General features: G+C 42.1%; 3 protein-coding genes across 4 annotated transcripts; 2 read left to right on the forward strand and 1 right to left on the reverse strand.

Annotated features, from left to right (window-relative positions):
• Nucleotides 1-3385: 3385 nt before the first annotated feature.
• Nucleotides 3386-29436, forward strand: LOC120026244 (stromelysin-3-like). Its single transcript, XM_038971065.1, has 8 exons — nt 3386-3488; nt 11360-11555; nt 18613-18756; nt 22229-22362; nt 24002-24216; nt 24456-24660; nt 28381-28641; nt 28859-29436. The coding sequence occupies exons 1-8, from the start codon at nt 3386-3388 to the stop codon at nt 28984-28986; spliced, it is 1386 nt and encodes a 461-aa protein (XP_038826993.1). The 3' UTR covers nt 28987-29436.
• A 6777-nt stretch (nt 29437-36213) lies between these two features.
• LOC120026060 (SWI/SNF-related matrix-associated actin-dependent regulator of chromatin subfamily B member 1-A) lies at nt 36214-52035 on the reverse strand. Of its 2 annotated transcripts, XM_038970848.1 has the most exons (10): nt 51920-52035; nt 51107-51218; nt 50652-50760; nt 49948-50085; nt 47329-47456; nt 43977-44143; nt 40091-40281; nt 38964-38975; nt 37937-38068; nt 36214-36899 (listed from the first exon to the last, which is right to left on the reverse strand). In XM_038970848.1, exons 1-10 carry the CDS (start codon nt 52001-52003, stop codon nt 36860-36862), a joined length of 1113 nt encoding a protein of 370 aa, XP_038826776.1. In that variant the 5' UTR covers nt 52004-52035; the 3' UTR covers nt 36214-36859. The 2 variants fall into 2 exon arrangements, with proteins under 2 accessions (XP_038826776.1, XP_038826777.1); XM_038970849.1 differs by lacking the exon at nt 38964-38975.
• A 16274-nt stretch (nt 52036-68309) lies between these two features.
• On the forward strand, nt 68310-72053 carry LOC120025921. The gene is made up of 2 exons (XM_038970642.1): nt 68310-68758; nt 70471-72053. The coding sequence occupies exons 1-2, from the start codon at nt 68566-68568 to the stop codon at nt 70893-70895; spliced, it is 618 nt and encodes a 205-aa protein (XP_038826570.1). The 5' UTR covers nt 68310-68565; the 3' UTR covers nt 70896-72053.
• The last annotated feature ends 36 nt before the right edge of the window (nt 72054-72089 follow it).

Genomic DNA, 72089 nt, shown 5'->3' on the forward strand with positions numbered 1-72089 from the left:
AGGCATTGGAATACCTCCCTGGTCTTTGTAACTGGATCTTTGTTGGAAATTCACTGCTCAACTGAGGGACCTTACAAATAATTGTATGTATGGGGTACAGAGATGAGGCAGTCATTCAAAAATCATGTTAAACACTATTATTGCACACAGAGTCCATGCAACTTATTATGTGACTTGTGAACTTATTTTGGCTTGCCATAACAAAGGGGTGGAATACTTTTACATTTAAAAAAAATCTTTATTTAACTAGGCAAGTCAGTTAAGAACAAATTCTTATTTACAATGAAGGCCAAACCTTAACGACGCTGGGCCAATTGTGCGCTGCCCTATGGAAGTCCCAATCACGTCTGGTTGTGATACAGCACAGGATTGAACCAGGGTCTGTAATGACACCTCTAGCACTGAGATGCAGTGCCTTAGACATCTGCACCACTCGGGAGCCCTGGCTCAAGACATTTCAGCTTTTAATTTTTAGTTAATTTTTCAAATGTTTGAAAAACATCATTACACTTTTACATGATGGGATATTGTGTGTATGCCAGTGACAAAAAACATCTAAATTTAATACATTTTAAATGCAGGCTTAACACAACAAAATGTGGAAAAAGTCAAGGGGTGTGAATACTTTCTTTAGGCACTGTATGCATGATCAGTGTTTTTTTATTATTTTTTATTATTGGCTTCATGTCAATCAACTGGTGCTGAAATACCCTAATATGTTAAGCCCATGCTCTCTTGAAACATGGGTTTCAATTTAGGTTTAGTTTACATCTAAGTTATTTAGCATACGCTCTTATCCAGAGCAATTTACAGGAGCAATTAGGATCAGATTAAGTGCCTTAAAATCAGATTAAGTGCCTTGCTCAAGGGCACATCACATTCACCTAGTCGGTTCAGGGATTCAAACCAGTGACATTTTAATTACTGGCCAACGCTCTTAATGGCCACCCCATTACCGCTAGATTTAGATATTCAGGAGAACGTGTAGTTTCTCTAAAAGGTGTGTGTGCCTATGTGTGTGTGGGAGACTGAAGGTGACCAGAGTGGAATGTTGACAGAGCTTGTATGCCATTGTTGTAACGAGTGCACTGAGAGTCGGGAAGCAAGCTCAGGGAGTGATTGTTCTAAGAAATAAAAGAAACAATGAACACGAAACACAACCAACGCACCGACATGAAAACAGAGTCAATAACACCCGAGGAAAGAACCAAGGGGAGTGACAGATATAGGGAAGATAATCAAGGAGGTGATGGAGTCCAGGTGAGTGTCATGAGGCGCAGGTGCGTGGGATAATCAGCAGCCTGATGACCTAGAGGCCGGAGAGGGAGTATACTTGACAATTGTATGAATACTTAGGATGCAACCTACTTTCTCTATGATTTGTAAGACCTTGACAGCCCTCAATCTTTCCAATTGGTGGACAGACATGACAAAGGAGAAGCCCTACACACAACGCTTGCCTCCTGGATACACATTTCAGATTGGCGCTGGGCTCTGCACAGTTGACGACAGCATCAAGTGGCTCTTTGCTGAGAGAGAGCTAACATAAGGACTCGGATTTGTTTACATTGAAAGAGTGTGGGAGGGGTTTGGAATGCTTCAGACCATTCAGGTGAAAAATACTTATGTACTAGGGTCCGAACTCAAGTAAAAGTATCCATACACTGGATAGGTGCCGTGAAATGTGTTGTTTTACAGGATCAGCCATAGTAGTACGGTGCCACTGCAGAAAACTAGGTTTAAGTGACTTGCTCAAGGACACATCAGCAAATTCTTCACATTGACAGCTCGGGTATTCAAACGAGTGACCTTTTGGTTACTTGCCTAATGCTCTAACCACTAGGCTACCTGCCGCCCTAGATAGTGTGTGTCAGTGGTGCATGCAGTCAATTTGTTCCCTGCTGTTGACAAAGTGCGAGAGAGGGAGATTATGCAGGCTGAGGCAAGTCATCTGGCATCTGGTGCAGGATAACAAACCCCTATGTCTGCTGACACAGGGAAAAGGGAAAGAACAAGATAGCTGCTGCGCTGAGAGAGCCGGCTCACCTCCGTCGGGTTTTCCATTGTGCGTTCTTCTCTATCACAACTTCCCTTTGTGCTGCCAAAAAAGGCACCCCCAAAAGCATCTGAGAGTGCAGTTGGTTGGAATCAAAGTGACTGTCAATTGTATAGTCGGTAGGGATACAGTTGTTTTCATGCAAATATGACCACCAAATATAAAGCGAGATTTGCGTTCAAGTTTTCCATGTATACCATGCACATACACTATAAATACAAAAGTATGTGAACACCCCTAGTGGATTTGGCTATTTAAGCCACACCCGTTGCTGACACGTGTATAAAATCAAGCACACAGCCATGCAATCTCCACAGAAAAACATTGGCAGTAGAATGGTGCCTTTCCAACAAGTCAGTTTGTAAATCAGGCCTTCATGGTCAAATTGCTGCAAAGAAACCACTACTAAATGACACCAATAAGAAGAAGAGACTTGCTTGGGCCAAGAAACATGAGTAATGGACATTAGATCGGTAGAAATCTGTTCTTTGGTCTGATGAGTCCAAATTTGGGATTTTTGGTTCCAACCGCCATGTCTTTGTGAGATGTAGAGTAGGTTAACGGATAATCTCTGCATGTGTGGTTCCCACCGTGAAGCATGGAGGAGGAGGTGTGATGGTGTGGGGTTGCTTTGCTGGTGACACTCAGTGATTTATTTAGAACTCAAGACACACTTAACCAGCATGGCTACCACAGCATTCCGCAGCGATACGCCATCCCATCTGGTTTTAGCTTAGTGGGACTATCATTTGTTTTTCAACAGGACAATGACCCAACACACCTCCAGGCTGTGTAAGGGCCATTTGATCAATAAGGAGAGTGATGGAGTGCTGCATCAGATGACCAGGCTTCTACAATCACCCGACCTCAACCAAATTGAGATGGTTTGGGAATAGTTGGACCACAGAGTGAACGAAAAGCAGCCAACAAGTGCTCAGCGTATGTGGGAACTCCTTCAAGACTGTTGGAAAACTATTCCAGGTGAAGCTAGTTGAGAGAATGCCAAGAGTGGGCAAAGCTGTCATCAAGGCAAAGGGTGGCTACTTTGAAGTATCTAAAATATAAATATATTTTGATTTGTTTAACTCTTTTTTGGTTACTACATGATTCCATATGTGTTATTTCATAGTTTTGATGTCTTCACTATTATTCTACAATGTAGAAAATGGTGAAGATAAAGAAAAAACATTGAATGAGTAGGTGTGTCCAAACTTTTGACTGGAACTGAATATATTTTTATATTTTACCCCCTTTTTGATCTTGTCTCATCACTGCAACTCCCCAATGGGCTCAGGAGAGGTGAAGGTTGAGCCATGCGTCCTCCAAAACATGACCCGGTTCTTTATGCCCACCCACACCAATGTGCTGGAGGAAACACTGATGACCAAAGTCAGCCTGCAGGCACCTGGCCCGCCAGAGCGCGATGAGCCAAGTAAAGCCCCCCCCAGATGACACTGGGCCATTTGTGCACCGCCCTACGGGACTCCCGGTCACAGCTGGTTGTGACACAGCCTGGGATCAAACCCAGGTCTGTAGTGAAACCTCAAGCACTGTGATGCAATGCCTTAGAACACTGTGCCACTCGGGAGGCCCTAGCACCAGAATTGTTTGATGGGAGCTTCATGAAATGTGTTTCCATGGCCGAGCAGCCGCACACATGCCTAAGATCACCATGCGCATTGCCAAGCGTCGGCTGGAGTGGTGTAAAGCTCGCCGCCCTTGGACTCTGGAGCAGTGGAAACGGGTTCTCTGGAGTGATGAATTATGCTTCACCATCTGGCAGTCCGACGGACAAATCTGGGTTTGGCGGATGCCAGGAGAACGCTACCTGCTCGAATGCATAGTGCCAACTGTAAAGTTTGGTGGAGGAGGAATAATGGTCTGGGGCTGTTTTTCATGGTTGGGCTAGGCCACTTAGTCCAGTGAAGGTAAATCTTAACGCTACAGAATACAATTCAATTCTAGACGATTCTGTACTTCCAACTTCGTGGCAACAGTTTGGGAAAGGCCCTTTCCTGTTTCAGCTTACAGAAATGGTTTGTTGAGATCAGTGTAAAAGAACATGACTGGCCTGTACAGAGCCCTGACCTCAACCCCATCGAACACCTTTGGGATGAATTGGAAAGCCGACTGCGAGCCAGGCCTAATCGCCCAACATCGGGGCCCGACCTCACTAATGCTCTTGTGGCTGAATGGAAGCAAGTTCCCTCAGCAATGTTCCAACATCTAGTGGAAAGCCTTCCCAGAAGAGTGTAAGCTGTTATAGCAGCAAAGGGGGGACCAACTCTATATTAATGCCCATGATTTTGGAATGAGATGTTTGACAAACAGGTGTCCACAAACTTTTGGTCATGTAGTGTATGTTATAGTCTACAAACAGAGTGGGTACTTTCTTTTCAAATAACTTTGCTGATTTTGACTGAATGATAAACAGACAAAGGTTACCATGGCAAAGCATAGATTAACGGTCAGAGGGCAGTCACAGACATATGACTAAAGGGGAGCATGCCGACGCTCCTTAAAAACCTGTCAATTGAGAAAGAAGTATGGTTGAAAGCAACGCTGGCAGCTCCGCTTTGAAATAAATGCTACTGAGAATTATCTAGTGGTATCTGAACATGTAGATGCTTGTGTAGATACTGTAATTTAAACTCAAAAGGTGCTATACTGGAACTTGGCAAGTCTACATTCGTATCCCATCATTTTTCAGAGACTGAACCGTAAAGCTTGAGAGACTTCGTGAGATACTTACATGTATTTTACAATTCAAGCCATTGGAAGCAGGATAAGTACTTAAGTCAAGGTTCCAAAATGGGTCTGTTGGAGTAGTCTGACGTAGTGTGGCAACATAAACAGAACTGTGAGTTCACCAGAGAGCTCTTCAAATATTCCCTAAAGTTGTTGGAACGTTCATTCATGAGATGAATTTACACTACAGAATTAGTTTTGAAACCTTTTTGTTTTGAGTTCTTTCATTGTTTCCTTTGAGACACACAGACTAGTGAGCAGGAACCCAATCTCTAACTGGGAAACATTGATTTGACGATTTGAGGAATCTCTTCACCCCAAGCGAGACCTGCCATCAAAATACTTTTCCTTAGCAGTGGTCTTTGGTGTTGCAACCAATTCATTCTTCGCTAACAAAGCAACTTAGATACATCACTGTCAATTCCTCATTCTTTCTCTCATTTCCCATCATATTAAATCCTCATCCTCTTCCTGCTAAACCATTTCTTCACTCAGTGTAATCACTTAGTTTGTGTGTACAACCTCTCAAGGCGTGCAGAATGCAGGTCTCTGGGGCTCGTTGTGTATAAATATTTATCCTCGATGGATTTCCTCCATCGTGCACATTCTTTATCTTTATGGCCTACTTGTTATCTACCAAAGGGTGTCTGAGTTAGTGGGGATAGTGCTCATACAGTGCATTCGGAAAAGTATTCAGACACCTTGACTTTTTCCACGTTACAGCCTTAATCTTACAGGCTCGAGTCTTCTTGGGTATGACGCTATAAGCTTGTCACACCGGTATTTGGAGAGTTTCTCCCATTCTTCTCTGCAGATCCTCTCAAGCTCTGTCAGGTTGGATCGGGAGCGTTGCTGCACAGCTATTTTCATGTCTCTCCAGAGATGTTTGATCAGGTTCAAGTCCGGGCTCTAGCTGGGCCACTCAAGGACATTCAGAGACTTGTCCTGAAGCCACTCCTGAAATGTCTTGGCTGTGTGCTTTGGGTCGTTGTCCTGTTGGAAGGTGAACCTACGCCCAAGTCTGAGGTCCTAAGCGCTCTGGAGACAGGTATTCATCAAGGAACTCTCTTTGCTCTGTTCATCTTTCCCTCGATCCTGACTTGTCTCCCAGTCCATGCTGCTGAAAAACACCCCCACAGCATGATGCCACCACCATGCTTCACTGTAGGGATGATGCCAGGTTTCCTCGAAACGTGCCGCTTAGCATTCAGGCCACAGAGTTCAATATTGGTTTCATCAGACCAGATGATCTTGTTTCTCATGGTTTGAGAGTCTTTAGGTGCCTTTTGTCAAACTCAAAGCGGGCTATCATGTGCCTTTTATTGAGGAGTGGCTTCCTTCTGGCCACTCTACCATAAAGGCCTGATTGGTGGAGGGCTGCAGAGATTGTTGTCCTTCTGAATGGTTCTCCCATCTCCACAGAGGAACTCTAGAGCTCTGTCAGAGTGACCATCGGGTTCTTGGTCACCTCCCTGACCAAGACCCTTCTCCCCTGATTGCTCCGTTTGGCTGGGCGGCCAGCTCTGGGAAGAGTCTTGGTGGTTCCAAACTTATTCCATTTAAGAATGATGGAGGCCATGGTGTTCTTGGGGACCTTCAATGCTGCAGACATTTTTTTGGTACCCTTCCCCAGATCTGTGCCTCGCCACGATCCTGTCTCGGAGCTCTACAGATAATTCCTTTGACCACGTGGGTTGTTTTTTTCTCTGACATTCTGTCAACTGTGGGACCTGATATAGACAGGTGTGTGCCTTTCCAAATCATGTCCAATCAATTGAATTTACCACAGGTCGACTCCAATCAAGTTGTAGAAACATCTCAAGTATGATCAATGGAAACAGGATGCACCTGAGCTCAATTTCGAGTCTCATAGCAAAAGGTCTGAATTCTTATGTAAATAAGGTATGTGTGTGTTTTTTAAATTTTAATAAATTAGCTAAAAACTAAAAACCTGTTTCCACGTTGTCATTATGGGGTATTTTGTGTAGATTGCTGGGGATTTTTTTGATTTTTAATCCATTTTAGAATAAGGCTGTAATGTAACAAAATGTGGAAAAAGTCAAGGGGTCTGAATACTTTCCGAAGGCACTGTATATATACTGTGTGCAGTATGTGCTCAGTATGTAGGAGGAAAGTAAATGTTGCGCCTTTTTCCTGTTTCAGGCGTGGATTTAGATGGAAGCCACAACGGGTGCATTGAAAAGTCTGAGTACCTCAGCAGAAGCCTGTAACCGTCTTGGTTGGATGAAGCAGTTTTCCCCTATACTTTCTTCTAAGGAAGAGAGGCTACCTTCTAATCAGGGGTGAAAGTAGAATAAATGTTTTCCCGGTACCCAACCTTCTAAATGTGCAAACGCTTGCGCCAAACATTTTTATGGACCTAATCATAAAATTACATATATAATCGCTATTAATTCAATAGCATCTCTGTGGGCCTAGTCGTAAAGATTTGTCATTTCACTTTTAAAATGTATTGTGCCATAAACACAGGCAGTCATGATGTTTTCATCTGATTATCAAACAATCACGTCAAAGGGCTCCTTTACTAGGCTACCTGCACACGTTCATCCACTCTCAACATATTACCAGCCTCCAAACAGTGGTGAATGGAAAGAGACATCTGTTATTCAAAACACCACAAAGTGTCATGGCATTGGCGATTGTCATTAGGCTAGCATTTATGCGTCCACTGCTGTCCTCGCGGGTCTCAGTGTCGGCCACTCATCGCTGCCTTGGCAGAATGTCTGTTTTTCTCGAAACCACGTCGCATTTTGGATCGTAGGCTATACCACCCGTTTTCAAGTCCATTTGCACATTTTTCATGCCTCTGACTGGTACGGCGTACCCCCACGATTTATTTGCCGTACCAGATCGTACCACTTTACTTTCACCCCTTGGTTCTAATCTACAGTAAAGCAATCTTTAAATTTCAGTTGGAGCCCGACCGATATATCGTCCGATAATTCCAGCGATAGCCGATATTCAATAAATGGGATGAAAAAAAGGAATCTCATGCTGATCTGAACACTTGCAACCATTCTCATGATGTCATTATTGTCACAATGTAAGAAATCAACATAACGTTTTTTTGTTTTTTGTTGTTGTATAACGGCAGATATATCGGTATCGGTAAGGTTTGTCCCCCATAAAATCATAATAAGTATCGGACCCCAAAAAACTATCGGTCGGTCTCTAGTTTCAATTGAAGACCAATTGTTTTCAGATTGGTATGGTAACAGCATCATAAGGTCACATTCATGACAAACTCCTTTGTTGTACACCAGACAGACATCCAGATGTTGTCTATGATCAGGGTGAGAGGGAATTTTCTAACACCTGCTTCCCTCACTACAGCTGTGTGTTCAGGGTATGAGGGAGGGATTGGGGGTGGGTAAGGTGGCGGTTTTTAGGGAATGAATGACATAGACAAAAGCCTCTTTTATAGCAACAGACGCCACCAGGGAGATTACCCCCCAGAGCCATGGTCTGTAGGCGGGCACATTTTGTTGTCGTGTTTCACCGTTAGCTGGGGTTTGCCAAGGTGAGCAAGACACAGCTATCCAGAACTGTCCTGTAGGGACATGTCAGCTCTCTTTTACTGGGTTTTTCCCCAGTTTCCATCTGACAGACTGCGGTTCTGTGTTGTTCGACCTCATTGGATCTTTAAGCCCGTTGTTGAAATGCAACCCAACATCCACCACCACATGCTTGACTAAAACCAGTCACTTAGTCAGTTCTATTGGACTACTGTTGATGCCAGTTCAGCTGATTTCATCAACCAATCTGTGTGCAGTATGATGTGGTGTTGCCTAGGGGTGGGCTTTATTCCATCTCAACTCAATTCATGTAAGAAATACATGTGCATACAAATCATCAATGGGGAAAAATGTGGAGCCATTTAGGATTATGTCAAGTGTTGAGTCTAGACATGATGATGCAAGAACAGATCACTGACCAGTGACCACCATCCTACTACAACAAAAAGTTACCACAGGCTACAAATCAATTCATTCGGTTTAGTATAAAATCACAAAAATACCTTAATTCAAATCTAAAATGTTTGTGTAAAAGTATATCTCCCTGAATATGTGAAATATTTTCCATTAGAGGTTCAGAATAAACTAAGGCAGTGTTTTCCAAATGGAGGGTTGGGACCTATTGGTTGGTCACAGTAAAAGCCTTCTCGGCTGGGGTTCAAAGTTGGGACTTGGCTACAAATGTGGTATTATTAATGTTAAGTGAAGGAAAGTAAAGTAAGGATAGAAGTCAATAGGCTATAGTTGGGTGATGTCTCCAAAAAGTTATCATATCTCAGACTATCACAGATCAAAACATTGCTATCAGGTGATAAATACATCTGGTGTAAATCTGCCAGCGGTCAGCGGCCAGCGGCCAGCGGCCAGCGGTCCCATACAATGCTTCACATAGAATGGGGCAGTCCTCAGTTTTTATGGGGCAGACCTGGAGTTTGGCTATCTCTCTTGCACAAGTACTATGTTGTTCTCTAGTGTCTTAGTCAGTTGAGGCCTGTAAATGTAGCCTATTGTCTGCAAATCTGAACAATGACATATTGGGCCTTTCTTTGAAACTCACACCCAACTAAGAAAATCAAACACATGCATCCCTCACATAAGGATGACATCTGGTCCAATGTCACCTGTTTCTAATAAGCATGGAACTTGTAACTCCCATTGGACCAAAAATATTTCAAAGCTCTTGATGGTCCTGAGTTATGAGTAATTAATTCATCTGCGTGTGGTTGTTATGAGCACACTGAATAGCTGACAACATGCTGGAGGGCTGTTTTCTTCTCATTAGATTTGGCCAAGTCTCACAAAGACGCTATTTTGGCTCTGCTGGTGAGTGGTTGTTCTCACCGTAGTTAGCATTTTTTCATCATGAATCCTGTTCTGAAGGCAGCTCTGCAGAGAGGTCACTAGCTGGCACAGCCACAATATCATAAAATCTGATTTTAAACCTAACCTTAACCACACTGCTAACCCTAATTCCTAACCCGAACCTTAAATTAAGACCAAAAAGCAAATTTTTGTTTTCATAAATATTTACAATATAGTCAATTTTGACTTTACACCTGGCCTATCGAAGGGGAAATCACTCAGTTCTGCCACCAGGACAAGACTCATGACAATAAACGTCAACCTTCTGCATAGAGACTTTTTTGGCTACAGTTCATTGCATCAGCTGAACCCCAAAAGATCTGAACTAACTGTCTTGTCACGTTGAGTGGAAAAGCAAAATATATATAGGCGATCTATTAAATAGGTATTATGTTGTTTATTTTTGAAATATTGGATGAAAAGTGAGCACCTGCCCTTGAATATTTTTGATGTTGCTTTGTGTGTATTACCAGTTGGGCACATAAATCCTAGACGATAGCGTAAATTTAGCGCCCACTATCGGCTGCCTAAGCTACTTACTAACCAAATTGGGGTTTCTTCCATACATCAAGGTTAGTGACATTGTGATCAAACATTTTTTTTTAAAGATAGACATGAGATAAAATTGAATGGTTACAGAATTTACAGAATAACTTGAAGATAGGAGGGAAGGCTTCCTCATTCAAAGGCTGAAAAGCAGAAGTGTACCTGGTTACTTATTATGTTAGATCGTACAACTGATAGACATAAATGGGATTCCTCTCTTAATGTCCATCTGCAAGGTTTGGAATGATGAGTTTTAGCATGGAAGGTAGTGTGTACTAGTTCCTGATCACAACATCCAAGTCTTTCAAGCCTTTGTGAAAATGCACCACTGCATCAAAGCCTCTCATGTTAGACTTTTAATGGCCATTTAAAAATAGCTTGTTCACAAATTACAGCTTTTAAAAGGTACCCTTGGGCTGTCGGACGCGGAAGCATTTTTAAGACCGTTAAAACAAGAAAGAAACTACAATTCACCCTATTTCACCTCTACAACTGTCACCCCCTCCCCCCATAGAAAAAAGCCAGAGAAGGAAAAGTTTCCAAGCCTTCACAGCTGCTTTTTAGGAAACCAGTAAACTGTAATAAAGCGAAGCCAAAGATAGAGCAAGGATAAAGTGGTGAGAGGGTTCAGCCGTCCCCCCTTCCTCCGACCCCTCCCTGTCCTCCACCCAATCATCTCTCCACCCATTCAATTGACAGACTAATTCCCTCTAAATTCTCTGGAGGAAATTGACTAATAATGCCTTGGAGATTTATCTGTGTCCCGGAAGCCCAGCTCCTCCTGAGGTTCTCTATTAGAACGTTACAGTAATGTACCATGCTGCCATTTACTGTGATGACAATGTCTTGCCATGCAGCTATCTAAAAACATTAATTCCATTTTCCATTTGATTTAGTTTAATGTAATTTTGTTTGTAGCCTAGATGTATGTGATTTTGTCAAAACAATAGCTTAATTTACATTCTTTGAATGGTACTTAGTTGCACATACCTCTTTTCACAGGGATGGCCTCAGAAGACTCACCCATATGGCCTGAAGAAGACAACAAGATTTGATCATACTCAGGACACTCTGAAGGAACCATTGCACCTGTCGGGAGGTGTCTATCCAGAGACTGTGTTGCCATGGAATGGCACAGAGTCGATCTGGAATCGGCCTCGCTGTGGTGTTCCAGACTATCCTACTCAGAAGCAAAGTGGCAACTCGGACTACCACATGCAGAAGGGGGGCACCTTTGGAGGAAAGCAGCGGCGGAAGCGCTTCGTTGTCTTTGGGGGGCGCTGGGACAAGACTGACCTCACCTACAAGTAAGGTTATTCTTCTCTGGTCGATCTAGACCAGGTATTCCCAAACTGGGGTACGCCAAATAAAAATGTGATTCACATTCAAAAATAATAATAATAATAATAGTATTTTAGGGGGGAAAATTTCTAAAAATATCTTCACATTTTCAAACAGTCCATTAATATTTTCCAACGGGGCTATACATTTGGGAAAGGTTTTTTTCTCGCCTGAGTAGCCTCGTTTCACTGCCAAAAATGTAATTAAACCATCTAGTGTTCAGCGAAATAACAACACAATGTCAAATACAGGTAGCCTAGGTAGCCTAGTCAAATAATTAACATTCAATCACATTAACTGTTACTCTCTCGCGGGAAACTTTCCCTCTTGCGCAGACATTTAGAAGCGAAACATGACAATTTGAAAAATAAGTCACAGGAGTTTTTTGAGCGAGAATAAAGACGACTTTTGAGTAGTAAGACATGTACAAAAGCAACAGATACCATTCATAAGAAGGGGCTAGAAGCATCTTATATGGTGAGCTACCGAGTGGCTAGGACAGGCAAGCCCCATACTATTGTGGAGGACTTAATTCTTCCTACTGCCGCGGATATGGCTGGGACAATGTTTGGGGAAAAGGCCCAAAAAACTATACAGACAATGACTTCATCAAACAACACAGCGTTTCGCTGTTTCACGGCGCATCAGTGACATGGCAGAAGATGTTTTGAAACAATTACTGCTTTACATACAAGCCAGTGAGTTATATGCATTACAGCTGGATGAGTCAACTGACGTGGCGGGCTTGACACAGATCCTGGTATATGTCCGTTACGTTTATGGGGGGTCAATTAAGGAAGACATCCTCTTCTGCAAACTACTGGAAACCAGGGCAACATGAGAGGATATTTTTAAAGTACTGGACAGCTTTGTGACATCAAATGGACTTTGGTGGTCAAGATGTGTTGGTGTCTGTACTGATGGCGTAAAAGCTATGACAGGGAGACTTAGTGGAGTGGTAACGCACGTGCAAGCAGTTTCTCCCAACGCCACTTGGGTACACTGCAGCATCCACCGAGAAGCTCTTGCTGCCAAGGGAATGCCTGACAGCTTGAAAGATGTTTTGGACACTACAGTGAAAATGGTTAACTTTGTTTAAGCAAGGCCCCTGAACTCTCATGTATTTTCTGCATTATACAATGATATGGGCAGCGACCATGTAACAATTTTATAACATACAGAAGTGCACTGGTTATAAAGGGGCAAAGTATTGATATGATATTTTAAATTGAGAGACAAGCTTGAAGTTTTCTTTACTGACCATCATTTGCACTTGTCTGACCGCTTGCATGATGACGAGTTTCTCACACGACTGGCCTATCTGGGAGATGTTTTTTCTCGCCTGAATGATCTGAATCTAGGATTACAGGGACTCTCTGCAACTATATTCAATGTGCGGGACAAAATTGAGGCTATGATTAAGAAGTTGGAGCTCTTCTCTGTCTTTTCTGTCACACAGGTCTTTCCATCATTGTATGATTTTTTGTGTGCAAATGAAATCAAGCTTACGGACAATGTCAAATGTGATATAGCGAAGCACCTGTGTGAGCTGGGTGCGCAATTACGCAGGTACTTTCCGAAACGGATGACACAAACAACTGGATTCGTTATCCCTTTCATGCCCTGCCTCCAGTCCACTTACCGATATCTGAACAAGAGAGCCTCATCGAAATTGCAACAAGCGGTTCTGTGAAAATGTAATTTAATCAGAAGCCACTGCCAGATTTCTGGATTGGGCTGCGCTCAGATTTTCTTGCCTTGGCAAATCGCGCTGTTAAGACACTGATGCCCTTTGCAACCACGTACCTATGTGAGAGGGGATTCTCGGCCCTCACTAGCATGAACACTAAATACAGGCACAGATGTGTGTTGAAAATTATTTGACTGAGACTCTCTCCAATACAACCCAACATTGCAGAGTTATGTGCATCCTTTCAAGCACACCCTTCTCATTAATCTGGTGAGTTATTCACAATTGTTGATGAACAAATAAGGTTTTATATGTAAGATGGCTAAATAAAGAGCAAAATGATTGATTATTGTTATATTTTCTGCCCTGGTCCTATAAGAGCTCTTCATCACTTCCCATGAGCCGGGTTGTGACGACAAACTCACACTCATTCTTATGTTTAATAAATGTATCGCATAGTGTGTGTACAATGACGGCAAAAACAACATTTGAGAGTGCGCTGACCCTGGTGCTAGAGGGGGTACGCAGCTGGAGGTTGAATACATTTTTTTTATTTGTATTTTGTATGTAAATCACATTTTTATTTGGCATACCCCAGTTTGGGAACCACTGCTCTAGACATATCCATGCATTGCTTTTTCACTGGGATCTGCTTTTCCTGAGTTTGCTCTGGAATTTTTATACATGGCGTGCAAATTCAAGAGGTTATCACTGATATCTGTAGTTTAGCCAGGAAGGACAGAGACACAAATGCAACCCCTGTCACGGTAGACTGGTTCACTTCCACAGTACACTGGCTGGCAAAGAAAGGCCGCTACTGGCTGACAAAGGCCGCTACTGGCTGACAAAGGCCGCTACTGGCTGACAAAGGCCGCTACTGGCTGGCAAAGGCCGCTACTGGCTGGCAAAGGCCGCTACTGGCTGGCAAAGGCCGCTTACTGGCTGGCAAAGGCCGCTACTGGCTGGCAAAGGCCACTACATTGTTCTGAATGAAAGGCGGGTAATGTGTACATCATATGTATCACGCTGGTCCCCAACCTAGCACCTCAGCTTATTTTATATGCTCAAAATCAAGAATCATTTGGGTTAGGCCACCCATGTTACAGCTACTGAGAGGAGAGAGGAGCCTTTACACTGAAGCCAAAACTTCTAAAGAGACACATTTCAGTGAATGATAATTTGATAATAGTATGCCCAGTCTATGTAGATGTGTATTCAGTGTTTGGCTGCGTTCATGTTTTTGATAGAATTTGAAACCAGACATGGCAGAAAACTAGGAGGCACTACTTTTCTTTGCCTTTGAAGCACCTTTTGATTGACACGGTGACCTCGTGCCCTCGGGGTCATCTGCACTCCTCCCTGTGTTTGGACTGCCTCGCCTCTTCCATTAAAGTCAAAAGACGGGCCACACCGGACATTTGCCACCCACCCCCTCTGTCATTTGGAGTCAGGGGGGGTCGCGACCTGAAAAAACACAGCCATTTACAAGACAGTGTCAGAGCACTCAAGCATGTTACAGCAGAGCAGTCCACATGCTTCCTGGTGTCTCCACATACAGCTCAGCAGGAAGGGGGCTGTAGAGGGGAAAGGTCAAGCTAATAGTTACTTCCAGAGGAGTGTTATCAGAAAAGCAACACTGAGTCTTTGTTACGGAAAGCAATTTCTTTTTCAGCACGACAGTAAGTGTCACTCGTATTTTTTTAATTAGTCCACTGTTAATACAGTCCCAAAACATTTCAAGATATAGGATTTTCAAGAAGCAAAGTGTCACTTGCCACATCATGATGATGCCTGTGGGAAGTGACACTTTGCTTCTTGAAAGTCTAATATCTTTAAAACTTGACTGCTGACATGCTAAACATTTTGGGACTGTATTAAAGAGATGCTCCGGTACTTTTGGATAATTTTTAGCCAGCAGTTCTGAAAGTAGCACTCATGAGCTCAAAAATTGCCTAAGTCACATATGTGCAGATATGTGCGCCACGTCATCTCTCTCTCTGCTGTGTCCACTATGCCGTTGGGCCCGCCCTGCAACTTTATTGGATAACGCTGGGCAGGCCTCTTGCTAGCTGTCCCTCAAATGTGAGGGGCTGAAGCTCATTGGCTAAAACTCGAATTGCTAGGGTGCTGACCCATGTGGAGGTAAAAATGTAGGAAACATGGCGCGGCACATCTTCAAGAAAACCGTTTCTTTCAAACTATGGATTTTGTGGCTAATTGAGGTAAAGCAGTAATTCTGCTCATAGATTATGTATGTATGAACTACACATTGACACATCCATCCCAAAGCAGGATGTTTAAAAAATATTTTTTTTAGTCGCCAAAGTACCGGAGCATGTCTTTAACAGTGGACTAATGAAAAAAATACAGAAATATTGTTTTTGTGTGGATTTTTCCTTTAATGGCGTAGAATTGTTATATTATGTTGTATGAATAGTAAGCTTATGTTTTCATGTGAAAAATGCCATATGTATTGATCAAGCGTAAAAATGCTGTGTATGATCAACCACCCTTCCCCAAACAAACACCAATATATTGCATCATAAGTCATCATTACTCATGATCCCTTTGAGGTAGCCACTTACTCAGTGTCCCTAAGTATAGCTTCATTGTCATTTTGCTGATTGTCAACAGGCACTGAACCTCCTGTGCCCTGCACTCCCTCTCACACAAAATAATTTCTGCACACACAGCTTTTTAAGAAAGGAACAAATAATTGTACGATTGTACAGTACTGTAGGGGTGTGTACTGTACTCTGCTGGCTCATCACATTTTTACCTCAGGAGACACACAACAGCACAGAGCTGGACCTGCCTCTTTTGGCCCGCGAGCCAGCAATCAGCACTGTTGTCCCCGCTCTGGTTCCACTCCTCTTTTCCCAGAGTGGCTATGGTGAGGGGGGTCATTACAAGGCCAGCGTTTTGCTGTCTCCTCAGTGATGACTAATAATAACGGGCCGTAGCATTAGCAACACAGTGACTGTTCCACATTCTGGAACTGAACTCCCAGGGCACAGGTTTAATGGGTGTCTGCTGCAGGCGTCGGGGGCTGTGGTTAGAATCGGGCCCCGGCATGCATCACCGTGGCAGGGTTAGGGAGGTTATTGAAGTAGAGTAGGGTAATACAGCAACAGCACAAGGCTGGCCTCTCCTGTCTGGGCATGTATGTAGGGCCTCCACACAATGAGGCGCAATCCATTTCTGCAACCCCCGCCCATTCATTATGAAATCTAAAATGAAGAATAAAAGTGATAGCCGCCATGGCTGGTATCCAGGGAAATGTCTGCAGGGCAGGGGGGTAACGGATTGCAACAGAAAGCAGGGGGGTAACGGATTGCAACAGAAAGCAGGGGGGTAACGGATTGCAACAGAAAGCAGGGGGGTAACGGATTGCAACAGAAAGCAGGGGGGGAAGGATTGTACTGGCGCCCACTGAGAAACCCATAATATGAAACATGAGACGGACATTGAGACTGAACATGTCACGGTTGTTTAAATGTCCTCCATGGGGTGTCGCCTGGTAATAACAAGCGCTGCCCTTTCTGTCTGTCAACGCCTGTCATAATAATGCAGGTCCTACTGGTTGGACGGACGCACACACAACCTCTGTCAACTCAGAATTTAGCCTTGCTGCATGGTAATCCACAACAACTGTGAACAAGTTGAAGTTCTGTTTCTATGTACTGCACATGACCTATGCCTTGAATAACTGAAGTATGAATCCAAATACAACAGGTGTAGCCTTTACCGTGAAATGCTTACTTACGAGCCCTTTCCCAACAATGCAGAGTTAAAAAGTACGAAAATGTGCAAATAAAAATAGAAAATAGGAAGACAATAGATAACAATAACGAGGCTATGTACAAGGAGTACCGAGTCAATGTGCAGGGGTACGAGGTAGTTGAGCTAATATGTATATGTAGGTAGGAGTAAAAGTGACAAGGCAATCAGGATAGATAATAAACAGAGTAGCATCATTGTACGTATGTGAAGAGTGTAAAAATGTGTGTGTGGCGTCAATATGCATGCATGTGTGTGTGTGAGCATGTGTGTGTGTTTGTGTTGGCGTGTAAGTAAAAAAAAAAAACGTTTTTAAAACTTTTATTTAACTAGGCAAGTCAGTTAAGAACAAATTCTTAAGTATGTGTGAGTGTGTGGGTAGAGTCCAGTGAGTGTGTGGGTAGAGTCCAGTGAGTGTGTGGGTAGAGTCCAGTGAGTGTGCATAGAATCAGTGCAAAACTAGGTCAGTGCAAAACTAGGTCAATGCAAAACTAGGTCAATGCAAAACTAGGTCAATGCAAATAGTCCTGTTCACAACTGTTCAGCTGTCTTATGGCTTGGGGGTAGAAGCTGTTCAGGAGCCTTTTGGTCTCAGACTTGGCACTACGGTACCGCTTACCGTGCGGTAGCAGAATGAACGGGTCTATGGCTTGGGTGGCTGGGGTCTTTGACAATTTTCCGTGCTTCCACTGACACCGCCTGGTATAGAGGTTCTGGATGCCATGGAGCTCGGCCCCAGTGATGTACTGGGCTGTCCGCACCACCCTTTGCATCCGCCTTGCGGTCGGATGTCAAGCAGTTGCCATAACAGACGGTGATGCAGCAAGTCAAGATGGCAGCTGTCAAACTTTTTGAGGATAGGTATAATTTTTTTAATGATTCTGCATAAAGAGTGTTGGTTGGTTAGTTAGGTCAGTATGCAAGCAAGCACCTATCATAGTCTTTGTTCATGTTGCTGTATACTTAAGTTGATCACTCTTTTGTCGCTGAGAATTTTCCTGCACTGCAGAAAATGCAACTTGTAGTGTATTTGACTTGTGGTTTCCACTTGAAAATCTCAGACTTGATTTGCCCAAACAAAAAATGTGTCAACCCCTACATAAATGTTCATAATTTATAATTCACATAATAATTCAAATTTCCTGTTGCTGTAGGATTATTTACCTTCTGTAGCAAACTGGTTCAAATTAAGATTCTACATCTGTATGATTGAACCATGCCATCATGGTGATCTGGCATTGTGCAGACAGTTAATCCATACAACCCATTCAGCAACATATTATACCAGATCCTTTTGTTGATGTGGGACGTTTGACAGCTTCAACCCACCAGTCAAGCTGGGTGGCATCAGACTGGGCCTTGCACCCACTTTAGAGAGGCTTCTTTCTCACAACAACCAGATTATCCTAGACCAAGGTCACCCTGTGGCCCATGAAGCAACTAGAGAAGGGTGGCACTCACTCTGCCCCTCGCAAAAGAGGATTATGGGTAGAACACAGATGGCGATCACGCTGGTGGTTTCTGACGTGTGTGTGTGTGTGTGTGTCTCACAGGATCATGCGCTTCCCCTGGCAGTTGAGTAATGAGAAAGTCCGTCACATCTTGCAGGAGGCTCTGCGTGTGTGGAGTGAAGTCACACCCTTGAAGTTCACTGAGGTCAGCAGTGGGAGAGCTGACATCATCATCGACTTTACCAGGTAATCATCATACTACAGGTGTAGGATCTTAATTTTACCAGTATTGTCGTAACAAAATAGATCAACGCTGGTAGACGAGAAGCAGGTACAGGGAGTGAACATTTAATTAACAATGGACATGAAACAGGACATGACAGCATCTGGACATGAACACATAATGACATTAATGCAGACACATGGAACAAACGAGGGAGCAGACAGTTATAGACAGGGCAATCAACAAAGGGAAGGAGTCCAGGTGAGTTCAATGAGCGCTGCTGCGCGTAATGATGGTGACAGGTGTGCGTAATGAAGGGCAGCCTGGCGCCCCCGAGCGCCAGAGAGGGAGAGCGGGAGCAGGCGTGACAATTTTAATGTTTAGTTTAGTCCATAATGTGGCTTGGTCGATGGTTAGACTATTAGCTGGCCAAAATTAGGCTACATGAAAAGTGCAATACTGTAAATATAACTGTGTGTTAGTGTGGGTTTTCAGTGAATTTATGTAAATCACAAAGCTCATCTGCATTTCCTGTGGCGCAGAACACTCTGAGAACCTGAGGCAAGCTTGGGATGAACTCTATTTCAGCTCACCTATTTCAGAAAATCTATTGAAATTCCAGTCATGCACTGGAAAATGTGTTATTGATTTCTATTACAGTTTTTAAATGTACTTTCAATATAACAACATTACTGGTCATATTGTGTGCTGGTGCACATCATCAAAACTATTTGTATGTCTTGTATCACTTTCCTGACTCACTCAATATGTCTGTGTTTATCTGTGAAACACTCTACCTTTACTATAAATATTACTAATGCTAACACCCAGGACATCCTATTTCATCTGTCTTGTGCTTCTTATCAGGTTCATCTTGTTGACTTAGAGATGTGAAGCTCTCATTTTATCAGACAAAAACAAAAGGACCTTTTCAAAAGAGAAGTTGAGGGATTAGCGTTGATGGTTGTACAGATAATCAGCTTTGCTGTTGGACATTCATACAGCTATGTTCATGACTTGTTATCTGTTAGGGGAAGAGGTGGGAAATAAGGGAGTGGTGTTACAGCTAGTACAGGTGTAGCATTTTTCACAGGCCAACACTAGTGTTCAGTTATCTCGGTCCAATCACCAAACTTGAGGGCAATTTTCATTTACTCAATCAAATCTAAAAATGTGATGCAGGTGTGCATGAATTTGTGAATGTCCATTTATCTTCAAAGAAATGTAATTCCTGAATTACATTTTCTAATTTGGAACCTGAACTCACCAACTCAGTTAAACTGAGTTGAATTGACCCCAACCCTGCCCATCTCTCACCCATGTCTATAATAAGCCATGCTCATGGGCGAATCGTCCCCCCCTCTCCATCCTGAATGCACTTGAATGTTACAAAGCAGGACTTGTTAGCTACGGTTTATTTGAATGAAAAGCCTCAGGGCACATTTCTTCAACTCTCAATGGATTTCTCGTGTTGGCACGAGCACAACAGCATCACATTCCCTTGTTGTAAATGACTGCAGCTTTAGAGCATCCACCTACACACCAGACCTATTTACATGTTTCTTCTCTCAGACGATACTGTATCCGCCCTCGAGACCTTTGCCTTTGTAAGTAGAGATTAACACTGATGTTCTGTCTCGTCCCGCTGCGGAGTTCATTTTTCCAAGGTAATGTACAGAACAGAGGCGTTTATCCTGGTTATACCACAGTTGTAGAATAAAAAAATCCTAAAGCACATATTTCCCGGAAGAAATAACATGTTTTCGTAGATATTACAATTTTTTTGTCTTTTTTATAAGTTAATTCATACTTTCTCATCATTTGACCCAGTCGTTAGTTACATCACTATGCAGGCTGGCAACATTAATTGGGTTTAATCGCTGTGGTATGAGCCGTAACTCAATGCCCCCACAGTGCGATGGGTCTGAGCAATGGCATAGTTTAGGACCTTGTACCTTACATCAAAAAGATGCCTCAGTAATGACATGATGTTCAGTTACTGTACTAGGTTGGATCTTGACATCGAGAGGGTTATGGAGCCGCAAGATTTGTTATAGACCCAGATTTTTTACTGTCTGCAATGACAGCATTACTTTGATTATTTACTGTACAGAAGGTCCATGGAGCCTACTTGAATATCTGAGCAGAAAGGAAAGTATCAAATGTCAATTTCCCCTTTGAATGCATCTTCATTAATGTTGAAATGGATACATGGATACATCCCTTGTATATAAGCAACAGTACAAACATAATAACAAACATATGGGAATCAGATTTGTAAGGAGCCCATAAAGCAGGGTTCCCAAACTGGCGGCCCACGGTTGGTTTTACTTGGCCCCCCAAGTTTTCTGAGCAAAGAAAATGTATATATATTTTTTTTTATACTGAACAAAAATATAAACGCAACATGCAACAATTTCAACAATTTTACTGACTTACATTTCAAATAAGGAAATCAGTCAATTGAAATAAATTCATTAGGCACGAATCTATAAATTTCATATGACTGGGCAGGAAGCCCAAACAGTTGGGAGCCAGGCCCACCCATTGGGGAGCTAGGTCCAGCCAATCAGACTGAGGTTTTCCCGATAAAAGGGCTTAATTACAGACAGAAATACTTCTCAGTTTCATCAGCTGTCCGGGAGGCTGGTCTCAGACGATCCCGCAGGTGAAGAAGCTGGATGTGGAGGCTGGTGTGGTTACACGTGGTCTGCGGTTGTGAGACCGGTTAGACGTACTGCCAAATTCTCTAAAACAACGTTGGAGGCGGCTTATGGTAGAGAAATTAACATTTAATTATCTGGCAACAACTCTGGTGGACATTCCTGCAGTCAGCATGCCAATTGCACACTCCCTCAACACTTGAGACATCTGTGTGACAAAACTGCACATTTTGTGTGACAAAACTGAACATTTTAGTGTGGCCTTTTATTGTCCCTAGCACAAGGTGTACCTGTGTAATGATCATGCTGTTTAATCAGTTTCTTGATATGCCACACCTTTCAGGTGGATGGGTTATCTTGGCAAAGGAGAAATGCTCACTAGCACAAAATTTGAGAGAAATAAGATTTTTGTACATATGGAACATTTCTGGGATCTTTTATTTTAGCTCATGAAACATGGGACCAACACCAACATGTTGCGTTTATATTTTTGTTCGGTATAAAATGTTCATAGTTGGACATAAAAGACTGTAAAAACACCAGGAAATCAGCTCCAAGTTTTCTATTCCCAAGTATTCCCACGCATAATAGAGAGACGTGATCGTATACAAATCTAAGCAAGGTTTGAAATGATCTGTTTGGGATTCTTGCAGTCAAATTGCAGTCTACAAATTATTTGTAATTAAGTTCCCAGGCCCTCCGACCATCCGCTTAAGAAGAAAATTTGCCCGCAGCTGAATCTAATGCCCTAAAGTGACTAATGAAGTGGTGAACTTTGTCTAAAATAAAATGTATGACCACCCTGCCTTGTGCCTCTGTGTTTGTTGTGTAGGTACTGGCATGGTGACAACCTGCCTTTCGATGGTCCTGGAGGCATTCTGGCCCATGCCTTTTTCCCCAGAACTCACCGGGCAGGCGACATCCACTTTGACTATGATGAGAGTTGGACAGTGGGAAACAGCATGGGTGAGTGAATAACCTATTTAATTTACCGGTCTATAGCAGTGGAGGCTCCTCGCAGGAGGAAGGGGAGGACCGTCCTCCAGAGTGAATTTCATAAAAATAAAAATAGTGAAACATTAAAAAAGATAAAACTATACTAAAAATGTTCACGTCACAAAATAATTGATTAAAACGCACTGTTTTGCAATAAAGGTGTACAGTAGCCTCAGCAGCAGTCTGTAGGGTATCACCATGGTTTAGCCAGAGGACAGCTTCTGTCCTCCTCTAGGTACATCGATTTCAATACAAAACCTAGGAGGCTCATGATTCTCACCCCTTTCCATAGACTTACACAGTAATTATGACAACTTCCAGAGGATGTCCTCCAACCTATCCGAGCTCTTGCAGCATGAACTGACATGTTGTCCACCCAATCAAAGATAAGAGAATAAATCTAGTACTGAAAGCTATTGCTAGCTAGCACTGCAGTGAATAAAATGTGGTGAGTAGTTGACTCAGAGAGCGAGAAAGACAATAGTTTAACAGTTTTTAACAAATTTATTCCAAAACTAAAGAGAAGCAAGAGAGCGAGAGAGAGAGCTAGATATATTTGGTTGTATTTTTTTTAAAACTTTCACTTAGCTAGCAAATGCAGCTAGCTAGTTTAGCCTATTCAAACACCCAGCTCAAACAGAGAGGGATGCTATGTTTGCTAGCTGGCTATGGCTATCCAACACTGGAACTCTTCCAAGTTAAGGTAAGATTTTGGTTTTATTAATTTATGATTGTAGCGGCTTTACTAATGCATTAGTTCTAGTAGCTATGTTGACTATGGCGTGACAACGATGTAGGCTGTGTCGCGTTTAGCGGTCATGATATGAAGGTTTGGTTTGGAAAGGTTTTTCGCCTGGTCACAGATAGCTGATGTGTTGTGCACTGAAGTCTACACGGGAAGGGAAAAGGTGAGAGGAGGAGAACCCGTAGATAGTAGTGATAAATAATTATATATACAACGAGCAAAGAGATCATGTTGTTTTTATGTGGCTGCTATGAACGTGAATGTGTTTGTGTGTGATCAGGGGTGTATGTATAGATACCGATTCTATCAAGGAAAAACATTTCTTAAACGGAAGCAAATGGAACGAAGCGGGGATAAACGTACCTGAATTTGTCCAATAGAAACTCACATTTGCAACTGTTGGACTAATGATTACACCCTAGATCAGCTAAATGCAGGCAAGAGTGTGCAAGGCGATTTTGAATGTGTCAATGTCTGTCACCTTGATTACTCAAAATTCTCTCGACCTGTGCACCTACGCTGTAAACTTCCATTCATAGGCTAGATTGTACCAATCTCATGATGGGTACAGGGAAAATGTGAATATCATGTAGTTGCCTAAACCTATCGATGTTACATTGAGCTGGGTGAATGGAATAAGAATGAGAGTCATCCAATATGCTGTAATAGGCCATCTCATTCAAATAATTATCGTCCTCTCTCATCTTAAACGGCCCTGACCGCCACTGGTCTCTAGGTAGTAGTTTATAAGTGAAGATACTGAACAAACATTGCTAGAGATACTGTCTAAATCTTGCTCAGGCAAGTATGGTTGATGCCCTCTGTTTCAATGTCACTGACCATTGTCCCATGGTGGTCCTGCAGGCACGGATCTCCTGCAGGTGGCGGCCCATGAGTTTGGCCACGTCCTCGGCCTCCAGCACTCCCTGGTCGACGGAGCCGTCATGTCCCCCTTCTACAGCTTCTCCTATCCCCTGGAGCTGAGCGACGATGACAAGCAGGGCATCCAATACCTGTATGGTCCGCTGCGAAAAGCCCCGCCCGTCATCACAGAGACCAATGAGATCGAAACCACTGTGGTGAGGACTGAATATGATAAGAAATTAATAGAAGTTCAACTTATCAGTGAACACATCCATTGTTGGGAGCAAATAGGTAACAACTGGAATATTAGTAGATTGACACGCAATGCTCGTTTCAGTGACTCAATTTGTTGAGATTGAAGAAAGTTTCCAGGCTGAGTTGAGCTTCCGCCATTTTGATTTTGCATGACATAACCTGTGCTCACTCCGTCTCTTTCTCCATGACTTGGCCACAGCCGGACCCCTGCAGGACTAACTTTGATGCGGTGTCCATGATCAGAGGGGAGATGTTCTTCTTCAAGTCCCGCTACGTGTGGCGTATCCGTGATGGCCAACTGCAGGCGGGGTACCCGGCGCTAGCAACACGCCACTGGAGGGGGATCCCCGACAACATCGATGCGGCCTACGAAGACAAGACTGGAAACAGCTGGTTCTTCCAAGGTGGGTTCCACCATAGAAATAGAATACCTGCCATAGTCTGGGGTTTTACCCATTCTAATGTGTATTTCTATGGGATCCTGCTGGTAGCAGTTGATTTTGAGCTCTGATATTTGTCAGGCGTGGTAAGGAGTACCACCAGCTCATCGTAGGGCAGTGTGTCTAATTGTTTTTAAATTAGCTATTTTTATGACAGGACAGTTCAAAACAGACAGGAGAGGCCCAAGGTGAGAGTCAAACCCCTGTCGCCAGGGCGTACGTGTGGTCCAGAGTCGGGACCTTAGAGCGCAGTACCAGACTCTCGCATTTTGGTAGCAGTTCCGAGTGGGACCATAAGTGTTTCGTTTTGAGACAGCCATTTTTCTGAAAGTCAGACACAGGAGGCTTCTGAGGGGAAGACAGCTCATAATAATGGCCAGAACAGAGCAAATGGAATGGCATCATACACCTGGAAACCATGTGTTTGATATACAGTGGGGAGAACAAGTATTTGATACACTGCCGATTTTGCAGGTTTTCCTACTTACAAAGCATGTAGAGGTCTGTAATTTTTATCATAGGTACATTTCAACTGTGAGAGACGGAATCTAAAACAAAAATCCAGAAAATCACATTGTATGACTTTTAAGTAATTAATTTGCCTTTTATTGCATGACATAAGTATTTGATCACCTACCAACCAGTAAGAATTCCGGCTCTCACAGACCTGTTAGTTTTTCTTTAAGAAGAGAGTTCTCTACTCATTACCTGTATTAACTGCACCTGTTTGAACTCGTTACCTGTATAAAAGACACCTGTCCACACACTCAATCAAACAGACTCCAACCTCTCCACAATGGCCAAGACCAGAGAGCTGTGTAAGGACATCAGGGATAAAATTGTAGACCTGCACAAGGCTGGGATGGGCTACAGGACAATAGGCAAGCAGCTTGGTGAGAAGGCAACAACTGTTGTTGGCGCAATTATTAGAAAATGGAAGAAGTTCAAGATGACGGTCAATCATCCTCGGTCTGGGGCTCCATGCAAGATCTCACCTCGTGGGGCATCAATGATCATGAGGAAGGTGAGGGATCAGCCCAGAACTACACGGCAGGACCTGGTCAATGACCTGAAGAGAGCTGGGACCACAGTCTCAAAGAAAACCATTAGTAACACACTACGCCGTCATGGATTAAAATCCTGCAGCGCACGCAAGGTCCCCCTGCTCAAGCCAGCGCATGTCCAGGCCCGTCTGAAGTTTGCCAATGACCATCTGGATGATCCAGAGGAGGAATGGGAGAAGGTCATGTGGTCTGATGAGACAAAAATAGAGCTTTTTGGTCTAAACTCCACTCGCCGTGTTTGGAGGAAAAAGGATGAGTACAACCCCAAGAACACCATCCCAACCGTGAAGCATGGAGGTGGAAACATCATTCTTTGGGGATGCTTTTCTGCAAAGGGGACAGGACGACTGTACCGTATTGAGGGGAGGATGGATGGGGCCATGTATTGCGAGATCTTGGCCAACAACCTCCTTCCCTCAGTAAGAGCATTGAAGATGGGTCGTGGCTGGGTCTTCCAGCATGACAACGACCCGAAACACACAGCCAGGGCAACTAAGGAGTGGCTCTGTAAGAAGCATCTCAAGGTCCTGGAGTGGCCTAGCCAGTCTCCAGACCTGAACCCAATAGAAAATCTTTGGAGGGAGCTGAAAGTCCGTATTGCCCAGCGACAGCCCCGAAACCTGAAGGATCTGGAGAAGGTCTGTATGGAGGAGTGGGCCAAAATCCCTGCTGCAGTGTGTGCAAACCTGGTCAAGAACTACAGGAAACTTATGATCTCTGTAATTGCAAACAAAGGTTTCTATACCAAATATTAAGTTCTGCTTTTCTGATGTATCAAATAATTATGTCATGCAATAAAAGGCAAATTAATTACTTAAAAATCATACAATGTGATTTTCTGGATTTTTGTTTTAGATTCCGTCTCTCACAGTTGAAGTGTACCTATGATAAAAATTACAGACCTCTACATGCTTTGTAAGTAGGAAAACCTGCAAAATCGGCAGTGTATCAAATACTTGTTCTCCCCACTGTATTTGATACCATTCCACTGATTCCGCTACAGTCATTACCACGAGCCCCTTCTCCCCAATTAAGGTGCCACCAACCTCCTGTGAAGTCAGGTTTGGTCAAACTTCTAAAAAGAAAGTATTTGACAGCAGATCACCAGAGGGGTAAATGTAAAGTGATATTAGTTGCTTCACACAAACAATCCACGGCTTAACGACTCTGCTCTGGTTTTGTTTATTTTAACAGCGTTGATCATAGTGATGACAGATGGCAGAAACATGGTCTAGTCTTGCAAGGGTGTATAGTGTGTGTGTGTGTGTGTAGATATACGATTGTCTGCGTGTGCCTGTGTGCAAAGGCGTATGTGTGTGAGTGCGTGTATGTGTGTGTGTGTCTGTGGATGTGTGTTGTTTTATTGGCGTCTAAACTCTCCACCTCCCACCAGGGCTCAGCCAGTGTTTGGGTGGGCCAATTAGGCCCAGCAGTTAGCAGAAGCTCCTATAAGCACAGCAGCAGCAGCAGTAGAAGGGAGAGAAAACAGCAGCAGTAAGGAGAGAGAGGAAACAGCAGTAGTAGGGAGGGAGAGGAAACAGCAGCAGTAGGGAGAGAGAGGAAACAGCAGCAGTAGGGAGGGAGAGGAAACAGCAGTAGTAGGGAGAGAGGAAACAGCAGCAGTAGGAGAGAGAGGAAACAGCAGTAGTAGGGAGGGAGAGGAAACGGCAGTAGTAGGGAGGGAGAGGAAACGGCAACAGTAGGGAGAGAGGAAACAGCAGCAGTAGGGAGGGAGAGGAAACAGCAGTAGTAGGGAGGGAGAGGAAACAGCAGCAGTAGGGAGGGAGAGGAAACAGCAGTAGTAGGGAGGGAGAGGAAACAGCAGTAGTAGGGAGGGAGAGGAAACAGCAGTAGTAGGGAGAGAGAGGAAACAGCAGTAGTACGGAGAGAGAGGAAACAGCAGTAGTACGGAGAGAGAGGAAACAGCGGTAGTAGGGAGGGAGAGGAAACAGCAGCAGTAGGGAGGGAGAGGAAACAGCAGCAGTAGGGAGGAAGAGGAAACAGCAGTAGTAGGGAGGGAGAGGAAACAGCAGCAGTAGGGAGGGAGAGGAAACAGCAGCAGTAGGGAGGGAGAGGAAACAGCAGTAGTAGGGAGAGAGGAAACAGCAGTAGTAGGGAGAGAGAGGAAACAGCAGTAGTAGGGAGAGAGAGGAAACAGCAGCAGTAGGGAGAGAGAGGAAACAGCAGCAGTAGGGAGAGGAAACAGCAGCAGTAGGTAGAGAGAGGAAACAGCAGTAGTAGGGAGAGGAAACAGCAGCAGTAGGTAGAGAGAGGATACAGCAGTAGTAGGGAGGGAGAGGAAACAGCAGTAGTAGGGAGAGAGGAAACAGCAGTACTAGGTCCATTCACCAGGTACATGTTTCAGCCTGAGCCTCTGGTTTATGTGACCCACCGTCTACTTAGCACAGATGTCGTCCCTGACAGCTGATACAGGCTCTGATTCAGAGGGGTTGGGTTAAATGCGGAAGCCACTTTTCAGTTGAAGGCATTCAGTTGTACAACTGACTAGGTATCCTCCTTTCCCTTTCTTATATTATTTCATCCCCCTAATAGTTAACATTAGGACTGACTAGGCTAATCCCAGATCTGTGTCTAAAAAGACGTGTGACATCGTCAACAGGCGACAGTTACTGGGTGTTTGACGCGGAGAGGAGGATCACGGGGCCGGACTCAGTGCGTCGGCTGGGCCTTCAAGTGTCGGACATCCAAGCAGCCCTCATGTGGGGCGAGGACAAGGCCCAGAAGACCTACCTCTTCAAGTCGGGCACCTACTGGCGCTTCAGCCCCCTGGAGAACCGGGTGGACACAGCACACCCGCGTAGCATGCAGGACTGGAGGGGCATCCCCAAGGATATTGACGCAGCTTTCCAGGACCGATATGGTGAGAGTCAGAGATATACAAAAATAGTCAAAGGCTAAATGTATTTGGACAGGATCCATTATGTCGTGTTGTGTTCCCAGTTTTATTGATAGCAAGCATGTGGATATCTCTGAGTATTGTGTGTTTCTGACAGTTTGTGTGTGTGCCTTCATGTAACCCCATGGTAATTCCATTTAATTGCATTGAGCTAATTGTTGACCTCCTAACTTCCTAATAGGCTTTGCTCATTTCCTGAGTGGGAGACAGTATTGGAAGTTTGACCCCGTGGAGGTGAAGGTTCTGGAAGGATACCCCCGCTATATCGGCATGGACTTCTTTGGCTGCCCCGCTTCCTTTTATCGATAAAGCCAGGAAGAGTCCATATCGCCCCAAGAGGTGAATGGAATATCAGGGCCATCTTTATTTTTTTGCTCTTAAGACTAATGTTGTTCCACTGGGACTTTAGACTGATACAATTACATCATTGTGTAACATAAACAGGATGACTGTTGATTTTGGTCTACTGGAGGTCAGGACTTGATGCTATTGGTTGAAACCTTCATTATGACCCCAGTCTGAGGTCCGGGGCAGTCTGAAGACCAATAGAAATTGAGGTCATAATTCAAAGGGTGAATTGAGTACATTTAGTTTCATCATCATCCACAATATGATAATAGCTGGTTTGAAATCGATGCACACTGTTTGAGAGATACGACAGAAAAACAATGTACGCAACTGGTATTTGTAAATGGACATTTTCATTCAAGATAAGTAACTTCAATACTTTTGTTCACGATAATCATAACTCAATTTTAATCAATAGGCAGCTTTTTCTCAAGACGAATGCTTACCTCTGCATCAAATAATAAGTTGTGGTATGCTATATGTTTTTATTTTTTCAGAACAATACCTTTTGTAACCGTCTTTAGCCTCTGGTACATACTATTTAACAGTGGCATTTAAAAGTAACATTTTACATAGGTTCATCTTTTCAAATCCGTAGGAACAGTGTAGTTACAGTATTATTTCAATACTCTCAGTACTTTTCTCTATGAAGGGAAATGTAAAAAAAAATCTACCCCATATTCATCATCTCCAGCACCAACCCCAACATCAACATATGTGAAAATGGCACGTTTCTATGTTTTGTATTAAAAAAGACAGAGGAAGCTTAAGTGTGTCACATGACATCATCGGTGTGCATCATATGACTTTTAACCAATTATGAGTAGGCATTGCCTACTAATTGTCTACTAATTGGTTGATGATGTCATTGGAAACACTTATTTTCCTTTTTTTAATACAAAACATAGAAAACCACCATTTTCACATACAGTATGTTGATGTTAGGATGGTGCTGGAGATGATGAATATGAAGTTGAACATTTTAGATATGTCCCTTTTAAAAACTACAACCGGTGCACTAGAAAAGTGAGGTGATAGTTCCATGTTTCTTATTGGTGCTCATCGCCCTTTCCATCGACAGCCAATGATACTCTTCTCAGGAAAAAGTACATTTAACAAACTACCCTCTGAATCGTTTTTCTTTTGCTTGATGTTTATCCTTGATTCTTATTTATTGCTGTTTATGTGTTGTCAAAAATATTTTACCCACAGATGAGTCTCAAGTATTTATCTGTGCAGTCCTGCTTTCTTTTCTGCCATTGTTTAGACAAAACCCATCAGGTAGCAGTGTAAACCTATTTGAGAGGGACACACATTTTCTCTCCGGCCTCACTGAGCTTTCTATTTCCCACACAGCTGCTAAAACTGACTCAACAATGAAGGTAAAGATGTACCTCAAATAGAGGGCTTTATCTTTAACAGTTATAGGGATATTTCACTCCAAAATCAATGTTTGATAGACATTTTATACCTCAAAAGTAGGCCATCTGTTTTGTAGATCCAGCCATATGCCACTATCCAAAATGAATGGTGTTGATGCATATTGCTGGAGGAGTGTAGATTCATCTTGACATTAGACTTGTTTTTTTTGGTCTGAAAAGATCTGACAAAGTTTGATTTGGGAGTATAACGTCCCTTTATTGATGTGATGATTTTACAGTGGTGAAAGCCAAGCATTGCATATCCAAAGTTGTCACGGTGATACCTCATCATGTAAAACGTCCTTCAGTTCTTTTACAAACTGCTCCTTCCAAGATGGTGCTGTAAACCTTATTCATGTTGTAGCGTGGAACCATTTGTCATGCAGCTAGCCTCAATTGCTAGTCATTGATGCTTCAATGTATCAGTGCAGGCCACTGATACCATTTCCTCACTCTTTTTGATATATTGTGATGTCATTGACTGCAAGATAACTATTTCATAAAGCTTGCACTGGTAGTTTTGGTGTCAGAGCATTGTCTGTAGAATTATGTCTCGCAAACACTGTTTTTTTTACCATGTATCCCGCCTAACAACCTGACCATTTCTCTTTCGTAGAATAGTTTTTTTAACCGAAATATATATTTACTATGTAAATCATTTAGTATAAATTCTTTGGTACCAATAAAAAGCCTCTTGGTTTAAATGAAATGAAATGTTGTTTTGTGAATGAAATGTTTCACTTGCATACACTTGCATACAGTAACATGCCGTGTTTTGTGAAAAACATAAATTCCGTGCCACAAAATGCTAACATTTCAGTCTCGTATAGTGCTGGATCAGTATCAGTAATGTTATTAATCATTACAACAAAATACATGTGGTTTGCATCAGCTGCATGACATTGAAGTACAGACAATGTAAGGAGTGTTCTGGACTAATGCGGACTGCGCTCATGTTTTTGTTTATGAGCTGGGGGCCCAAAGGCTTCATCCTCTAAGTGCCAAAGCAGGTCTGGTACCAATCTATCCTCCTCACAGTGTTGAAATGGAACCCGGGTTCGACTGTGTTGGAAATGGAACCCGGCTGTTCCGTGCTCCTCCCCTGCGGACCACATTCCACAACCATGTCATCTCTGGCCCCCAATGCCACCAATTTGTTACGTGTCAACGGCTCTGTTTTGATTGGATATTTCTGCTAATAATCAACTTTGAGAGATACAATTATCTTTATTTCCCAAACAAAACTCAACACAATAGTTTTTTTTGTCTTTTTAACAATTTAAACATAGGCCATGTTGTTACTTCATATCCCAGTAATAATGCCTTGCTATAGGACTGGGAAGAAAACACTCCAATTGGCTCAACCATTGGCCCAATTTACCCCAAGGCAAACATTTTGACTATATTTGCCCACACAGCTACAAGGAGGCATTTTCATGCAGGTTTAGGACCTCATATTGAAGCTTATAGAGACCCCAAATGATGTATAGAACACTCTTAAAATTATCTACTTTGGTTTAGATACATGCATCATGAAACCTCTAACACACTAATTTGACTTTTTTTTTAACCTAACTTGCTTACCTCTTTTTCCATGTAGTTTTTCCTTCAGACTCCTTGAAATGATGACATCTTCCTAAATATTTGGTCAAATGGTTTTCTAGAAACAAGGCTGACTCAACTGAACCTTTTGGCTGAATTTACCCCACTCTCCCCTAAATCCCTATCATCCTTGTGTGGGATGATGTCACTTGGCATAGTGAAAGCTGCAGGAAGTCCAAAAAAAGAGACTATTACTTAAACTTTGCGGCCATCGCAGAGCGAGGCTGAGTTGAATAACTGTAAACCTGTATGCTGCCAGTATTCTTCCCTGTTAACTAAAACCTTCTGCCATAAACAAAACAGAGTGGGGTTGAAAAGATGATAAACGGTAGTTGAAATGATTAGCCTAACTCACACATACACACTATGGAAAAGTGGTGGACAGAACCTGACAGAAACCATAAATTAATTGAAGCTTCCTTTCTTTTATTATCCATATGTGCCTTACAGTAAATATCCCTCCTCTTTTGATGTGGGCAGCAGGAGAACAAGCAGATGCTCTCAATACAAGCCATTCCTTCACTCTTTTCACTTTCCTTAAACTTCAATGTCTTTTCCTCAATATGTTTATAGTGGCTGAGCTCTCATTAGGTGGTGACTGCAAGGGCTTACAAGGATTGCCAAATGCCCCTTGTAAGATTTGGATATGAATACAACAATGCACTGAGGTGGATAACTGATTGGTCAGATGGGGAGGGAACGGGAGGAGGTTTGGTGTTGGTTTTGGACAGTTCAAACAATCATTTGAGTCCACACTGTACAGTATATTGCATCACATTCCAAGGCAAAAAATGATAAAGCACAAAACTAGGTTTCTACAGATTTCTGATATGCACTGAGTGTACAAAACATTAGGAGCACTTTCCTAATATTCAGTTGCACCCCCCCTTTGGTCCAAACATACCAAGACAGTCATGAAGAGGGCACGACAAAACCTTTTCCCCCTCATGAGACTGAAAGGATTTGGCACGGGTCCCCAGATCCTCAAAAGGTTCTACAGCTGCACCATCAAGAGCATTCTGACCAGTTGCATCACCGTCTGGTCTGGCAACTGCTCCGCATCTGACCGTAAGGCATTACAGAGGGTAATGCGTATGGCCCAGTACATCACTGGGGCCAAGCTTCCTGACATCCAGGACCTATATACTAGGCGGTGTCAGAGGAAGGCCCATAAAATTGTCAGAGACTCGTCACCCAAGTTATAGACTGTTTTCTCTGCTACCGCACGGAAAGCGGTACCGGAATGCCAAGTCTAGGACCAAAAGGCTCCTCAACAGCTTCTACCCCCAAGCCATTAGACTGCTGAACAATTATTAAAATTGCCACCGGACAATATACATTGACACCCCCTCCCTTTTGTACACTGCTGGTACTCTCTGTTTATTATCTATGCATAGTCACTTCAACCCCACCTACATGTACAAATTACCTCGACTAACCTGTACCCCCACACACTGACTTGGTACCAGTGCCCCCTGTATATAGCCTCGTTATTGTTATTCTTATTGTGTTACTTTTTATAATTACTTTTTATTTTAGTCTACTAGGTAAATATTTCCTTAACTCTTCTTGAACTGCACTGTTGGGTTAAGGGCTTGTAAGTAAGCATTTCACAGTAAAGTGTAGACTTGTTGTATTCGGCACGTGACAAATAAAGTTTGATTTGGCCCTCAGAACAGCCTCCATTCGTTGGGGCATGGACTACAAGGTGTCAAAAGCATTCCACAGGGATGCTTACCACAGTTGTGTCAAGTTGGCTAGATGTCCTTTGTGTGGTGGACCATTTTTGATACACACGGGAAACTGTTGAACGTGAAAAACCCAGCAGCGTTGCAGTTCTTGCCACTCAAATTGGTGCGCCTGGTACCTACTGCTGTACCCCGTTCAAAGGCACTTAAATCTTTTGTTTTGCCCATTCACCCTCTGAATGGCACACATACACAATCCATATCTCAATGCTTTAAAATCCTTCTTTAACCCGTCTCCTCCACACTGATTGAAGTGGATTTAACAGGTGACATCAATAAGGGATCATAGCGTTCACATGGATTCACGTGCTCAGTCTATGTCATGGAAAGAGGTGGTCCCAATGTTTTGTATACTCAGTGTAGATCTGTTTATACAGAATTTCACAATGCAGTCCAGATCCTTTCATTAGGAATGTCTCCAGAAAGGAATATGGAAAGACAATAAGGCACTGAAACAACATAAACCACAATACTTCACCTTCAGTGTCCCCTTCAACCCTCATCACTCTCTGTGACGGTCACTGTGGAGCATCACAAGGAGATACGCCTTTAGAAGTGAACCCGAGTTATTGCTAGTATCCTGCACTTGTCCTTATGGTGACACTGAAGAGAGAGAATCATATCTGCATGTCGAGCAGGAGAAACACAGCCCGAGGATGAAGCAAGCCTGTACTGGCTCAGACACATACACATGACCTCTGCTATTTTATACATGCATTATTCAGGCGGCAAGACGACGTTGCCAAGTTCCTAAAAGTTCAGCTATGTACAGTTACAGTTTCACAGAGTGACTGATACAACAGTGTTGCATTATGTGAACAAAGGTGGAAATTAGATGGGGGGGGATACTTTGGGGAATAGGGAGGCCTTTCAAGTTAACATTTATTTCAATGGATGTTATTTCAATCATTCCAAAACATTAATTTCTCACAGTTCTCAATGGTGCTCACTAAATTGTTATGCCATGGCCAACATAGCTGCTTGTAGCTGCAGTAATGTCAATATGTGCTTTACATTTGCGGTTGAGATTTTTATTCATTATGGTATTAATTACCACAATGTATTTGGTTCCAAAAAACGAGTGTCAATTTTAATCTATTTTCAATGTTTTGAGTGAAACAGATGGTTTTCAGAACTAGCGATGTAACCACTTTCCCCAAACCAGATTCAGATTACTTCCTATGAGTTTGATGGGGTTTTCTTTCTGTTTTCCATTAGTCATGGATCTGTCATCCTTTTGTGGTCTGCTTCAACCAATCAAGCATACAGTAGGAATCTGAGCCCCCAGATGCTGAATGATGGTTCCAATAAGAGCCATCCTGTCTGTGGGGTATGAAGTCAGTAGGGGAACTCCATGGCCTAGATTAGGAGGACCCATAGGGGATACAAGACACAGGAAAGACCCCACTTTCAACTACTCTGAGCAGAAATGTTTTTTGGCCGTGTTACGAGGCTTTTAATGCCAGTTACAGAAAGATGCGTCTTCGTTATTCATATTAATTCACATACCGGTTTGTCGCTAATGAAGTGGACAGGTATAATGCGTTATTAGATGTTATAAGCATGTACAGTATGAGCATTTATGTCATAAGGCTTATATTATGTAGCAATACTGTTTCAAAATGGCACCTCTTTAGTCAGTACAAGACATTGAAAGGGGGTCATACATGTTTATGACAGGTATTACAATGCATTATAACCACAATGCATTATACCCATTAGCTTTAATGTTGTGTTACCAGCTGGTCTATTCTTTAACAAACACAGCTAGTAAAGTATTTTTTCTCCACATTTATGTAAAATTAATCTGGAGAGATACTCAAATGCATTTACAATGCCCTAGGAGGCATGTCAAGTGCATACTAGTGTGATTTCCTGTAGTTTAGCATGAAACTTACAATGTGGTGAATGGCACACAGGAACATCCAAATCTCTGAAACAGCCCTTACCGCTCATTCATCAGTGCCAACACTGCCACCAATGAAAGATATGGGATCGGTTGCCAAAGGATTGTGGTTTTTCGTTAATCTTTTCAGTTTCATGTGAACAATCTCCAATTGCTGGACCATATAAAAGATATGCCATCTTGAATTTCAAAGGGTCACACTGGAAAATCTTACCCTGAGAACACAATATCTCAAATGTGAAAAGTGTGAGTGTAGAGATTAGTCCCCATTTAAGCTGATTAAACTGAACCAGAGTTAAAAGTATGTTTAACCAAGAAACCATGCAGATTCAGCACTTCAGTATGGGAGATTAGGTCACAAGGAAGAGCTTGAGCGAACTGAAGAGAAACAGAATCGACTCGCTGGCCGTAAAGCCACACAGACTGAAGCAAATCTACTTGAAGTACCTCACAGTGACAATGAATAATAGCCCACTGTTGAAGATTGTAGAGCAACAAACTAGACGTGTAATGAAGTCTATGGCATTTTATTAAAAAAGGAAACAAAACAAAAACGTTGACTAAAAGTATCAGCACCTTTACAAAAAGAAAGCACAATACATAAGTTTACATTATTTGCAAGAGTTGAGTCTGCTCGAGTGTAACAGTTTCTATTAAAACGGACATGTCAGTCAGTCGTCCATCTGCATCGTCCATCAAGAGGGATACGAGTGCACCAAAGCAGTATTACAGTTTGAGCTCACTTAGATGGTGAGTCCGTAGAAACAACAAAAGCTACATTTCATACGGATCCATACACTCTACCCATGGCACCTTTCATTTACCACCTCGTCTCATCAGAGATGAGTAGCGGCTTGAACCACTACAGGGGCTTGGATTGGGATTCGGCAATAGAAATGGATAAGGCTCCTTCAACAAAAGTCTCTGTTCCTGGATCAAACGTAATTCTTGTAATTAATGGAGTTAGGTATGTGACAATGGTCCTGGATCAGTGACCAGAGGACATGACAGCCAAGCATAGAGTTAGTTAACATTATGGGGGCTGTAAGGGACCAGTGGAATGTCTATTGTTGAGTTTGTGTGTGTCTCTCAGAGGGCCTATTGGGGTTGACCGTTTGTTGACCAGAGGCTGTGTAGTAGCTTACTGCTGCTTCTCTCTACCAGGCAGGGGCAGTGTTGGCAAGTCGTCTCATTCGTCTGAAAGGAAAAGACATGGAATAGGTTATTATGTGGCCGATGGCAGATCGGGTGGATGAATAGAGAAGATTCTTAAATGAGGAATCTGATGACGTAGGACAGGGGCTGTCATACCGCTGACCAGATGCCCTATTCCAAATTAGAAACTGGTTTTGCCCAGATCAGTTTTCAAATGGTCTGACTGGTGCAGACCAAAAGCAATGTGTCTGATTTTGAGGCAAAACCATCTCGTGGTCTCTTCCTCAACCTTCCAGTTTACTGGTCTGTCTCTCTAATGTTTGGGCAGCCCACTTTCTTTAATGATCTCTTCCTAGAGGACAAGGTGGGTTCTAATAAGTTCCACTACAATGCTCCTTCGTCCATTAAAAGGAATACTACACACAAAAAACATATTTTAGTATTTTGTTCATGAATACAATCCCCCCAAAAATGGTGCATGTCAGCAGTCAAGTTTTGAAGTTATAGAACAGTACAGAGCAAAAACTCATGATGATGCGTGTTCTATCTTGAAAACCTCATTGATGACATACACAACTATTTGGACTAATGAACAAAAAAGGAAACTTGAGCGTAGGATTCCTTTAAGCCCTTCTACAGCAGTGGACAGAGACGAGGAGAGGGCGCTAGTCGTAGAGGAAGGCTCTATGTCTGTCTTTCTGTGAGTCCTCCCATCTACCCACCTTCTCAACCGTAGAAGGTCCAAGGTCTCCCCCCTTGAACCTTCTTCTCCAATGGGTTTTGAGAAGTAGGCAAGTAGAGGATGCGAGGAATCGAAAGGAAAGATGAATTGAGAAAGAACCCAGGTTTTGAATGGCAGGCCATCTCTCTCTCTATTAGCTGGCATTCCTGTCAGGTTTTGAATGGCAGGCCGTCTCTCTCTCTATTAGCTGGCATTCCTGTCAGGTTTTGAATGGCAGGCCGTCTCTCTCTCTCTATTAGCTGGCATTCCTGTCAGGTTTTGAATGGCAGGCCATCTCTCTCTCTATTAGCTGGCATTCCTGTCAGGTTTTGAATGGCAGGCCGTCTCTCTCTATTACCTGGTGTTCCTGTCCTGGTCCCTGATCTTCTTCTCCATCTCTGCGTCTGTCAGGGTCTCCAGCAGGGGGCACCATGTGTCAGCGTCGCCTGTGTTGCGGATGGCGATTTCCACCGTAGGCAGGGGATTCTCACTGCAGGAAATGACATCAGAGCGACAGGAAATCAAAGACACAAACGAGGAAGAGAGCGCCCAGGATGGGACATGCTGCAGTCATGGTGTGTTGAAGAAGTGGAAGCGCAAATAAGAGGCATCTTGGGGAGAAAAAAAAAGTTAATAAACTTTGTCGCTCTTGTGGGTTAGTCCCATTTTGATGAGGAATAGACATACCCTTCATACAAAGGGACAAAAATGTGACTTATTGGAACTTATTTCTACCATGTATTTTTTTCACACCCAAGATGCCATGTAAAAGTAGAAAAGTAAAGCACACTTAACCAAAGCATTGAAACAGTCATAAAGCAGCCATCAATCAAAAGCTGCTCGGACCACTACAGCATTTTACGTACCTCTAGTCAAAATGCCTACAAAACATTATTATTCCACCTGGTAAAAGGGATTCCAAAATAACACATTACATTTCAGTTTGACAAATTAAGAACTAGGACAATAGATAGGAAGGCACCAGTGGAACCGTTTTGTCAGATACTTCCTGGATTTCTGAACCTCTCCCTATGTAGTGACAATAAGCCACACAGTACTTGACTATCCTTTCCATTCTATGTGCGGACTGCAGTTTGTAGACAAACCAACAGTGATAACTACAGTTTTCCCTGACTTGGCAGAAACAGAATACCTCAAACAACTTCATAGGTTTTACTCTTCATAAACAGTTAATAGAGTTTCCATACTTTGGGGGGGCGTGTCCTGCAAAGTTAAGGAAACAGACGAGAGAGAGAAAGAGATATAAAGTGTAAATGTACTCAGCTTCCCAGGGCAGACCGTGTCAAGAGAACGTGGGTGGGTGGTAGAGGGTTAAGCTTGGGGGAAGAGGGGGGGTAGTTCAAGTAATTCAAAAGCATATTGACCTGAAATCAGACCTATAAGGGACAGACAAGTGGGGGGAGAGAGTAGAAAAGAGAATTAATTTGCAATGCAAAACAAAAAAAGCCATGATGATGACGATGTTAGCTAAACTCCTCATTTCCCATTTACACACAATCAATGGCTTGAAATGACTCGAAAAGCATTGGCATCAGGGTTGGGCTCAAAACCAATTGAATGTAAATCGTTTACTAATACCAATAAAAAATCTGCCATTTCTCAATTTGTTAAATGTGCTTTTTCCATTTCATGAAATCACCATTAGTGAAATGGAATTGAGCCCAACACTGATTGATAAGCAGGTCCCAAATGATCCAAGAGTCCCAAATGAACTGAGCCAAGCTGATGGGATGAGACAAACCATGCAAGGCAGAGTGGGGGAGGAGCACATACACAAACAAAAGGTCTGTATGTCTGTCACTGGCAGGGGGAAAACCTATACAACGTTAAGATATTTCAATTTGTAAAACGAATGCCATTACACGCTAAAAGGAACTGTTTCAGGGTTCAAATGGCTGGAGAGTACTACTTGAACAGATGAGGGGGTAGCAAGGTTTTTGTTTTGGTGGGAAAACACATGGTACTCGTGCTTGTAAATAATGGATGTGTGTGTGTTTGTGTTTGTGTACTCAGTGATGTAAACAGGACGCAGCAGTCTATGTGTTTGAAATCTAAATCCACTTTGAGTCACAGGTAAGCAGCCAACTGTTAAACCCTCCACACACAAACACCTTAACCTGACCCCAGTCCATGTCACTGTGAGATACAGTTCATCTTAAAATAACACAGAACATAGTAACATTAGGTGAACTAAATGCGTTCTGGCCTTATTCCAGCAACGTTCCATGATGCAGGCAACCACACATCTTGAGTATTTAAGACATGTATTCTACAGGACAGAATGAGACTCTGGGGAATGCTGTGTTTAGGCTGAAAAATGTGTGTGGGTGTTGCGACAAAGACACTGCAAGCAGAATGGACAGGTATTTCTACCACTTCAACTTTCAATTCCATCAGTACTCCAGGCAACGCATAGGACATTAATATGTCTGAACGAGCATGAGTGTGTGAAGGTTCTTGTCTGGGAGGGTGTCCTGTGTGTGTGTGTTACCTGAAGGCGTACGTCCTCTGGTGCCAGCTGAGCTGGCCACGGATGCTGTAGGCGATGGTGGTGACAAACTCTCCTCCCAGGCCCAGCTCGGAGCACAGCTTGAGGGCAAAAGTCTCCGGAGAGTTCTCCCTCTCCGACATGTCCCACTCAAACTGGTCCACCAAGGAGATGTTTCCCACGTGGATATTCAGCTGAGGCGCACACACACACAAAAAAAAAAAAACAGTTTAAGAGATACAGTATTGTATCCGAGTGATGTGACAAAGAGGGGTCTCAAACTGGCGGCACGTGGGCCAGATGCAGACACTGGAATTTACTACTGAGATAGTCTTTGACCTTTGCAGCAGTGAAGTGTGTGTGTCCCTATAAAATCCACGTTGCGGAAAACGCAGACGGAATCAAGGAAATTCAGACATTAAAACGGAACATTCAAAAATGTTTGAATTAAATAGTAAACTTACAAAAGTCATTACATTTGCCAAAGTTAATCATAAGACATGAACAAAATGAATAAGATATTTGTATTTTCCTGTAACTTTCTGAAAGGGCACAGGAATGCCCATCTGTGTGTGTTTTGTGGCGCTCGTATGTCTGGTTATCACCCTGTGCAGCCGTTAGCGATAATGCTAACGATAACCGTTTGCAGGTAGATGGAAAGGCTTTCCCAAAAACCTTGTCAATCATTTTTTTCACTACAAAGCAGCCTATGCCTACCTTGCAGAATGATTAGAGCCCGACTGGTAAATCGATTAACGGCCGATATTAGCCTTCCGCATAAATATTTATATAGGCCTTTATTCCACAGATAAAAGCGTTGATATTATATACATAGGATAAACAAATACGTCTGCTCATTTGTGTTACACATTTTTATATTTCAAAGGTTGCCTGAAGAGGGCACTCAACAAGCTGCTCATTGAACATCATTCAGTCCTAGGTCACAACGTGAAAGAGAGTAGACATGGTGGTTTGATGGTGAGTAGCATGCCACAGACAGCATATTTGAATAAGTAAATAATCAAAAGTACACTTCACCAAGCAAGCAGCCCTGTCCTCATCATATTTGCTTAGTTAAAGGTCCTGAACAGTTATTTCTCGCTCATGGTTACCAGGAAGTTTGAAAAGAGGCTGAGTGGGCGGGGAGCTTATTTTGACAGAAATGTATGCCTTGACTGACAGCTCTTTGAAGTACCTACAGTGCATTTGGAAAGTATTCAGACCCCTTGACTTTTTACGTTACAGCCTTATTCTAAAATGGATTAAATACATTTTCCCCCTCAATCTACACATAATACTCCATAATGACAAAGCAAAAACGTTTTTATTTTTATTTTTAGAAATGTACACATTCATGATTTGGAAAGGTACACACCTGTCTATATAAAAGGTCCCACCGTTGACAGTGCATGTCAGAGCAAAAAACAACCCACGAGGTCAAAGGAATTGTCTGTAGATCTCCGAGACAGGATCGTGACGAGGCACAGATCTGGGGAAGGGTACCAAAAATGTCTGCAGCACTGATGGTCCCCAAGAACACAGTGGCCTCCATCATTCTTAAATTGAATAAGTTTGGAACCACCAAGACTCTTCCTAGAGCTGGCTGCCCAGCCAAACTGAGCAATTGGGGAGGAAGGGCCTTGGTCAAGAAGGTGACCAAGAACACGATGGTGACTGACAGAGTTCCAGAGTCCCTCTGTGGAGGAACTACCTAGCCAGCAAGGTAGTTAGCTTAGCTAGCTAGCAACCTGTGCGACTTTTTATTTTACCTTTATTTAACCAGGTAGGCTAGTTGAGAACAAGTTCTCATTTACAACTGCAACCTGGCCAAGATAAAGCACAGCAGTTCGACACATAGAACAACACAGTTACACATGGAATAAACAAACATACAGTAGAAAAAAAGAAAAGTCTATATACAGCGAGTGCAAATGATGTAAGATAAGGGAGGTAAGGCAATAAATAGGCCATGGTGGCAAAGTAATTACAATATAGCAATTAAACACTGGAATGGTAGATGTGTAAGTAGAGATACTGGGGTGCCAAGGAGCAAGATAAATAAATACAGTATGGGGATGAGGTAGTTGGAAGGGCTATTTACAGATGCAGTGATCTGTGAGCTGCTCAGACAGCAGGTGCTTAAAGCTAGTGAGGGAGATATGAGTCTCCAGCTTCAGTGATTATTGCAGTTCGTTCCAGTCATTAGCAGCATAGAACTGGAAGGAATGGCGGCCAAAGGAGGAATTGGCTTTGGGGGAGACCAGTGAGATATACCTGCTGGAGCGCGTGCTACGGGTGGGTGCTGCTATGGTGACCAGTGAGCTGAGAACTCTATCGGAGAAGTAGTTGGTGAACCAGGCGAGGCAATCATTTGAGAAACCAAGGCTGTTGAGTCTGCCAATAAGAATGTAGTGATTGACAGAGTCGAAAGCCTTGGCCAGGTCGATGAATACAGCTGCACCGTAATGTCTCTTATCGATGGCGTTTATGATATCGTTTAGGATCTTGAGTGTGGCTGAGGTAGACCCATGACCAGCTCTGAAACCAGATTGCATAGCGGAGAAGGTACGGTGGGATTCGAAATGGTTGCTATGTGCTATCTCCCTTATGTGCTAACACTGGACTGGTGCCAAAGTGAACAATCGTCCTTGATACAAAAAGAACACTGTTACTGTCTGGGCCTATTACGTTAGCTGGTGTGATTATTTAGTTTGATTTCACAAATCTGCAAAAAGCAAGACAGTTGGTGCAGAGCTATCATTCAGGCCATGTGCTTGCATTCATGATGAGATAAGTAGCTAACATTAGTGAGCTAGCTAAATTAGAATCCGTGAGTAAAACCAGTACGGCAAGCATTTGCCTGCATAAACGTTTTCAGTCATCAGTGCATGACATTTGCAGTTTAACTCTATAGCCAATAGCTTTTGTATTGAATTACGGTGTAATGTACATATGGTTTCTGTAAGGAAACACTGTCATAATGAACAGCTAGCTTGCGCTTGATCTAATATACTCTCACTGCTAGGTTGCCATAAAGTGTGTTACTTTTGACTGTTGTAAACACTAGTAAATCTACTCAAGACAAATGCTGACACCTAGTTACGAACGGCATGTTACTGCATTTCAATGCTTATTTGTGAACAGTGCAGTTTCAGATTGACTTGAGACAAATTTAAATTAATTCATCCAGCCACCCCTTGTGGTGGTTTAGCACAAACACTTTTGCATACTTCTTATCCACTGCCATAGATACACATCTTTAAGTTGTACCTAAGAAGGTAAACTAAACATGTTTCACTATCGTATTTAGAGGTGGATATCCTGTAAACCACAAATAAAATGTTCTAAAATAAATTGTAATTAAAATACTTAGTTAAGAAATCAGAGTATCTGTTAATCCTTTGGAGCACAATGTGTAAAAATTGTTATGCTTTTCTCCACCTCTTTCATTTTTTAAACGGCAGATATAGTCACTAATCGTGACTTTTGCTTCCATAAAATCAGTATCAGCTTCCCTAAAATCGTTTTTTTTTTTTTTTTTTTAATTCCATCGTTCGGGCTCGAAGAGTGATATCATGATTATTTGCATAAATCCAGTGCAGATTTGTTTTCCCAAACTCTGCAATTACATGAACGCTACAGAAACACTGCTAACCAAACAACGGTCTCTGGCTGGTGGCACTGGCATTAAAGGGTAACTAAACCCAAAATGTAAACTATATCATATTTTTCCTAGACATCAAAAGTGGTCTCGTGAAGTGGTTTAAGCACTGTTGTGGACTAAAACAAACTTGTGTGATTTTGAGAGTGAAAATCTGGAGAGAAAAAACAGAATCAGGCAAAAAATATACAACTGATTTTATAAAGTCCCTTGTGTGTGTGTACCCACCTTGATGATGACCCTCTGGTCAGTCTGCTCGTCCAGGATGCTGTCTGTGGGGTAGGACTCTATCTGCTGGCGAATGGCTGAGGCAATGGCCGGGACGAAGGCCAGTGGGTTCAGGTCCAGGTCGTCACACAGGATCTCTGCAAACATCTCCGGGGTCATCAGCTTCTCTGGAGGAGCGGGAGAGGAAGGTGGAAGAATGAAGGGGTGAGTCTCAATAGTCTAAAGAGGCTTCCTCATCTACATTTGGAGAGTGCAGGTGTGAATCTCAATACTCTATGAAGAGTGGTCCCGTGTGGTCCCGTGTGGCTCAGTTGGTAGAGCATGGCGCTTGCAACGCCAGGGTTGTGGGTTCAATTCCCACGGGGGGACCAGGGTTCAATTCCCACGGGGGGGACCAGGATGAATATGTATGAACTTTCCAATTTGTAAGTCGCTCTGGATAAGAGCGTCTGCTAAATGACTTAAATGTAAATGTAAGAGGCTTCCTATGTGTATGTTCATGCATCTTCAGATCAGTGTACATAAAACAAAGGGTTCACAAGGATAGGAAGGAAGCCCCAGCTTTAATATTTCAGCTTCCATCAATGTTATTGTCTCAATGTCAACAGTGAATAGGCGACTCAGGGATGCTGGTGTTCTAGGCAGAGTTCCTCTGTCCAGTGTCTGTTCTTTTGCCCATCTTAATCTTTTTATTGGCCAGTCCGAGATATGGCTTTTTCTTTGCAACTCTGCATAGAAGGCCAGCATCCCGGAGTCACCTCTTCACTGTTGATGTTGAGACTGGTGTTTTGCGGGTACTATTTAATGAAGCTGCCAGTTGAGGACTTGTGAGGCATCTGTTTCTCAAATTAGACACTAATGTACTTGTCCTCTTGCTAAGTTGTGCACCGCGGCCTCCCACTCCTCTTTCTATTCTGGTTAGAGCCAGTTTGCGCTGTTCTGTGAAGGGAGTAGTACGAGATCCTCAGTTTCTTGGCAATTTCTCACATGGAATAGCCTTAATTTCTCAGAACAAGAATAGACTGACGAGTTTCAGAAGTAGTTCTTTGTTTCTGGCCATTTTGCGCCTGTAATCGAACCCAAATGCTGATGCTCCAGATACTCAACTAGTCTAAAGAAGGCCAGTTTTATTGCTTCTTTAAAATCAGCACAACAGTTTTTAGCTGTGCTAACATAATTGCAAAGGGGTTTTCTAATGATCAATTAGCCTTTTAAAATGATCAACTTGGATTAGTTAACACAAAGTGCCATTGGAACACAGGACTGATGGTTGCTGATAATGGGCCTCTGTACGCCTATGTAGATAGATATTCCATTAAAAATCAGCCGTTTCCAGCTACAATAGTCATTTACAACATTAACAATCTCTACACTGTATTTCTGATCAATTTGATGTTATTTTAATGGATAAAATGTACTTTTCTTTAAAAAACAAGGACATTTCTAAGTGACCCCAAACTTTTGAACAGTAGTGTATATATATATTCAAAAATCTTGCATATCTTATTTTCCATCATTAACAATTAATATGCGTAATAATATCGACAGTTCACGCAAAGTATTGTTACCTATAACCATTGCATTACATTTTTGTCAAGCAATTATTTTAGCAAACAATTATTGTGATTCATCCTATATTGTCACTAAAATCCTTACCCCGTAGCAACAGATGTGGGATACACACACACACACACACTCAACCCCTTTCCCCCACAATCAACCATAAGCTCAGATGCTCAACAGTTGTTACATCCCAGAGCCCAACTCAAGAAAGGACTTGATTTACGAATGCATATACAGTTAGAGCTGTTTGAGAAAGCATGCAAGCAAGATTGAGCAAAATTGGCAAGAATGGGGAGATTTGATTAATCAATGTCAAGTCCTAGGTGATGGACATCAGATACACCCCCTTCACCTGACACACACATACACCCCCCACCCCCCCGCCTGTTGTGACCATTTTCCCAAGTATCTCTGAGCAGTCAGACCTTTTGATTATTTTGTACCGCCAGGGCCACAATAATTTGCTCCCTCTCTGATTGTCCGAGTGTGACCCCCTCCCCATGGGTTACTGCAGCTAGTGTTGCCAGCACTGCCACTACCTGGGTGGAATACCCACTGGCTAGGGACAAGGTCATCAAGGTTCTTATTAGCAGCTTTGAGAATTTCCTTGTATATTATGCTCGTCCATCAGGGGGCTCTGGCTTTGTAGGACCAACCCTGCCAGGCAGACTCAGAATCTTGAGGGGGCTGTGCTACCTCTATTATGTCTCTGTCCACATTCCTCTTTCTGTTTTGGCTGCATATAGGCAACTTACAGTAAGCCCATAAAACAGATAGACTTCTCTTTAGTGATGAGTCGCTCAGGTGGGTGTCTAGGGTATAGGCTTGGGGACCGTTCCATCATGATAGGAAAATAAATAGATGTATAGATGTATAATTTATTTAAAAATGTATATCCCTCATCTGCACAAAATGTAAAGTTCTCTCTCGCAACCCCTGCTCACAGACATACATTGGTTCTGGGATACACAACCGTTTCCTTTCTTACTCACTTAATGCCACACTTTTCCAAACACAAAAACACACACCACACCTTCCATCCACACATACTGTGTCTTATGTATTTTGTTTGCTATGCTTATCTCCACCATGTTGAGTACTTGTGTTCCAATTCGTCTTATCCATTTATAAAATACTATAAATAGAAAGTTCAATAATTATTTTACTACATTCCCCATCTTGAATGGTATAGTGTAGTTGTAGTTTATTTAACAATTACTTAATTGTAATTGCTTTTCTATCAATTCTTTAAAATTATTACAATCCCTACCATGGCTAGTATTTGGTGTTCCATTATTCGACTCCTCTGAGAACGGTGTAATTTTTAGAATAGCCTTTGTGTCTCGGATCATTTCGTTGTCAATATACAATTTATTGACTACGAGAGCTACATGTTTCCCTTTTAATCTATTCTCAGGAACTTCTTCTCTTTCTTGAATACCAGTACGTACTAGATTCTCTCATAGATCTAGTCTGTATGTCAAGTAACGCTTCTCTCATTAACGTCTTTCTCCCATTTCTATCGTAAGCCACTTTAGATTAATGAGATGCATTCAGTGTTTTTATTTCATTTTATCTTTATTTAACCAGGTAGGCTAGTTGAGAACAAGTTCTCATTTGCAACTGCGACCTGGCCAAGATAAAGCAAAGTGTTGCTTTCTTTTGAGGCCGGTTCTGTCACAGGCAACGATTCTACAGCCTTTTAGGTTGTTTTCAGAATAACACCCTTAACTAGACTTTGTTGCTCTAAAGCAGTCTTCCTCCCGGCGGATGGAGAGTGGAGCAGTACCGTTCATGTTCCAGGTGAACGCATCTCTGAGCTTCTGCCCATCAATCTCCATGTCCAGACGGATGGGAACCAGCACCTCGGCCTGAGACGCGTTCTCGTGGATCACCGCCGGGTCGTGGTCGTCAAAGCTTTGTAGAGGGAAAAAGACAAGGTGTTAGATTAAACTACAATCTACGAAACGATAGTACGACATTTGTTGGCATTCCACAGTCATTGGAGACCCCATTAAAGACATTTATCGTGAACAGCAGGCTCTAAAATCTACCGCCAATTTAGCCTTTACTCACTTCCAGCAGGTCATTGCTAGCAAAAGATGAATCCAATCAACGTCATTGTACACCGGTGGCCATATTTGATACACCATTGGGAATGATGAATTGATGCTTATCACATGGGAATTCTTTGTCTCTCTGTCAGCATTCTACTAGCCTGGTGGTCTAGTCTGTTTGAACATTAGCCAACTCCTTTCTGTGTTTGTTCATTTGTCATGTTAACCATATGTATGGCATGACAAAAATAGAAGAGTTGGCTCCACACAAAGAATTGGCCAGGGTAGTAGTCTACGCATTCTAGTGAAGTCTTTTAAGTTCTGTGTTGGACCCCAGGAATATTAGCAGACTTCATGACTTCTGCAAATGTGGATCCTAATAAAATTATAAACTGGGTGGTTCAAGCCCTGAATTCTGTTTGGCTGACAGCCGTGGTATATCAGACCGTATACCACGAGTATGACAAAACATGTATTTTTACTGCTCTAATTACGTTGGTAACCAGATTATAATATTAATAAGGCACCTCAGAGGTTTGTGGTATATGGCCAATATACCACAGCTGTGTCCAGGCACGCCGCTTTGCGTCATGCATAAGAACAGCCCTTAGCCGTGGTATATTGGTCATATACACCCTCGTGCCTTATTGCTTAATTCAACAATGGCAAATTCTATTGTCCTGCCAAATTGGGTGGACTGAAAGATTCAGGGATCTGTCTGCTCTACTGATTTGTAGGGTATTTACCAGTCTAGATGTCCATCAACACTAACATTCAGAGTGCACAACATGCACTGTTAAACAGATCACATGTGCCAGAGAAAGGAGAGAAGCCACAAGATGGGTCTCACCAAAACCACAGCAAAAGGAGCAATGCTTTGAGCCAGACATGCTTACGTTGTGTTTTCAAGGCCTTGAAAAAAAAAAAGAAAGATGTGATTTCTAGAATTGTATAGGCCTTTTGGAGACTGTGTCAACTGTTGACAACCTAGCTGGGAAAGTGATACTAGGTCTACATTCTTTTAAAAATGATTCAAAACCCACAGAAGTGGTAGACCTCCGAAGTAAACAAGTGTTGTTTATTATCCCACCCTGTTGCCTTAGCAACTTAGGCTATACAAGGTGAAAAGTAATCACTGTTTATTCACCTAGTTTGCATCACTCTTTGTTTGTTCAAATAATTTTGTTATTCAGGCCTACATTTCACAAGTTAAGGATGTCCTATTACAAAACGAACTTTTCTACCATCAGATAAACAAGACCCTAACATAATTGAGTATGTACTTCTCTATTTATTATCTAAACCGTAGTTACAAACGCAAACAGCAACTAAACAAAGATGGCTGCCTTGCAATTCCGACATGAAAACAAGAACTACGGTCAGAGACCCTGCCTGTTGAAAACATGGCAACGGCACTTAAAAGCCTCCATCTTTCAAGGTCAGCAAAAAGCGCCCCTGTATAAACAGATGTGTTTTGATAAGTTCCAGTCACACAAGGAAATGCTTGTGTGATCTAGACAAGTGGGCTGTGGGAAAGGGGAGAGAGGGAGGGATGTTTTCATAGACTGTCATGTCAGGACAGGAGATAGTGGTTGCTTTCTGGAAGACCATCAGAAAAGCAGCTGATGATGAATGAGCAACTCTACGGAATGTAAAAACCAGAGGAGTCCCAGTGACCCTGGATGACCTCTGTCTCAGACTGCATCTCCTGAACCCCAAATAGCTTGAGAGCAGGAGGTTGATATAGAGTGCGACTGAACCATCCCTTACATTTTCCCACACTCTGAAGGTTCCCCATAATGATCACGGCTATGCAGTCATCCATTCACAGATGAGAGCCGTTGAGCAAGCAGATCTGAGATTCATCATCTCGTGTGGACATATCGGGACTTTCCTGAAAGCTTATTTTCACAAGGGAAATGTAGAAAGTACATTGCAGTGGTCAATGAGAAAAAGAGTAGAAAGACAGTTCCACAAGAGTCAGCCTAGCCTAGCCTGAAAAATGCAGCAATGTTTCTCAATTTGGAAGACAAGATGCATTAAGACTATAAAACAACTTTTTGTTCTAACTATTTTTTTAAACAAATCAAAACAGAACTAAAAAGAAGAAATGGACACATCTTAAAATGATGTTACGTAATTATGAACTCAAATTTATTGATGTGAAAGTTGGACTGTATTTTTGTAAAGTGTGTATATATATATATGTGATTTTAAAATGTGAAAAACGTAAAGATTATAAAAAATAAAGGGCACGCCTATATAAATGGCACACAAGCAATCAAGGTTTATTTGTGGCTGTATTTAAATACATCCACAAACACTGGCCAATGTGGGTGGGCTTTCCTCACCACAGGGGGAAGGTCCTCTTCTTGTCGCGGCCCATGCGGTTGCGGTTGATGGTGGTGGAGCAGGGAACAGCGTCCAGGTGGTGGGAGCTGTTGGGCAGCGTGGGAACCCACTGGCTGTTCCTCTTCCCCTTCTGCTCCCTGAGATGGACAGAGAAGTAGGGACTTTTGAAAATGCAATACTGTGACCAATGAAACCCATTTCAGTTTGTTCACACGCCAAGGTGCCTGTAGATAGCTTGAAAAGGCACATTTTGCATACATACTCCCAAGATTTAGTAGTCAATATTGTCATGCACTAGATGTTATGCAGGACTCTTATGCAATTGGGGTGGCAGGTAGCCTAGTGGTTAAAGCGTTGGGCCAGTAGGTTGCTAGATCAAATCCCCGAGCTGACAAGGTAAAAATCTGTCATTCTGCCCCTGAACAACAACCCACTGTACCTAGGCCATCATTGTAAATATGTTGTTCTTAACTGACTTGCCTAGTTAAATAATGGTTAAATAAATACAAAAATTCATCCCGTCCAGCTCAGTTGGTAGAGCATGGTACTTGCAACACCAGGGTTGTGGATTCTATTCCAACGGGGACCAGTATGTAAAGTATGAAAATGTATCCACTCACTAGTGTCAGTTGCTCTGGATAAGAGTGTCTGCTAAATGACTAAAATGTAAAATATGTAAATGCAGATAACAAGGAGGCATCACCTGAGGTAGGCCGGTGGTTCTGTGCTGATGGAAACAGCTTTGTACTTCTCATCGTTCCCCTCGAAAATCTCTTCACATTCGGAGGCCTTCAGCAGAGTCACACTTGTGGCTAAAAGTTATGTAACCATGTGTTGTGTTAATACACACTTTACCCCTACCTAGATGTACATAGCAACATAAATGACCTACTACCCCTGCACATCGACTCGGTACTGGTACTCCCTGTATATAGCCATGTTATTTTTACTCGTTATTGTTATTTACCGTGTAATTATTCCTCGTGTCACTATTTCTATTTTTTATCTTTAACTCTGCATTGTTAAAAAATGACAAATAAGTGAGCAGTTAGTCTACACCTGTTTGTGAAACGTGACACAAAAAATGATGCTAACGTTACTTGCCGTCTGTGCGAATAACAATAAAATAGCTATTTCTGACAAGAGCGTATCACTCACCGTGCGATGATGCTACAATTTTCTTCCTCTCCTCTACTGAGGCTAACCTCCTCGAGAGTGATGGGTACCTTTTATACAGGGAGCCCCTGAACATACGCAGGTAGTTTCCAACCTGAGAGCAAGGAAGAGAGTCAGCTATTCTGTGATTACTAGTAGAGTATAGGGCTCAGACAGTCCAGAAACAACCCGAAGCCCTTACACGTCATGTAGCCAAGTAGTAACTGAGCACGTAAGTTAGCCGACGAAACTCAACGATTTACGATTGTACATCGTGGAGTTGAGTAGGCTTGTTAGTTGCTATGTATACAGTTGTCTACTTTAGTTAGCTATATCTTGTTTCTGCCTATGATTCATATCTCCAATAGTGTTGGACTATAATATGGGCAGAGAGTAGCTGTTTGGAGTTGTTAAATGAACAATGTTGGGAGAGAACCACCCAGCGCACAACTCGACGGTCACAACAATACCTAACGTTAGCTTGGTAGAAAGGAGTTTGTCCATTGAATGGGTCAATGGTGCGCTCAGTTGATTTTGTGCTTTCTACTACAATACACAGCATTCTCATAGGCTACACTGTAACTGCATGCAATATTGACCGTGGTAGAGAACTAACGTTAGCTAGCTAGACATTGTTCATTCTGCAAACCGGGATGTTAGCTAGTTTAAGCTCTAGCTAGCTAGCTAGCTGCTAACGTTAGCTTTCAGAACAGACACAACAATGCAATGGCACAGGCTGATGATGGCCAAAATGCTGGCTGCCAGTACGCTATGTTGCCAGCTAAATATTCCCGTTATCACACAGCTCATACATACCTCTGATCCAACCATGTAAAAGTCTCCATCTTGCTCTAACTGAAATTTAATCGGTTTCTGCCCAAAGGTTTTGCTTAACGCCATTTTTACAGTAGCTAGCTAGTAACAAAGCTCCACAGCGCATGCTCAAACTGCCATGTTTAAAAGTGTCAGTTCGGCGCCAAGGTGCGATGTCCTGTGAAGATAAGATAAAAAATATATAAAAACTGTATTTCTATGGTCTATAACCTGGCATTTGACAGATGATAAAATGTTTGCCAAACATTAAAAAAAATAAAAAATGTAGCCACCACCTTTGTGGAGAGTTGGTGGTCTAATGAAACCTGTGCATCTGTGACTGATTCTTTGTAGTGTCAGTTGTTTTTGGGTGATTGTCAATTTTGGACTAGCCTTTTTCCTCCAATAATAATAATAACTTATTTGAATCAATGTTCCTCATATTTACCCCTCATAAACTACACCTGAACAAAATGATCATCAATCTAAAGTGTAAAAGCACAGATCATGCCTTTATAAGGTAATTGACATTGTAATATTATGGTCTGCTGCCAATTTCACGTTTTTATTATAAAAAAATGTATTTGTAATTTATGTATCTATACTGCACATGCTAGCTAACTACTGCCTACTGTAAATGTCCTCATTGGGCTAGAATAGCTAATTATTTGCACGCTAATCGGGTTGTTTTCAATGATTTATATGTGCCACATTCAGCTTCAAGTCGGATCTAGGAAACTCCAAAATGTTCGATTTGCTAACTAGTTGAACGTGGCATGTGTATAACTACCAGGGTTGGGGGATTACATGTAAGGGATTACAAAAAACTATAACTGTAATCCGTTACATTACCAGCAGAAATATTGTAATCAGATTACAGATACTTTTGAAAAACTAGATGATTACTTCGAGGATGACTTTTAAATTCAGAAAGGATATTTGTGAATTTTTTTTTTTTTGACACTTCCCTGTTTTTACAATGAAATTCAAATCAGCATTGAAAAAATAAGCAAATTTAAGTTTGTTCCACCTGAGCAGTGGTAGAAAATGTACCCAATTTTCATACTTGAGTAAAAGTAAAGATACCTTTAAAAAAAGTCCCCCAGTAAAATATTACTTGAATAAAAGTCTAAAAGTAGTTGGTTTTAAATGTGCTTAAGTATCAAAAGTAAAGAATAAATGATTTCAAATGTCTTATATTAAGCAAACCAGACAACACGATTTTCTTGTTTTAAAAATGTACGGATAGCCAGGGGCACAGTTCAACACTCAGACACAATTTACAAACGAAGCATTTGTGTTTAGTGAGTCTGCCAGATCAGAGGCAGTAGAAGAGCGTGAACAATTTTCCTGTCCTGCTTAACATTCAAAATGTAACGAGTACTTTTGGGTGTTAGGGAAAATGTAAGGAGTAAAAAGTACATTATTTTCTTAAGGAATGTAATGAAGTAAAAGTAAAGGTTGTCAAAAATATAAAGAGCAAAGTAAAGTAGAGATACACCAAAAAATGACTTTAGTAGTACTTAAGAGTATTTTTACTTAAGTACTTTACACCACTGCACCTGAGCGAGTCTGACCACAAGTCAGAGACCACTATGATGACACACCAAATGTGTTTGCTGGTTCGCGGGAAAAGAGTAGGAATAGGCTTTTGTAAACTATGTCTTCAAACGGTGCGACTGCAGTCGGTATCCAATGATTATCCAATTTGAATAAATGCTTGGAGGTAAGGATGACACCAGTGGTGTAGTCTATGGCGATGCTTATTATTGATATCTACATAGGCATTGATGTGAGCACCCACCTGTAGCACGCGCTCCAGCAGGTATATCTCTCTGGTCACCCCCAAAGCCAATTCCTCCTTTGGCCGCCTCTCCTTCCAGTTCTCTGCTTCCAATGACTGGAACGAACTACAAAAATCTCTGAAACTGGAACACTTATCTCCCTCACTAGCTTTAAGCACCAGCTGTCAGAGCAGCTCACAGATTACTGCACCTGTACATAGCCCATCTATAATTTAGCCCAAACAACTACCTCTTCCCCTACTGTATTTATTTATTTTGCACCCCATTATTTTTATTTCTACTTTGCACATTCTTCAACTGCAAATCTATCATTCCAGTGTTTTACTTGCTATATTGTATTTACTTCGCCACCACAGCCTTTTTTTTGCCTTTACCCATTTTTCTACTGTATTATTGACTGTATGTTTGTTTTACTCCATGTGTAACTCTGTGTTGTTGTATGTGTCGAACTGCTTTGCTTTATCTTGGCCAGGTCGCAATTGTAAATGAGAACTTGTTCTCAACTTGCCTACCTGGTTAAATAAAGGTGAAATTATAAAAATAAAAAATACATTTAAAAAAACACTGCTGCTCTTTCATTTAGCTATTTGCGCCTTACAAAATGTGGTTGTTGTGGATGGCTGTTCACAAATCTAAATGTTTATTTGAACCCAATAATGGTTGAATTGAAGAAGTTTAAGCTGCCTATCAATCAGTTTTTGAAACCAGTGGACAGCCAGTGAAAAATGCACTCTTGCAACAGTTGCATAGTGCGGATCAAAGTCTATGTAATAAAAGTGGGGCTTTTATTGCTCAATCTAATTCATGCTGATAAAAAAAAACATCCATAGGCCTAATAGACACATGCTCAGACTTGCACACTTTTAATAGATTTAAAGGGGTAATCTGTAGTTGCTACATCCATTTTTGGATTTATAAATTATATATATATGTAACAGTTTATCTTTACGTCCGTCCCCTCGCCCCAGGCGCGAACCAGGGACCCTCTGCACACATCAACAACAGTCACCCACGAAGCATCGTTACCCATCGCTCCACAAAGGCCGCGGCCCTTGCAGAGCAAGGGGAACCACTACTTCAAGGTCTCAAAGCGAGTGACGTCACCGATTGAAATGCTATTAGCGCGCACCACAGCTAACTAGCTAGCCATTTCACATCGGTTACATATACACTAACGTTCAAAAGTTTGGGGTCACTTAGAAATGTCCTTGTTTATGAAAGAAAAGCATTTTTTGGTCCATTAAAATATTATCAAATTGATCAGAAATACAGTGTAGACATTGTTAATGTTGTAAATGACTATTGTAGCTGGAAACGGCAGATTATTTATGGAATATCTACATATGTGTATAGAGGCCCATTATCAGCAACCATCACTCCTGTGTTCCAATGCCACATTGTGTTAGCTAATCCAAGTCTATAATTTTAAAAGGTACATTAGAGCGTCTAGTTTGAGAAACAGACCCCTCACAAGTCCTCAACTGGCAGTTTCACAAAAATAGTATCCTAGAACTAGCACATGAACATGTCAATAAACCCTGGATTGCACATGCAATGTACTGGCCAATGAGAGGCTTTGAAGCCACCGGTCGGCCATATTGGCACTCCGAAGAAGAAGCAGTCCTCCTTAGCAGTGGTTCCCAAACTGTGGGGCAGGCGCGAGGGGTTGGAAGGGGGATGCTAGAAGGGGGACCCCAATTGAAAAAGTTTGGAATCTCCTGCTCCATAGGAATGAATGGAATTCTACAGTATTACAATTCAATGTTTCAAGAACAAAATTACCTGTATTTAAGTATTTTTATGTAACATTATAACTTTTAAAAATGATACTTTAAGGAAAATGTTTTTATTATTTTGTATTTTTATGTTTAGCTCACATAATGTCATTTAGAAGTATGCATTAAGATGTCTGTAAAATAATAAACATGGCCAAAACAAATGTAGACATTAATACATGCATTTCTATAGCTTAAAAAAATAGGTTTTGCGTGGGGGAGTGCCAAGATGGGGGTGTTGTGACTTGAAAACAGTGCCCCCTGTTAGTCATCTAGTGTATATATATATATATATATATATATATATATATATATATACACATTTTTTCCCCCTACATTAAACAAATGAAGAATAAGAGCCCTCTCCCCTTTATCTGTGGTGATTTCTTTGTTAGGTCACAGCATTACAATGACGTAAACACAACACTTGAAATCTGTGGGTGGTAGTTTTATTTAACCTTTATTTTATCAGGGAGTCATACTGAGACCAAGGTCTCTTTTACAGATAAGCCATGAATTACACAAATTACAGAAAATACACACTGAACAAAAATATAAAGACAACATGTAAAGTGTTGGTCACGTTTCATGATCTGAAATTAAAAATCCCAGTCATTTTCCATACACAAAAAGCTTATTTCTCTCAAATGTTGTGCACAAATTTGTTTATATCACTCCTTTGTTCATATTTCTCCTTTGCCAAGATAATCCATGCACCTGACAGGTGTGGACTATCAAGAAGCTAAACAGCATGACCATTACACAGATGCACTTTGTGCTGGGGCCAATAAAAGGCCACTTTAAAATGTGCAATTTGTCACACAACACAATGACACAGATGTCTCAAATTTTGAGGGAGCGTGCAATTGACATGCTGACTGCAGTAATGTCTACCAGAGCTGTTTCCAGATAATGTAATGTTTATTTCTCTATCATAAACTGCCTCAAATGTTATTTTAGAGAATTTGGCAGTACATCCAACCGGCCTCACAACCACAGACCACGTGTAACCACGCCAGGCCAGGACCTCCCCATCTGGCTTTTTCACTGGGATCGTCTGAGGTGGGGCGGATGAGGAGTATTTCTGTCTGTAATAAAGCCCTTTTGTGGGGAAAAACTCATTCTTGGCTTTCCAGTGGGTGGCTGCCAAGTGGGTGGGCCTATGCCCTCCCAGGCCCACCCATTGCTGCACCCCTGCCCAGTCATGTGAAATCTATAGATTAGGGCATTTGAATTGACTGATTTCCTTATATTAACTGTAACTCAGTAAAATCTTTCAAGTCGTTGCATGTTATATTTTTGTTCACTATAAATACAAAATGCAAGCAGAAAGAAAAACACGATCATAAAAAACAAAACATATTCATCAGTAATAAGGTCCTCAATCAGCTTTCTGAATTGCCCTAGAGACACCACAACATTGTTCCACAAATAAGGTGTAAGAAAAGGTGATATACCTAACTCAGTAGACTAGAGACCAAAGGAATTTCCAGAGTTCACCTCACTGAGCCCAGGTGTGGTAACTCGTATGTCTAAATTTTGATGTTTGGTACAGTGAGACTTCTTGTAAAAGGGCTTCATGAATGAAAACATAGCAATCTATCAACCTACGTGACGTCAAAGCGAGCCAACCAACTTTCTGGTAGAGAATGCAGTGATGAGTACTAAAATTGTCGCCTAGGAACTTGATCAATATGGACACCATCCAAAGTACATATGCTTAAATCATAGTTATTTTTATGAGCTCTAGAGCGCAAAAAAACATATACTTAGTTTTACCTGCATTCTATACTAATTTCAGGTCAATAAAGTTTTTCTGTAATATAAGTTCAGATAGAGCCTGGACAACTGTGGGGTCAATAGCATACACAACAGTATCATCGGCATACAAGCAAGTTACAACATTTTACAAACAAGTCGATATTGTTATTTTTATTATTTTTTAATTTAACTAGGCAAGTCAGTTAAGAACAAATTCTTATTTACAATGACAGTGGGTTAACTGCCTTGTTCAAGGGCAGAACGACAGATTTGTACCTTGTCAGCTCGGGGATTCAATCCAGCAACGCTCTAACCACTAGGCTACCTGCCACCCCAGTAGCCTAGCCTATGTAAACAGTAAAAAGTACAGGACCCAGAATCAACCCCTGCGGGACACCTTTCATAATATCCAGGAAACCTGATTTAATACCATCAGTAGATACACATTGAGTTCTATCTAGTGATTTTTAAACCAGTTACATGCAGCCTGATCTAAGACAATTGAGGAAAGCATCTGAATTATCAGTGAGTGTCGCCACTCAGTTTTAGTTTAAAATTTTAATGTCACATGCACAGGATACAGCAGGTGTAACACCGTACAGTGAAATACTTAACTTATGAGCTCTTTCCCAACAATGCACAATAATAGATTAGAAATATAGATGTGAAATAAAACACGTGAACTGCGAGAGGAGAAAAAAAAGAAAAGAAACAGGAGAATGCAGTTAAAGTATACTATATACAGGTGAATGGAGTTAAAGTATACTATATACAGGTGAATGGAGTTAAAGTATACTATATACAGGTGAATGGAGTTAAAGTATACTATATACAGGTGAATGGAGTTAAAGTATACTATATACAGGTGAAAGGAGTTAAGGTATACTATACAGGAGAATGCAGTTAAGGTATACTGTATACAGGAGAATGCAGTTAAATTATACTGTATACAGGTGAGTGCAATTAAAGTATGCTGTATACAGTTGAGTGCAGTTAAGGTATACTGTATACAGGTGAGTGCAGTGCCAATACCATTGTTACAATGTGCAGGGGTACTGGAGTGATTGAGGTAGGGAATGTACATGTAAACAAGGGGTAGCCCTTTCCTGCAGTCAAATGACTTAGTGGCCTGATGGGTGGAATGTTATTCATCTTTTTCATAATTTCATATTTAATAGAACTTTATTTTGTTTTAACTGGAGAAAATCTGGTGTTTCTACATCAAACATTTTTGTTATATTTCAGACTTTTGTGATGTATATAAAGTGTAATATTGGGATGCAAACTCAAAATTTAATACATTTCAACTCCATATCTGACATGGTACAGACATCTTCTTTATTTAAGCCCATAACCATGTGTGAGGTGTATACTTTTGTTTCAAGGTAGATTTGTTGAAGACTACCAATAAACACTTTGTGTGACCCTGATTTAGCCCACTGCAGTAAAAGGTTAAAGTGGCTGGTAGCAGGATAAATACTGAAGGATAATAATAATCGTGACAAACAATGTAGCAGCATCGGATGGTAATATGAATCCCTATAATCAATCAATCAATTATGGCAGCAGCATATGTGGTGCTTGCATGGTAATGATTGAGTGTGAGGTGTCAGTGGGGAGTGTGTGTATGTTGGTATGTGTGTATACGTGAATGTGAAGAGTGTCAGTGTAGGTGTATGTGGCTAAGTGGTAGAGACCTGAGGATGGGCATAGAGTCCGTGCAGGTAGTCAGTGTGGATAGTCTGTGGAAGAGAGAGAGGGCAGGGGTAGTCAGCTATTCAAGTTTTATGCTATTAAACAGTCCTATGGCCTGAGAAAATAAGCTCTTTTGGAGCCTGTTGGTCCTCAACCCGATGCTCCAGTACCACCTGCTGGACGGGAGCAGAGGGAACAGTCCATGGCTCGGGTGGCTGGAGTCCTTTTCAGGCCTTTCTCAGACACCACCTGGCATGAATGTCTTGGATGGCTGGGAGCTCAGGTGTCTGTGTCAGGTAGAGACATGCTGTCGCCTAGTGGTTAAATAGTAGAACTTGAGATCTCTGAAATGTAATTACTTGTTTAATAACAATTTGATGGGTGCTTATATCTGTCCTATTTCACAAATGTAGAAGTGTGCATTACTATGCATGTGTGAATTGGAAATGTGTTATTTGCATATCCCAACTCTCCGTGAAACACCCTCATTTATTTATTTAACCTTTTTTTAACTAGGCAAGTCAGTTAAGAACAACCTCTTGGCGCACAGATCCTTGTAACGGGATCATTTTCGTAAACAACCGCTGAATTGCAGAGCGCCAAATTTAAAAAAAATTACAAAATATATTTATTTTCATGAAATCACAAGTGCAATATACCAAAACACAGCTTAGCTTGTTGTTAATCCACCTATCGTGTCAGATTTTGAAAATACGCTTTACAGCGAAAGCAATCCAAGCGTTTGTGAGTTTATCGATCACTAGACAAAACATTACGAACAGCTAGCAGCAATGTAGATTGGTCACGAAAGTCAGAAAAGCAATAAAATTAATCGCTTACCTTTGATGATCTTCGGATGTTTGCACTCACGAGACTCCCAGTTACACAATAAATGTTCCTTTTTTATACCAAAACCTCCATTTGGTTGGTGCGTTATGTTTAGAAATCAACAGGCTCGAGCGGTCATGAAGGGCAGACGAAAATTCCAAATAGTATCCGTAAAGTTCGTAGAAACATGTCAAATGTTTTTTATAATCAATCCTCAGGTTGTTTTTAACATAAATAATAAATAATATTTCAACCGGACGGTAAACTATTCAATAAAAGAGATAAAGAAAATGTCAAGCTACAACTTTCGCGCGCATTAACTAATCGAAGAACATTCAGCTATCCACTGACGCGTTTTGATAAATCTCGCTAGTTTTTCAGAATAAAAGCTTGAAACTATGTCTAAAGACTGTTCACACCCTGTGGAAGTCATTGGAAAAGGAATCTGGTTGATATCCCTTTAAATGGAGGAACGGCAGGCAATGGAACAGGGATTTTTCCAAATAAGAGGCACTTCCGGGTTGGATTTCCTCAGGTTTTTGCCTGCAAAATCAGTTCTGTTATACTCACAGACAATATTTTTGACAATTTTGGAAACTTTAGAGTGTTTTCTATCCTAATCGGTCAATTATATGCATATTCTAGCATCTGGGCCTGAGAAATAGGCAGCTTACATTGGGAACGTTATTTTTTCCAAACATAAAAATTCTGCCCCCTAGCTTCAAGAGGTATGAAGAACAAATTCTTATTTTACAATGTCAGCCTACCCCGGCCAAAACCTCCCCTAACCCGAACGACGCTGGGTCAATTGTGCGCCGCCCTATGAGACTCCCGGTCACGGCCGGTTGTGTGTGACGCCTCTAGCACTGAGATGTAATGCCTTAGACCGCTGCGCCACTCGGGAGCCTTTAATGGCCAGGGTCTGCCATTAACAACAGCGACCCTGGACCCTGGAGCAAGTGGTTTGCTCAAGGGCCCAGTGCTCTAACCGCTAGGCTACCTGCTACCCTACTCATTTACTGATCTCTTTAATTAAAATCAAGTCATATAATTCGACATAACCCGACATGCAAGCGTTTTTTATATAAAATTGTGGATCTGACTGTTTTCATAATATTTTTTCTAGTAAACAATCTCAATCAAAACTTTTTCAAATAACTTTTTGCCGCGCTGCAGACGGCTAGGTAAAACCCTTGGCTTTGTGTGAGGAGGAAGATACAGAAGAGAAAGCTATGATGTAACCTCGAATATATGTAGACAAAGCTTTTGTCTGTGATGTCAAAGTCACTGTAAAACTGCAATAAGAAATAGGCATATGAACTGTTTAGCTTATTTATTGTGTATTTATTCATGACTCTAGCATCTTGAGTTCCTACTAGTTTGACTTATTATGACTAATTTATTAGCCTAATAAAGGATGCAAGACAGTGACGACTGATGAGGGATCAAAGTAGCCTCTCCTGTGTGCCTCCATAAAAACCTATTTGTGATGTCATAAAGGTAGCCCATGATGTAGCACGTAGCCCTAAATTAACAGAGCCCGCAAATATTGTCCTCCAATCATCATCACTCGATTTGGATCAGAGTGTGAATTACGGGGGACCAGGGATGTAACAGACCCCCTGAATGTTACGAGTCACCTAAATGCAACATAGTAAAACTTTGGGAGGGGGTCTTTCAATTATGCTAATTTAACCATTCTCCTATTTATTTAAAATGCAATTCAAATCAAATTGTATTTGTCACATGCGCTGAATACAACAGGTGTAGACCTTAATGTGAAATGCAGTTTTAAGAAAATAGAGTTAAGAAAATATTTACTAAATAAAAGAAAATTGATAAAGTAACACAATAAAATAACATTAATGAGGCTATGTACAGGGGGTACCGGTACTGAGTCAATGTGCGGGGATACAGGTTAGTTGAGGTAATTTGTACGTGTAGGTAGGGGTAAAGTGACTATGCATAGATAATAAACAGCAAGTAGCAGCAGCGTAAAAAAAAAAGGGGGTCTTTGTTTTTACGCTGCTGCTACTTGCTGTTTATTATCTATGCATAGTCACTTTACCCCTACCTACACGTCCAAATTACCTCAACTAACCTGTATCCCCGCACATTGACTCAGTACCGGTACCCCCTGTACATAGCCTCATTAATGTTATTTTATTGTGTCAATGAAAATAGTCCGGGTGGTCATTTGATTAATTGTTCAGCAGTCTTATGGCTTTGGGGTAGAAGCTGATAAGGAGCCTTTTGGACCCAGACTTAGCGCTCCGGTACCGCTTGCCGTGTGATAGCAGAGAGAAAAGTCTATGACGGGTGACTGGAGTCTTTTTTTGGGGGTCTTCCTCTGACACCGCCTAGTATATAGGTCCTGGATGGCAGGAAGCTTGGCCCCAGGGATGTACTGGGCTGTACGCACTACCCTCTGTAGCACCTTACGATCGGATGCCAAGCAGTTGCCAGACCAGGCGGTGATGTAACCGGTAAGGATGCTATCGATGGTGTAGCTGTAGAACTTTTTGAGGATCTGAGGATGTGTGTTTGGACCATGATAGTTTGTTATACTGCTACAGTGGTAAATATTAAAATAAAAGCTTATTCCAAATTAAACAAACATAATTATGACTTACTGTATGTCTGGATTTGATTAAAGCTCTGATCAGCATGAAAATTCAAACCTGATGCTACCTGAGCCTGATGAGTCATATATTATATACATTTTATGAGCCCTACATTATCAACATTTAATGAGCCCAAGCCCAAAAAAGCTCAAATTATTGTCCAATACATATATGATTCATTCATAGGCTACTGCACATTACGCAAAACAGAAAAGCCCATAGATGTAGCTAGCTATATGCTTTCTTGGGTAAATAAATGAAACTAGCTCCAGTAGGCACATTTTTGGAGTTTAAACTGTATTACTATACTGTATTGTACTATATGGACTGGAATTCGTTCAAACCATGATAAAACAGAAGAGAACATGCGATTCTGGTGCAGCACATGGGGCCTACTGTAAGGATCGACACTGGTAGAGACGAGAAGCAGGTACACGGAGTGAACATTTAATGGCAACGAACATGGAACAGGACAGGACAGCGTCTGGACATGAACAAATAACAACATTAATGCTGACACAGGGAACAAACGGGGGAGCAGACAGTTATAGAGGGGGTAATCAACAAGGTAATGGAGTCCAGGTGAGTCCAATATTGCGCAGCTGCGCGTAATGATGGTGACAGGTGTGCGTAATGAAGGGCAGCCTGGCGCCTCGAGCGCCAGAGAGGGAGAGCGGGAGCAGGCGTGACAGTACCCCCCCTCTAGGGGCACCACCCGGCATCCCACCTAGGCGAGCCTGGTGGGCCGGCTGAGGCAAGGGCGCTGGACAAGCTGGCTGGGGGCGTAGAAGCCCGACGAGCCGGGTGAGGCGTGGGAGCCTGATGAACCGGCACAGGTGTGAAAGCCTGACGATCCCGCTGAGGCGTGGGAGCCTGACGAACCGGCACAGGTGTGAAAGCCTGACGAGCCGGCTGAGGCGTGGGAGCCCGACGAACCGGCTGAGGCGTGGGAGCTTGATGGGCCAACCCAGACAGGAAGATCACGTCAGTGACTCAACCCACTCAAGTGACGCACCCCTCCTAGGGACGGCATGAAAGAGCACCAGTAAGCCAGTGACTCAGCCCCTGTAATAGGGTTAGAGGCAGAGAATCTCAGTGGAGAGAGGGGAACCGGCCAGGCAGAGACAGCAAGGACAGTTCGTTGCTCCAGAGCCTTTCCGTTCACCTTCACACTCCTGGGCCAGACTACACTCAATCATATGACCCACTGAAGAGATGAGTCTTCAGTAAAGACTTAAAGGTTGAGACCGAGTCTGCGTCTCTCACATGGGTAGGCAGACCATTCCATAAAAATTGAGATCTATAGGAGAAAGCCCTGCCTCCAGCTTTGCTTAGAAATTCTAGGGACAAATTAGGAGGCCTGCGTCTTGTGACCGTAGTGTATGTGTAGGTATGTATGGCAGGACCAAATCGGAAAGATAGGTAGGAGCAAGCCCATGTAATGCTTTGTAGGTTAGCAGTAAAACCTTGAAATCAGCCCTTGCCTTAACAGGAAGCTAGTGTAGGGAGGCTAGCACTGGAGTAATATGATCAAATTTTTTGGTTCTAGTCAGGATTCTAGCAGCCGTATTTAGCACTAACTGAAGTTTATTTAGTGCTTTATCCGGGTAGCCGGAAAGTAGAGCATTGCAGTAGTCTAACCTAGAAGTAACAAAAGCATGGATACATTTTTCTGCATCATTTTTGGACAGAAAGTTTCAGATTTTTGCAATGTTACGTAGATGGAAAAAAGCTGTCCTTGAAACAGTCTTGATATGTTCGTCAAAAGAGAGATCAGGGTCCAGAGTAACGCCGAGGTCCTTCACAGTTTTATTTGAGACGACTTTACAACCATCAAGATTAATTGTCAGATTCAACAGAAGATCTTTTTGTTTCTTGGGACCTAGAACAAGCATCTCTGTTTTGTCTGAGTTTAAAAGTAGAACGTTTTCAACCATCCACTTCCTTATGTCTGAAACACAGGCTTCTAGTGAGGGCAATTTTGGGGCTTCACCATGTTTCATTGAAATGTACAGCTGTGTGTCATCCGCATAGCAGTGAAAGTTAACATTATGTTTTCGAATGACATCCCCAAGAGGTAAAATATATAGTGAAAACAATAGTGGTCCTAAAACGGAACCTTGAGGAACACCGAAATGTACAGTTGATTTGTCAGAGGACAAACCATTCACAGAGACAAACTGATATCTTTCCGACAGATAAGCTCTAAACCAGGCCAGAACTTGTCCGTGTAGACCAATTTGGGTTTCCAATCTCTCCAAAAGAATGTGGTGATCGATGGTATCAAAGGCAGCACTAAGGTCTAGGAGCACGAGGACAGATGCAGAGCCTCGGTCTGACGCCATTAAAAGGTAATTTACCACCTTCACAAGTGCAGTCTCAGTGCTATGATGGGGTCTAAAACCAGACTGAAGCATTTCGTATACATTGTCTTCAGGAAGGCAGTGAGTTGCTGCGCAACAGCTTTTTCTATTTTTTTTGAGAGGAATGGAAGATTCGATATAGGCCGATAGTTTTTTATATTTTCTGGGTCAAGGTTTGGCTTTTTCAAGAGAGGCTTTATTACTGCCACTTTTAGTGAGTTTGGTACACATCCGGTGGATAGAGAGCCGTTTATTATGTTCAACATAGGAGGGCCAAGCACATGAAGCAGCTCTTTAAGTAGTTTCGTTGGAATAGGGTCCAGTATGCAGCTTGAAGGTTTAGAGGCCATGATTATTTTCATCATTGTGTCAAGAGATATAGTACTAAAACACTTAAGTGTCTCTCTTGATCCTAGGTCCTGGCAGAGTTGTGCAGACTCAGGACAGCTGAGCTTTGGAGGAATACGCAGATTTAAAGAGGAGTCCGTAATTTGTTTTCTAATGATCATGATCTTTTCCTCAAAGAAGTTCATGAATTTATTACTGCTGAAGTGAAAGCCATCCTCACTTGGGGAATGCTGCTTTTTAGTTAGCTTTGCGACAGTATCAAAAATAATTGTTTAATTGTTCTTATTTTCCTCAATTAAGTTGGAAAAGTAGGATGATCGAGCAGCAGTGAGGGCTCTTCGATACTGCACGGTACTGTCTTTCAAAGCTAGTCGGAAGACTTCCAGTTTGGTGTGGCGCCATTTCCGTTCCAATTTTCTGGAAGCTTGCTTCAGAGCTCGGGTATTTTCTGTATACCAGGGAGCTAGTTTCTTATGACAAATGTTTTTAGTTTTTAGGGGTGCAACTGCATCTAGGGTATTGCGCAAGGTTAAATTGAGTTCCTCAGTTAGGTGGTTAACTGATTTTTGTCCTCGGGTAGGGAGAAGGAGTCTGGAAGGGCATCAAGGAATCTTTGTGTTGTCTGAGAATTTATAGCACGACTTTTGATGCTCCTTGGTTGGGGTCTGAGCAGATTATTTGTTGCGATTGCAAACGTAATAAAATGGTGGTCCGATAGTCCAGGATTATGAGGAAAAACATTAAGATCTACAACATTTATTCCATGGGACAAAACTAGGTCAAGAAGACTCGAGGCTGTAATTGCTGCCGAAGGTGCTTCAACAAGTACTGAGTAAAGGGTCTGAATACTTGTGCAAATGTGATATTTCAGTTTATTTTTAAATAAATTTGCAAAAATTTCAAAAACCTGTTTTTGCTTTGTCACTATTGGGTATTGTGTGTAGATTGATGAGGGGAAAAAACGATTTAATACGTTTTAGAATAAGGCTGTAATGTAAAATAAATGTGGAACAAGTCAAGGGGTCTGAATACTTTCCGAATGCACTGTATATAGATGTCCTAGCCTACCCTTTTCAGGAAATGCATTCAATGCAGTATTAGCCTTACATTTAGCTAATTAATGACGGGTTATACATAATAAGCGTTTAACTTATAGCCTCTGTCTCTTGTGCATTACGCAATCGTATTTTGGATGCAATTTCAAGGGAGTTGATGGAGAGAGAGAGACTGTGAGAGTGCTCGCATGTCCACTGATTTAAAGCAACACTATTTGAGTGATAGGCGTTTTAAAACTTTGCAGCGGCAATTTAAAAAAGTATTATCTTTAAATGAATAAACAAGTTGACCCCCTTGAAAGCCAGATGGAGATGGGTAAATGAGACGCGCATTCGGTCTTTATATTACTGTAGCTTAGGCTATACTGCAGCAAATGTAGGCCTACGTCTACATGCATTGTGAACTACACTTTATAATGCAATGTGCTGTCTGCCCCCACCGTTTGATTCATCATGCAGAGGCTGTAGAGAAGCCAGATTTAGACATTGCATATCATTTAATAGTTCCAATTCATGCCATGCTGTTCACATAAATTATTTATTATAATTTACCTGTTTCTCGCAGTTATTTATCCCCGGGAAAAGGGAGTTGTTTTGGGTGCTAAATCCCGTGTCAATCTCGGTAACCGGGTTCCCACCATTCAACCCTATTCCTGTTGTCTTCTTCTGTGGTCACAAGCACAGGAAGTGCAGCCACGAGCTGAAAAGCTGGTGTAGTCTGCCTGTAATGTTTTGACTACTTATGCACTATACAAACAAGCAGTGGTGGAAAAAGTACCCAATTGTCATACTTGAGTCATTTCTATGAAGGTACCTGTACTTTTACTCAAGTAAAACTGAAAGTCACCTAGTAATATACTACTTGAGTAAAAGTCAAAAACTATTTGGTTTTAAATATACTTAAGTATCAAAAATAAATGTAATTGTTAAAGTATACTTAAGCATCAAAAGTAAAAGTATAAATCATTGCAAATTCCTTAAGCAAACCAGACAGCACCAATTTTTTTTACGGATAGATAGGCGCACACTCCAACACTCCAACATAATTTAAAAACGAAGCTTGTGTCTTTAGTCCACCAGATCAACAGTAAGGATGACCAGGGATGTTCTCTTGACAAGTGTGTGAATTGGACCATTTTCCTGTCCTGCTAAGCATTAAAAATTGTTTTATTTAAATTGTTTTATTTCACCTTTATTTAACCAGATAGGCCAGTTGAGAAGCAATCACAGGTGTTGATCGGGAGAGCTAAGACAACAACGGGTAAATGGCGATGAATTGGCAGAGCGGGTCAGTTAGGTACATACAGGGCCTGAGTTCGAGGCTGGGGCCGACAGATAAACAAAATGATGTACCGTGTTATTGAAACAGTCCAGGGGGCATCAGCTGTGTAGCCGAGTGATCAAAGGGTCCAATGAACAGCAATAGGTAAGTCAGGGGCCGTTCGGTAGTCACTACTACGCTAGGCGAGTGGTGGACACGGCGTTCAGAAAGCTAGAGGGCTGGGGCTAGCAGATAGTTCTTCGGCGACATCGTAACGGAATAGCCTGTTGAGACCACATCGGGCGATTACGTCGGCAGACCAGTCGTGATGGATCGGCGGGGCTCCGTGTCGACAATAAAGGGTCCATTTAATGAGTACTTTTGGGTGTCAGGGAAAAGGGTTCTAACCATGTGTATGTGACAAATAAAATTTGATTTGAAAATGTATAGAGTAAAAAGTACATTATTTTCTTTAGGAATGTAGTGAAGTAAAAGTACAAGTTGTCAAAAATATAAATAGTAAAGTACAATTACCCCAAAAAACGACTTACTTTAAAGTATTTTTACTTAAGTACTTTACACCACTGCAAACAAGTAGTAAAAACTACCTGATTACTACTGATAAGCCTGTGTAGTAAAGCTGTAGTGTTTTGACTACTTATTTACTACCAACATCAAGTAGTAAAAATACTGTACTTACCTGATTACTACTGTTTTCCTACTGAACACTACAAAACTATACTTGTGTATCTTGACTAGTGCATAAACTATGCATTCACAACACAATTCCTACAACGCTCTACTCAGAAAATGCCTTAAATTCCGTGACCCGGAAGTGAATGGGAAGTGGGCGGTATTTTACGTGGGGGTGACGGGAGTAGTGAGGTTTTTCGGGATTAAGGTTAGTTAAGAGAATATAGCAGTATAGATATGGCATGACCGGCCTCACATTCCAGTACAGTAGGCGGCGGTGTATGCACCTGTCAATTGGTTGCGATTCGCCTTTTTAGTGTTGCTTAACGAGACGCTGTTTTTTTGTTCCAGTGCTAGCAACCAGGGTCCGTTCATATATAGCTCAGTGCTAGCAAGCTCGTAATTCAGGTAACTAGCAAACTAAATTTGCATTCCCTGAACATGTCTAAAATAGTGTTGTTCAGAGTGTTTCTCAACCAGCGATTAACAGCGGCTGCTGGGGAGATATTCGGGGCAGTTGAACAAACGATAGCACAGTACCAGGAAGAATGTTCCCGTACAAAGGAGGAGAACGACCGTCTACAGAAACGGCTGGATATCGTAATTAAACCTGAAATTAAGGTACACCGAGCAGGTTTGTCGCTTTTAACTGTCATTTTCTGTAAATAATCCTGTTTTCCTGAAAGCGCCACTCGAAAATTCCTCTAGAAAGGAATTACACCAGTTTATAGGCAAATTGATAGGGTTCTAACGATGAATTTAGCCTTAAGATGCCTTTGGGAAACCTGTCCCAGCTCAACAGACCAATGGTTCTAACGATACATTTATCCTTAAGATGCCTTTGGGAAACCGGGCCCAGCTCAACAGACCAATGGTTCTAACGATACATTTATCCTTAAGATGCCTTTGGGAAACCGGGCCCAGATCAATGTCTATAAACTGGTATATAGCCTAATTCCTTGCTAAAGAGGAATTTTATAGTACAAGCCCTAACTACCCTTAGCGCCTATTGACGATAGTATCAAAGACAGCACAGTGTGTTTGGTGGACAGTACAGTGGTGTCGTGACCCGGAATGATAGTTGCGCTCAGCTCAACGGTGGGTTCGCTGTTTATTAAATTTGAAGGGTGAATGTAGCACATGACGATGTGTGAAATGTACTCAATGGCTAGCTTTTGAGTGGCACGACCGGTAGAGACGCTTGAGGGAGTATGTGGTACTCTGTGAAGCAGAGGTCCAGTGGTCAAGCCAGGTATGTGCCGAATAGGGAGGAAGTGGTACCCGCTAAGCAAGCAGCGTGACATCCTTTAATTAAGCACCACTGTATGTTTAGAAACTCTGATAGTATCTTATGGCCGGGGGAGTTTTGTTAAGAGCCTCGACACTTGCTCTAAACATTAACACACATTGCTTGCGGTACAGTTGTGAAAACATAAGGAATGTACAGTATATTTCATATCAGCGTGAATTAAAAAAAAAAAATCACGGTTAAATTACTACACACCTTTAGGGTTAGATTTTCCACCCGGCCATATTCCCATGTGACAATGCTTGTTTACGGAAAACAGGTGGAAGACAGTCAACGTTCTGCTAATTAGCTATCTGTGTCTGATCATCTGTGTGTAAACGGAAGAAGGACGCCACAAATGTGTTGTTAAACAGTGTACAGTAAGTGCATATATTTTTTCTTTGTAATGTTAACCCCTTTTTTGTGATATCCAATCGGTAGTTACAGACTTGTCCCATCGCTGCAACTCCCGTACGGACTCGGGAGAAGCGAAGGTGCGTCCTCAAAAACACAACCCCGCCAAGCCGCACTGCTTCTTGACACACTGCCCGCTTAACCCGGAAGCCAGCTGCACCAATGTGTCGGAGGGAACACTGTACAGCTGGCGACTGAAGTCAGCGTGCATGCGCCCGGCCGCCACACGGAGTCGCTAGAGTGCACGGGACAATGACATCCCAGCCGGCCAAACCCTCCCTAACCCGGACAACGCTGGGCCAATTGTGCGACCCCTCATGGGTCTCACGGTCACGGACGGCTGCAACACAGCCCGGGATCGAACCCGGATCTGTAGTGGTGCCTCTAGCACGGCGATGCAGTGCCTTAGACCGCTGTGCCACTCCGGAGGCCTTGTAAATTGATTTTGATGTAATATGAAGGGATGTTTTGTGGACCCCAGGAAGACTTGCTGATGCTTCTGCAAAAGATAATGGGGATCCAAATAATCATAAGACTATAAGGAGTAAGGTTAGGTAGGCTCCTTTAGTCCATCATTGGGCTAGTACAGGCCTAGGCCTAAATCGAGCGTTTGTGGGTTCATCCTCTTTTTTTCTTCTCTCCAGACATCCAGCAGCTCATTGTCTCTAAGGAAGAGGTTCCCCCTGAGCAGCAACACTGTGAGAAGGAATGGAGCCCCAATCTGGGGCAGGAGGTAAAAGAGGAACAGGAAGAACTCAGGACCAGTCAAGTGGAAGAGCAGCTTCAAGGGCTGGAGGAAGAGTTCATATTCTCTCCTGCCTTTGTGAAAAGTCACTATGGTCAGGTTTCAAGTTGGAACTCACATTTTCCCAGCACCTCAAATGAACAGATCAACACAGAATCTGATGGAGAGGACTACAGATTATTAGAACCAACCAGTGACTCCCAGACCCTCGCTGCAGTTAATCTAGACTGTTCTGTAGCTAACTCCATGGGTTCTCTAGTTTGTCATATGAAAATGCATGTGAAGGACGCAGACGATAGTGGTGTGTGTGAAAAAAAACTTTGATTCCACGGAGAGTATGCAAGATCACCTCCAAACTCATATTGACGCTAGGTTTTCTTGTGATGTTTGTAGTAAATGTTTTACTATGAGTAGTAAACTGAAAATGCATATGAGGTGCCACAGACGGAATCTACTTCCATGCCCTTTTTGTGGTAAATATTCCAACAGTGCAGCTAATCTGAAAGTACACATCAGGACCCACACAGGTGAGAAACCTTATCAGTGCCGTGATTGTGAGAAATGTTTCAGCTGTAAATCTAATCTGAAAAAACACATCAGATGTCACACAGGGGAGAAACCGTATCACTGTCCTGACTGTGGCAAAGGATTTACTCAGAGTGCCCATATGGGTATGCATATGAGGATTCACACAGGGGAGAAACCGCATAGCTGTAGTGTATGTGGCAGGTCTTTTAGCAATGGCCCTCATCTTAAAGTGCACATGAGGACCCATACAGGTGAAAAACCATATAATTGCAGTCTTTGTGATAAATGTTTTAGTAGTCATTCTGGTCTGACAGTTCACACAAGGACTCACACAGGAGAGAAACCTTATATATGTCCTTTATGCAAAAAAGGCTTTACATCAGCAAGTAATTTAAAGGCCCACAAAAAGCGCCATACTAAAAGTAAAAACCGTGTAGGTGTTATGGTTGTGGCAAATGCTTCACTACAAAGGAGTCCTAATGAAGGCATCAGTGGGAATAAATGAAAATGCTTTGTGGGGGAAAACCGCATCATTGAGGACTGAGAGAGACATTGTAGCTACAATCTGTGAGAGGAGATATGCCTCAGTATACTGCTCTTGGTTGAATAAGATGAGACTGAATTAGTTTTTTAACTAGCGGAACATTGTAAGAAGCCCACATGTCAAACAGAGATCAGTTAGTAGATTTCTGAGCAACAGGAGTCACTGCCCAGTACCCATCATTAGGCATAATCTGATAGCTCAGAAAAAATCCTGCATGCATGGACCCATCTGATTCTGGGTGCTGTGTGTTGGTGTTGAAATCTGCACATTACTTTTTCATTTATAGTTCTACACGTATTGTTCTTGTGGTCTAAAAATGTACCCACTGTATGTTATACATTTTTGTACTTAGCGCCTAGAGGTTGTTATTGTCCAGAAGGTATCACAGAATAAATGTCTGTTTACATTCAGAAGAGTTTCTACCTGGTCTATTCTTTCTTGTCTGT

Source organism: Salvelinus namaycush, chromosome 31 (genome assembly GCF_016432855.1).
Source record: "Salvelinus namaycush isolate Seneca chromosome 31, SaNama_1.0, whole genome shotgun sequence".
Classification (NCBI taxonomy): Eukaryota; Metazoa; Chordata; class Actinopteri; order Salmoniformes; family Salmonidae; genus Salvelinus; species Salvelinus namaycush.

Excerpts from the sequence above, each read along its gene's own strand:
- LOC120026244 (XM_038971065.1), top strand. The coding sequence starts at position 3,386 with ATGACCCGGTTCTTTATGCCCACCCACACCAATGTGCTGGAGGAAACA. Across the intron at positions 3,489-11,359 it reads GCCAGAGCGCGATGAGCCAA|AGACTGTGTTGCCATGGAAT; the intron begins GTAAAGCCCCCC and ends GTGTCTATCCAG. Across the intron at positions 18,757-22,228 it reads ATCATCATCGACTTTACCAG|GTACTGGCATGGTGACAACC; the intron begins GTAATCATCATA and ends TTTGTTGTGTAG.
- LOC120026060 (XM_038970848.1), bottom strand. The coding sequence starts at position 52,003 with ATGGCGTTAAGCAAAACCTTTGGGCAGAAACCGATTAAATTTCAGTTA. Across the intron at positions 44,144-47,328 it reads GTTCACCTGGAACATGAACG|AGAAGCTGATGACCCCGGAG; the intron begins GTACTGCTCCAC and ends CCGCTCCTCCAG. Across the intron at positions 40,282-43,976 it reads ACCAGAGGGTCATCATCAAG|CTGAATATCCACGTGGGAAA; the intron begins GTGGGTACACAC and ends TGTGCGCCTCAG.
- LOC120025921 (XM_038970642.1), top strand. The coding sequence starts at position 68,566 with ATGTCTAAAATAGTGTTGTTCAGAGTGTTTCTCAACCAGCGATTAACA. Across the intron at positions 68,759-70,470 it reads AATTAAGGTACACCGAGCAG|ACATCCAGCAGCTCATTGTC; the intron begins GTTTGTCGCTTT and ends TCTTCTCTCCAG.